The following is a 72,089-nucleotide window of genomic DNA, read 5'->3' as shown; positions in this document are numbered from 1 at the left end:
ATTATCGTAGGCTCTTATTCCTTGTGTGGACGGAGTTAAGTCTTCATCCCTTATGCCGAGCATCCTCGCAGTTCTAAGTGGACAGACATTAATAGCCGATCCATTGTCTACAAGAGTCATAGGAACATTTATCCTTTTGCAGACTACCGTGAGGTTTAATGCCTTGTAATGTTTGTCACCTTCTGGGGGTAAATCTTTGTCAGAAAAGGTGATCAAATTAATCGGACTAGGAAGGTCACTTGTGAGGAAGTTGGCTAGTCCCTCAGGAGTAGTGTCAGAATCTATCCCGATTTTATCCAAGGCATTCATTACAGCCAACCTATGCTCTCGAGATGTTGCCAGAAGTTTCCACACATTCATCTCAACTTTTGTCTTCTTAAACTGTTTAACAATGTCGTTGTCTTCGATGATAGGTATGGGAACTTGATGTACGGTTGGCATAGGTTGTGTTGAAACGGGAGGTTGCATTCTCCCAGATCTTGTGAGGACATCTATTGATGAATCTTCTTCAGCCCAAATGTCATCTGTGGTGTATGACACAGAAGGTGAAGGTCCTACTATGTCCTTTAGATAGACATCTTCTTCATCACTGTCCCAAACTCCATTAATGGTAGTATCCTCTTCTTGTTGAACTTGGACTAGTTTCTTTTCATCAATCATTTTCTATATCAAATCCTTGAATTTGAAACAGTTTTCTATAGTGTGACCCCCTGATTGATGATACTAACAGTAATACTTATCTGTCCTTTTTAATGACTCGAATGGTCTCGGTTCGAGAGGTTTAACCTTGCCACTCTCGGAGAGCATTTCGAACATTTGCGCATATGGGATCCCAATTGGAGTGTAAATTCTATTGCTCTTCTTGGGTTTTTCAGTGACTTGTAAGGGAAAGCGCTTTGCCTCATAAGTCGTTCTCACTGGTGTGAATTCTCTTTTAGGTTCTTCTTTTGGAAGTGGAAGCTCATCATATTTCTTATGGAGTTCGTTCATAACTTTGAGAGCTTCACGTAGTAGTTGCGATGCCTCCTTCATAGACAGTGTGAGCAATTGTATATCATCTTTATTCGCCAGTTCTGGAAGGTTATCCTTGACATCGAAAAAGATCTCCTCTTCTTTTTCTATGGCACTGATTTCTTCAACAGGTCTAATGAGAGAGGAGGGGTCAACCTCGTTTTCCTCATCGGAGATAGCCAGGGTATGAGCTAGAGGTGCATTGTCGATGCTTGGCTTCTTACTGGCAGGGGGCAACGGCAGTTTGTTATTGTCGATTAGGTCTTGGATAGCTTCCTTAAGCTTCCAACAGCTTTCAGTGGAATGGCCCCTACCTTGGTGATACTTGCAGTGTGCATTGGGGTTCCAGTTAACCGACCTCTTCTCAACTGGTGGGTCCCCAAATGGTCCAATGGGAATTATAAGACCTTTTGCATTTAATCGATCAAATGCGGTGTCATAACTCATGCCAATAGGAGTGAAGTTCCTCCTAAATGGTTTCTTCTGTCCTTGGTTGTTCATGGCAAGAACTTCTCCTAAATTAAAGGTGCTAACATTATTTGAGTGGGCGGTTTTGGAAGAAGAAGGATTGTCGTTCTTCTTTCCTTTCCAGCCACTGTTGGAGTTATTGTTGGCAACTTTTGACTTAGCCAAGTCATCTTCAATATTGATCCCAATGTCATAAACGGCCTTGAAGGTATGGAGATTATTTTGATATTTAAGATGCTTGGAATATTTTTCTTGGAGATTCTTGATAAACAGTCTCACATACTCTTTTTCATTTGGCACCTCAATCATCTTAGCTGAGGTTTCTCTCCACTTGTTAAAGAAAGAGGTGAAGCCTTCATTCTCTTTCTGTTTGAGGATTTCAAGTTCTCTATGGTCAGTCTCGACTTGAATGTTGCACTTGTACCTATCTACGAAAGCGTTTGCTATAGACTCCCAGGTAGAGGTCTTTTCTTTCTCGAGAGAAAAGAACCATTGTTGGCAAACGGTCTCGAGAGATAGTGAGAAAAGAGAAGGAAAGACCTTCTTATCGATACCCTTGATACTCATTATGGTTTCGAATGCTCTTAAATGAAAGTAAGGGTTGTCAATTGCTTTGAATTTTGGGATGTCGTTGGCGTTGAACTTCTGCGGATGAAGATCTTTGTCCACCGAGACCCCTTGTGATGTAAGCTCTTGAAACTTGAAGTCGCTGGACAACTTGCTTAAACTCTCTTGCATGAGGTCCATCTGTTGTTGCTTCACGGGATCATCGATCCTAAGTGCGAGAAGCTTCAGTGTCTCAGTCACAGTAGCCAGTTGGTTCTTAAGATCATTGACTTCTTCTTGAGTTGCCATTATAGTCTTAGCTTTTCTCTTGCGAGCTATGGATTTGTCAAAAAGTTGGACTTGTACGAAGAGGTTGTCTTTGATTAATCGTCCTTCCTTTCTTGACCACGCGCTGTAAATTAAACCATTTTGCGTTTTAATTACTTGACTCGAATCATCTTGACTTTATGGTTTTTTTAAGGGAAAAAAGAAAAAGAAAAGGGTGCATATTTTTGGCAAAAATAATGTACATATTTTTAGGGGATTAAGTATTATTATTTTGGATTGGAGGATTAATATCCGACTTACCCCCCTAAAAAAATGACGGAAAAACGCGCACACAAGACTCACTTAATCATGGTCAAAGTATGTGTATTGGTGTGTGCGTTGAGTGTAAGTGACATGCTTGGACTCTTGTGTAAGACCATGGGACTTAGTGCCTAAACTCAATCATTGATTCAATTAAATATTATTGACAGCAAAATTAACCGAATTAAACAGAAAACTGATTAATTAGACCCTAGGTGATGACTCGACCAATAATCCGAACTGTCGGCCAAGCGACAGGACTGGCGTCACACTGTGGAGCTTGGCGCCAGACAACATAGCTGTCGTCAGGCGCTACACTCCATAGTGTGGCGCTACAGCTCAGACCTTGGCGCCAATATTGGAGCTTCGGTCTGGGACTGTTTTCGGTGTTATTAGTCAATTGGGGTATGCCTAAAGTCGTACTAGGTCAATTCTGATTAAAATATTAGACTTTATTGACTCAAATTAATTAATCAATTAATTAATTAGGCAAAGTTTTTTAAGTCATTAATTTATTTAGTCTCAACACAAGTCAACAAACGGTTAAGAGAAACATAGAATAGATATGCACAACAAATAATGCACAATTAGTCAAGTAGCTAGGCACAATATGATGCAATGAGTTCGCAACCTAACCATGGCTCTAGTTCTCTAAAGTTCGAGATATGGTTTAGTCAAAAAGGGTCCATGGTTAATTGTCCGGATGCACCGCGCGGAAGCCTAACCGTGAAGGGTTGGCGCGAGTGGATGAGACACCGCGAGTTTTAAAAAAAAAAAAAAAAAACTCGCTTCCATGGTTTGGTGAATTCAACATCTCGGATGTACCCTTTGTTGCACGGAGCGTTCAATCAGGTAGATGGAGCATGAATTCCCAGAGGGTTATGTCCATATGTAGAACACATATGGGTTTCAGAAAAGTGAGAAAAAATTCAATCAGGAAGTAGGATCGAGCAAACAATACGAAAAACCGGTCGAAATTAGAACGCATATTTTTGGCTCGGTATTTGGGGGAAATTGGCGCCAGCAATCAGAGACTGGCGCCAGCTTTTAACTGTAGCGCCTGGCGCCAATGCTAGCGTCTGGCGCTACGGCTAAAAGTCTGGCGCCAAGCTCTGGCCCCTGACGCTACTTCCCACATGCCTCAGCAGCTTTCTGAGCTCGACAAAATTTTCCAGTTTCGCGCGGTGTTATTTCAGTCCTAGTTGTGAAAGATATTTCTCAAATTTCCTACGTGTAAAATCCTATGTTTTTAACTCATTATGGATGGTCTTTCCAATGAGATCATTTTTATGCATATGACAATAATGTTAATCAAAATTACGCACATGAAATACTTAGAACTTTTCGAGTCTCATCCACTCATTCTAAATCATTGCCGAAACAAATTCAGGAATTAAAATAGAAATCCTCCCTAGTGGAGTCGCCAAAAACTGTAGGGAATAATTTAAAGCTTTAATCCCACTAGCTTGAACCCCACTGTGATCATACACTAAAGTACGGTGGCGTCCAAAAGGGAAGAAGATAGAGCAAAAGAGTCGCCAACAAGTTTTAGGAACTTGTAAACCGTTCACGAGGTAAAGGTTACACCCCTTAACGATCCAAGAGATCGTCAACTCCATAAGGTCTAGAACCAAATAAGGGTTCGGGGATGAAGGTACAAATCCAACCTAAAAGAGATTGAACCTGCCCTAATAATAGGCCTCTACTTTATTCTGATCGTATTCATGTGCGCTTTCTGATTAACATGCAATCAATAGGATTAACCCTAAACCTGTTTAATCTATGTTGGTTGAATTTAATGCACAAATAAATCTATTATTGGCGATCACTTGAATTATAATCACATTAACCCTAACAAGATTATTAATTATCTTATTAAGCGTGATTACAAGTACTAATTCCCTTTAACATACATAAAAGGCGATCAAGCAATAAAAATAATATAATCAAGCAACATAATAATAATCAAAATATCATGAATAATAATTACAATAATCATAACCATCATAAATTATAACAATTATAATCATAATCATAATCATAATCATGTTAATATTAAAGCATAATAGAAATAGCAAGATCCTAGGCATGATACTAACAAGATTAATAACAAACCCTAGCATGTCACTAAGCAATAAAAATCAAATCTTTAACCCTAACATGATACTAACAATCATAAATATTAGGAAGAGCATAAGAAGCATCACAACAATCATATTTAATATTAAAATTACCCTAGACATGATACTAGGAATATCATAATAACAATTTAAACATGATTTCTACATCATAACATCAATTAAAACCATTAAAGTACTTACTTTGATGCCTCGTATCTCTTTCTAATTACAAAATACACACGTTAGTAACTTCAAGGAAAATAATAATCAAACAATTAAATTAAATAATTGAAAGAGAGATTTGGGACCAAACCCTCAGAAATTAAACCTTTCACGTCTAGAGGGAAGGCAACTTCGAATATGGCTAGGTGTTTCTAGATCTAATGAATGCGGAATTTTGTATATGAAAACAAGGTTAGAAGAAAAAGAAAAAGAAAGAGAGAGAATAATCAAGAAAATCTTGATGAGAGTTGGTGTGGATTGGTGAATGATTAAGAGAGAATAGGTGATGAATGAAAATCAATTGGTCCATGAAAACGGAGTTTTTAATACGATATTTATAGAGAAAATCAGCCAAAAGGATAAATTAAACAAAATAGAGTCTGACGCTCAAAAACAGAGCTGGCGCCAACCCTGGCTAGCTGGCGCCAGGCACCAACACTAGCGCCAGGCGCCAATGGCTAGCGCCAGGCGTCAGGCCTGGTTCCAGGCACCAAGGCCTGGGGTTAGGCGCCAAGCCTGATTTTAACGCGTTTTCGAAAATCCGATAAGTTTACCGTACTGGAGGATAAAATCATATAATTTCTTTGAAAATGCTATTTGATTTTGATTAAAACTCTGAAAAGTCAACAAAAGTCAATTTATCAATGCTAATCGAATTAGGAATGAAAAGAACCGTCTAGAAGAATCTAGAAGACTAAAACCATTCCTAATTGCATTAGGAATGATAAATCATATTAGGCCCTCCCCTAGATCATTGGGTCGTACATAAAGCTCAAACCGGGCCCAGTTTGGTAAATTGGCCATAACTTCCTCAATATTCATCAGAATTGGGCTTATAATATATCGTTGGAAAGGTCTTTGCAAGCCCCTTCCAACTACACTACTATTGGGCCCATATCATGGACCAACCAAACTGGATTGGCTGTTTTCTTAAAATAAGTTTTCAAAAACAGAGAGAAGAGAAAAGAAATAAAAACTATCCGCAACACTAAACCTTTCCACACTTTCGTTTCATTCGATTATGAGTCGACGTGAAAGGTACTCATCACTGGGTTTGGTTTTGGGGAGACACAAATGGGTGTCTACACAACTTTAATAGTTTGTTGCTATTTTTAGGAACCAACATTAATAATTTGTTGCTATTTTAGGAACTAACATTAATAATTTGTTGCTAATTTTAGCAACGACCAATGGTAATCTGTTGCCAAAGTTGGCAATGAATGCACCAAAAACAGCAACCATCATGGAAACTATATTTAAATGGATGCAATATTGCAACAAAATTGATTTGCAACTGGTAGCCAAAATCCCATGGCAACAAGCCTTTTAGCAACAACAAATTTTCGTTTCCAACTCATGGCTAAATAGAGTAGGCAACGAATTTTTGGTGAGTAGCAACGAATTTTAGTTGATGCTATACTAACTTAATTTTGTAGTGATGGCTTATTCGGAGAATTTTACAACTTGGCTCGACCTTTCGGGTTTGTAGTATTCATAAGGTGCCTCGTCAGCGCGTCCACAGAGCTCATCAAATTGCAGGAGAAGTGGCGGTTCACTCTATTTGCTTTAGTATTAATATGTAATTGTTTGTATCCTTTGTAAAAAAAAATAATAAAAAAAAATATCAAAGATATGATTTTTTTATTATTATATTTCTTTACAAACAACAAAGATGTTATTATATATTTAATTACATTTCATTTCTAGTTAAAAAGTTGTGATAACGATTAAATCTGAACATCTAAAAATAGTATTATTCTTCGTATGATACTTTATTTCAAGAATGATCGAATAACTTTTTCCTTTAACAATCAATCAATCCAACACCCTCTCTCGTATGAACAACGTATCATCTTCATAAGTCATACAGTACTTGATCAATAAATAATTAAGTTCTTTTCTTAACAAACTTTTAGTTTTGTCCGAGATTCTCTTGTTTTATTAAGAGAAATTCAATAATTCCTTGTTAAGTTGTTGCATAACCACTATGCCAATACACTTTACTTTCAATCCAAAGAAACAAACAAAAGAAATTATGCATTGGATTATTGGACCATGGACACTTTGCTTTCCTATGCATGGAAGCAAAGATGAAATTATTATGCGTTAGACGTTTTACTTTATTTATTATACATAGAAACGAAGAAAATATAATCATGTTATATGAATGTCAACTAATTTCATCAATAAAACATTATTAAAGGTGATGAAATGTATACCATACCTATTCTGAAGTAACCAACTCAAATTTTCATCCTTTCATATATTTTATTGAATTTTAAGATAATTTTTTAATCTATATATCAAAATTTTAAATGTATCACTGATACAAAATTAGTTAGAAATTGATGAGCTTTTGTGACGATTAGCTATCTAGTAGTCATGTAAGAACTAATAATAATGTTGGTGGAAATGTTCGATTTAATACGTTAAAAAAATTAAAAAAAAAATTAAAAAAAATAAATAAAATAAAATAAATGTTCAAAGTCCGTTGGGTTGACCTGAACCCAATATTTTGGGTAAGGGTTGAACATTTATTGACTTGTAACCTGAAGTAACCCTATCCGAGATGACTCGTAACCAACCCTAATTGACAGGTCTACATAGTAATAAAATTCTATTATATTGTGAAGTATATTATTTTAACCGATTAGTATATATTACATATGTATGTTTTACGCGTTTGAACTACTTCCTTCGCTCCAAAAAATGTTATGGTTAAACAATAAATTTATATGATAATTTCTGAAAATAATTACTCCCTCCGTTTTAAAATATTTGCTCCATTTCTCCATGCGCGGAGTTTTAGGAGAAATTGGAGAAAGTAACAAAATATATATGGAGGTAGTGGGGCAGTTGAGAAAATAAACAAAAAATGTAAAAAGCAAAAGTAGTGGAAGAATATGAGGAGAGAGAATATTATGTTGGGTCCACTAAGTGTGAGAAATGAATTAAATATTGTAAAAACTTTCCAAAAAAGGAAATGGAGCAAGTATTTAAAAACGGCCGAAAAAGGAAAGTGAAGCAAGTATTTAAAAACGGAGGGAGTATTGATATTTTATCGAAAATAAAATTATAATTCAATTTGTACATTTGAAATATTGATATTTTATCGAAAATAAAACTCTAAACTAATAATTTTATCCTTAAATTTTATCCAAATAGAATTCTAAACTAACTTTTTTATCTAATGAAACTTATTTATATCTATCCAACGTGACGCGCACTTGATTTAGCAAAAAATTGGAACGTCATTGCTTCTTCATTCTTAGTGACATCATAAACATGAATCCCGATTGAGATCAACAATTCAATACAGAGTACTCGTGTTTACATAACGAGGAATGATATAACAGCATCGATCACTTCTTATTATTCCACCCTAGCAAGTTAAAGGTTCGATTCTTAAAAAAATTCCACTTAATTCTTATACAATAGTTTATGAGATTCACTTAGCTAGGTGTGCATAAAATTGGTCGGCCTAAATCCATATACTCGTTCCATATGAAAAAAAATAATAATAATAAAAAATAAAACCCCTTAAATAAGAAAAAAAAAAATTATTTTAAAAAGTATAAATGCTTCGTTTATTTGCCACCACCTCTTAAAGCTCAAAAGCTAAAGTTATTACCTTCTTTACAAGCTTATATGATGAATCATTGGCGCTACCTTTACATTTGTGATCTAAAAATTGTGCTCACAGTCTCACACACCTTGATTATTGGCCCTTTAGAACACCAAAGGGAAGAAATGGGTGAAAGATATTTTTTTTAATCAAATCTGTCCACATGTGCCCTATTTTCCCTAAAAAAATTCCACTTAATTGTTTAACTTTTTCTAGATTTTATTAATCCTATAACAATAATTTTTAAAAAATTGAAGTCTGTTCAATTAAAAAAATCCACTATGTATGGAAAGTTTCACATATTTTTAGTGTTTTATTTTCAAAATATTAGTCTAAACATAATACAAGTAGTAGGTTACAAAAATGTGTAAAATAATACAATCCGAGTTATATAATATTGCATCTTGCATGTAGATGGATGATAAATGGAAACGGGAGTGGGGTTTAGTTATTTATAAATTAAAAATTCATATTAGTTTGATATTTTCTTTGTTTTTTATTCATTGTATAATTAATTAGGATTTTTACAAACAAACAAAAAATATCACAAGAAATTATGTAAAATTTGTCAAATTAAATAGCATACAGATTAGTATAAAAATCATGGGATATTGTTAAAATCTTACATAAAACAATTTCTTAATAAAGTATATTATACGTACTCAATTTGAGAATTTATCAGGTCGCCACATACGTAATTACATATCACTTAGTGAAAAAGATGAAATACACAACGATAAAATATTTATATATCGGGTTTTAAGAATCTTATGGATACGCAATATCCCTCTATCTATTCAAATACACTTTACTTTACTTGTAGTAGTCATTTCATTGTTTCTAGAAAATACTGAAAGAGTAAAAGGGAAAAGGAGTAGATGTTTGAATGGTAATTTTGGTGCAATTATTTGCTCTAATGAATGAAATGTCGATTACTCCTTAAATGATAAAGAGGTTCAAATACTTGCATAGGTTCAATGGTTCAAACTTCAAATAAGCTAAATACGTTACTACTTACTTCTTTTACATTTGTTTCACATTATTTTGTTTTACCTTCAATTATTTTGAAGCTTCTCAAATTTTTTCGTTTACCTTCAATTATTTGCTACTTCTCAATTTTTATTTATTTATTTATTTTGTTTGGTTTTTAGAGAGCCACAAGGGCAGGGTAATCATGAGAATCGATCTAACCACTTGAGTTATCACCTCATTTTCTAGAGTGAGGGATAGCTCAAGTGGTTAGAGCTCCCCTCCCGATCTCAGGTGATCCTGGAATCGATTCTCATCACCCGCCCTTGTGGCTCTCTTAACACACACACACAAAAAAAAAAAAAAAAAAAAAAAAAAAAAAAAAAAAAAACCCTCATTTTCTACTTCTCAAATTTTCCATTAGTTTCACATTAAATTTATTTATGAACAAATATCATTAGTGCTTATCCAATTTTTTGCTAACACTTCACCTTTCTCTCTCAATAAGGCCAGTTCTTTTGAGCGGCTTCTACTCTGCTCTACTGTGCTAAAATCTGCTTTGCTCTGCCATAAGCTCAAAAAAATCAGGCCTAACTCAGTCGCAGTGATAACCAAGTAAAGTGCCAAAGTATCCCATACTAAATTGCTTTCCTTAAGCAATATAAACAATTTCATTTACACAAAGTAATTATTTTGTGAGTGACTAAAGTACAGTTAGACTACCCAATTATTTTAGATACAAATTTAAAACTTTAAATGAACACAATCAAGCACTAATTCAAGCCAAGTCTTGAACAGAATAACATGATCCACTCAATGTTCCGTATGTGTTCGAGCAGCCAAGGAGCAGGTAATAGCAACACTTCAAAAGGGATCTTCATTTCTTAGGCCCAACAAAGTAATATGATCCTTAAGAGGTTTGAATTTCACACCATAAACAAATGAAATTCAAAACATATGCAATCAAGTACTTAAGGGCATCAAAAAGTGCAGGTAAGTAAGTCACCAGAAGCAGGAAACAGAGATATAATTTGTTTCAGAGGGATCCTTAACAACATTACACAAAAAATGAAAGATCAAATAATAAGCTGTACTTTATAAGATGTAAGAATCAAGATGCAAAAATGCAAAAGCTGTGATGTGAGGCTCAGATTTATGACACACATGACGCACCATACAAACTCAAGGGACTGTGAGTTTAAGCACAATCCGACAATTCCGTACAGAGCATTGCATCTATACAGCTAGAATCTGAAGATCACATCCTAGGCCTCACACAGATGGTGAAATTGCACCAAAACAGAAAACAAATATTAAAATACAACAAAATCACCTCTCTAAAGATGCCTCCCTGTCTTTAGCCAAAAAAAAAAATGCATCTCAGTCAATTGATTTCATTGACAGTGGCTAACCAATCAAAGAGCATTTTTCCTTTTCAGAGAGGCAGTCGGGAAATTTTCCACCTGATCACTTGCCTCAATCAGTCACCAAATAAGTCATCGTCATCATCAAGAATATTATTGCTTCCTGAAGCAGTGTTGGACAAAACATCCTTCATCCCGCCATTGTTTGAGGGAGATGGTTCTCTACCAACAGGGTTACCAGAGGAGATTGCCCATGACGAACCCACCTTTCCAGAAAAAGAATCTCCATATAGGTCATCATAGATGCCACTTTTTGATGAGTTAGATTTTTTAACCTTGTTCAAGACTTCCTGTAATTTGTCAGTAACGCCTTTTGGAGAGACATTATCTTCCTTGACAGACGTCTGGCCTTTCCCTTTTGGAATCACCGTGATTTGGACTAGTGACTCATATTGACCAACAAGACTTCCCTCTTTTAGACCAAGAGGACCAGGTTCTGTTTCTACATCGGCACCATCAGAAATCCCAACAACTTCAACCAGCTCACCCCCAACTTGGTCTCTGAAGGCAACTCTAGATTTCTTCATTCTCTTAGCTGCTCTAGTTGGTGGTTGGCTATCATCATTTCCACTGGATACAACAAACAAGTTTGTGGATTTAACGAGGTCTGATTTGCTTATACCATAACGATTTAATAGTGTGTTATAAGTAACAAGAGCTTCCTCGTCAGAAGGGTCAGGGGGTGGCGGCAGATCAATTTCTGTGGGTATAGGAGGTGGAGGGAAAAGAGCTGCTTCATTCTTTCTCAAGATATAAGTTCTAGTTGATGCAGCAAATCGCAGAGACTGCCCCACTTCAAGTTCAACAGGTGTATCTTTTGTTAATCTCTCACTCGCAACAAATGTACCATGTGCAGATCCCAAATCCATAACATATACGCTGCAACAATGCCAGGTCGATCACAACGTTTAGCAAATGATTTCAACAGGTGTATCTTTTGTCAACTTAATTCTCTTAATAATTTTTCCTCCACTTTGCAAGGAGGAGGTCTTGCACATTTAATCACATCTTAGAGCAAAATCCAAACTCCAACATGACTTTAAGTCTTTAACATGTTACTGACCATGGGTGTTTAATAAAGTGCTCAATGGAAAACTTATAGCTCTCCGAGATACTGAAATTGTTTCAGGTATTAAGTAAGAACTTATCGTCAGATAAGCTATTTTGCTATATACTGAATGCACATTATATACTCTAAACTGTAGCAATTTAAATGACAAACTACTTAAGTCAATCAGACCCTATTTAATGAATATCCTTACAACTATAGTTATGAACTCTCCTGATTTTACAGTACTTTTAACACTTTGTTTGGATAGAGAAAATTAGAGGGAAAGGAGGACTAGAGAAAAGAAGGTATCCATCCTCCCTAGTTTGGAAACCATTTGGTAAGATGGAAGGGAAAGGAAATGGAAGGATTCATTTTCCCTCTCTCTTTATTCTTTAATAAACCAAATCCTTCCAATGTTAGAAAGATTTGGAAGGAAAATGTAACCTTACCTTCTACCTCCCCTTCCTTCTTCTTCCCTCCCTTCCATTTCCCTTCCACTTTGCTATCCAAACAAACCGTTAAAGTGGGGGTTTAACAGTGAGATTTCATTATTGCTGGTTTCATCTAAGGTGTGTTGGGCCTTCAATTAGGATCTTTAAATATTCTAAGCCTCTTTCCTTAATTAATTCTTTAGGTATTGTCCTTTTTATTTTACAAGGTTGTTTAGTTTCTTTTTCATGTTTGATTAGGAAACCAGACAGCACTAGGCATAAATATAAGCTTTAGTGTTGTTTTGAGAACAAAGTAACTTTATTATTATTATTATTATTGAAGTTGAGTATATGCATTAATTTTCGAGTGTGTAAGGGAATATACTTAACCTTAAGTTGGCAAATTATAGGCTTCAATACATCTATCCTTTTAATTTACAAGTCCTATTGAATCACAGCCCCAAATAGAATTGAGAAAGAAATATGTTCTTGATTTCCATTCACCCCACTACCCATCAAGTATTTAACTTCTTAAGATTTCTTCAAACAATTGCCTAAAAAATACTACATCCAGTTCAGGGTTCCCCAAGTATTACTCACTTTCAGGTTTTTTTGTTTTTATAAGTTTTAATCACTTCAACGTTATTGAGTTTATTCTTTTTATGCCAACCTTATATCAACAACTTATCATCTCTCTCTCTCTAAAAGCAAAGACACCCACATGGCCACATGAGTGGTGATAAACCAATTTATCATCACTTCCTCTGCTTTACCAAACTAACAACCAATCAAATAAGTGCTTACAATAAATTTTAACTAATAGTTGTATACCATATAGGGCCTATGTCTTAGTTTTAAAAGGCGCAAGGCGCACCAAGGCGCAAATGGTCCTTGCAGCCTAGGCGTGAGGCGCAAGGCGAAGGCGCGCGCCTTTTGTATGCAAGGCGCGTGTATTTATATATTTATTTCAAATTATTTTTTACTTTGATTGTACTTAATACCAATTAAAAAGATTCATAATAAATTAAATAATGATATATGTAAAGCTAAAGTTGTTTGAATTTGAAAAAATGTTCATCATTCTTCAATTTATAACTTAAATCTTAGTTATTTTCCTTGAGGCGCAAAGGCGCTTTGAGGCGCGCGCCTTCCGTAGGTGACTGAGCCTCACCTAGCTAAAGCCCATTTCCCAGGGAGCAAGGCGCGCCTCCGGCGCGCTTTTTAAAACCAAGGCCTATGTTTGATTTCATGAAGAAAAATGTCCCATAGTAAGTGTTGCTATGGAATGACATTCTTTTTGTTCATAATGTGCTAAACAATTTGACTATAAAACTTGAACATTTCGACTGTCTGACATTTCATTCATGTTTTCACTCATTACTAGACCTGAAATCACAATAGATGTATATACTAGGAGCACTTTTGGTTAAGAGATATAAGTGTAGCCACTAAATAAGCATCAAGTACATGCTATGAACAATAAAATTTAAGAGGGGAATGGGTACCCATTATTTCGTGTATTGTGAAATGGAAAGGTGGCTGCTGCTGCTACTACTACTACTATTAACGTTGTAGGTAATTCAGAATTATTGTACCTTGTAGGAAAGTTACTAGTTGGCCCCAGAGAATTCTGTCCCTTTTAGTCATAGACACTTTGTATCACTTAAGTAATTGATAAATGCTACTCAGATATAGTATGAAATCTTGTAGACATGGTAATTATCAATGTAGACAAAAATATGTAATTATTTGAAGAGACAGCCCAGGCCAAAGAAGTACACAAGAAACAAGGTGAAAGAAATTAAGGAAAAAAAAAAAAGAAAAGAAAAGGTGAAAGAAATCAAACCTTCCATTTTTATGTGGAACAACAGCCGCATGTTGACGTGAAACAGATTGATGATCAAGCACAAAATCACATGTATGTAACTGCCTGCCAAAGATGTGCCTCCTTTTGTCAAGATTAATCCGGTCAAGGACTTCTCCGTCTTTCACAACCTCAAGATAATATACACCAGGACGAGGTTCAATAGCCCAATCTGGAGGCTGCCAAGTAGAATGTCCCCCACCAATCTGGGTAACATTGGGAGTTGTCGTGGAGGGTACAGACACAGCTGCATCCAGAGCCGGTTTCTGTGACTGCACCTGTCCTTGTTGAGTAGGATGCTGAGGATAAGATTGTGTTACAGATTTAGGAGGTGGCAAGGAAGATGTTTTGGGAGTGACAGCAAAGGGCTCCAAGGCCTGCGCCTTCTTAAATCTGTCAAGACCTGCTCTTCCATACATTTATTTTTTTATACCCACCAATCCTGGCAGCAGTGGCAGATTCTCTGAATTTCTGGAATAAATTTAGCAGCACCAATCTCAGCAGCAGAGAACCGAAGAGCAACCAAATAAGACTGAAGACTATAATTACATTTCTAACCAAATAAAGTTTAATTGATCGGCAAGGACATAGCTTAAACACTCAATGAAACACTGCATCTAGAATCGACTAAAAAGGCTAACTTTACAAATACATGCCACTTCACTACCAAAAATTCAATAATAGTAATAGGCGATAGCAATAAAGAAATTCTTCCATCCAATTGACAGTAATAGATTAACAGTGTGCTTAATTAGCAAACAACTGCAGAAATATAATTGCAGTGATGGCATTAACGGAATAAATGAAAAAGGAGGGGAGAGAAAAAGGAGGAAGGGTTAATTTTGAATAGGAAACCAACCAAATTCATCCACCCCACAACCTTCCCATCCCTATTTCCTGGTAAATCTTTGATGCAACTTAATATATCTTCATTCCCCTCTATTCTCAATCCAATATGGAAACTTTTGATTCATAAACTATATTTTGAGTTCCGTATACGTCTATTTCTATGTTACTTCCTCTATTTTTATTTAGTTAGAACATTTCTACTTTTCATTCTTGCCAATACAAAATTCTAAGCATAAGATCTTTAACTATCCACAAGTAAATGTAAAAACATTTAATCTTTTGAATGTACATTAAGAAGAATTTTAACAGCCAATTGGTGGTTGTGATTTGTAATAATAGGTTCTAATAGTCAAAATTATAAAATTACTTGAATCCCTTGAAGTAAGTTATAATACAATGTGTATGTCGAAATAATCCGGGGCATTGGCCCAATTTACAGGTTTATCTTAAACTCGGTACTCGATTTAGGTAAGCTTGGCTCGAGCTCAAAGCACGACGAGCCCTAAATCCTAAGCTCGGCTCGGGCTCCAATAGCCTCAAAAAGCTTTAGCTCAGGTGTGGGCTAGATTAAGTTCGAAAAAGCAACACATAAGCAACCAATTCTGACTCAATTAGCAAATCAGGATCGAAAAAATTCACATAAATTTCTTCCGGTTTACAAAAATATCAACGAAAATTGCACAAAAACATAATTCAAGGAACAAAACCGCTCATTATAATCTTTCATAACTTCAAAAAATTACAAATAGCTCAATATTATACCCAATATGAAGAACCCTAAATCGACTAAACTGGCAATTAAATCAAAGATAGTGAGAAATTAAACCCTAGATTGAGAAATTGATGTTCGATAATTTGTTTTTTTTTTAAAAAAAACGTCATACCTAAGAAGCTGGTTGAATGGAGGAGAGAAAGCTTCGGAAGGCGCTTCAATGGAGAATTGAGAGTATGCTTCAATGGAGGAGAGAGAGAAAAGGGTGCAGCGTAAAAGTGAAAAACTCCTAAGGTGTAAAAAAAATAATACTCAACACACTCTACTCCGTATATTCTGCCTATTGAGACTATTGACGAACAACGACTGCAAAATTTAGTAATTTACCATCGTTACAATTTCTCATGAAATCAATTTCTACGAAATTGTAATTCCAATCAAAATAAGGCCTTAGGATGATGATTTGAATCCATGATTGAATCCATGACCTTAGGTAAATAAAATAAGGTAATGTTCTAACCACTAGGCTACTAATATGTTTAACCAATAAAATACACTTTGTATTCCAATTAAACAAATTACTAGTTTTTGGACCCGGGTGATGTCCCGAGTTATTATATGAAACTAACTAATTATTAATATACATTGTATTAATAAGAAAAAATCATAGTGGGGAACTTTCTCTCTCTAGGGTTCTAGTGCATGCTTAGGGCGATTACTATCATGCACTGATCTTCATAGATGGGCAGAAAGAAGAAATCTACTGCTAATAATTCTTCGGAGAAGGGTGATTCATCATCAATAGGTGCTCCTAGTAGTTCTGTAGCTGGATCTGGTGGAAATGGTGGGTTAAGCTCAGTACTTGCTGATGATGGTTTTGGAGGTCGGGTGGAACTTGTTCGTTCACCTCTAGTTCATGCAAGTGCTGGACTCATTACAAGGGAGGAGCATGAATTTATAAAGGAACAAAATCGGACCCTAGGTATTCCAATGGAGAATAATAAAACCAATGGAACAGTGAATTTGGGGTTTACTGGATCTGGAGCTGGGTTTGTCCCTAAGGTTGAAGATGAAACTCATCGATTGAATACTATGGGGGAGATTCCTGTCATGGATCAAGAAGTGACTGAGAAGGAAGATGGGGATGGTAGACAGGTGCAACGACGCCTGGATATGGATGGTGCAAGGAAGTCTACTTGGACAAGTTTTTTTCAGCGATCTCCTTTGACAAGTAAAGGTGTATCTCTGCAATTTGTTGCTCCGATTGTGAAAGAGGGTAAAAAAGTGGCGCAAATGCAGAAGAATGAGATTGAAACAATGAATGCTAAGTGGATTGCCTCGATTATCATGTATGTTGTGGGTAATACTCCAACTCTTTCTGCAGTTAAGAGGTATATTACTACTGTCTGGAATCATGCTCAAATGCCTAATGTTTACTTACATGATGATGGTTATTTTGTTGCTCAATTTAATTCTATTGAAGATAGGGATATGATTTTGGCTGGAGGGCCATATACTTTCTTAAATAAACCTCTGATTATTAAACCCTGGTCCTCGGAATTTAAATTCTATGAGGAGATTTTGAAGATCATACCTCTTTGGATTAAACTCCCTAACCTTCCTTTAAACTGCTGGAGTGCTGATTCTTTGAGCAGGATTGCTAGCACCTTAGGTGTTCCTCTGTTTGCTGATGATTGTACTACCAGACAGCAGAGAGTTTCTTTTGCTCGTGTCTTGGTTGAAATGGATGTCACTACTACTTTACCAGATCATGTGTGGATTGAGGATGATCTAGGGGTTGAGTTTAAGCAAAAAGTGGTTTATGATTGGAAACCATCTTATTGTAAGAAGTGCCAAATGCCAGGGCATGACTGTTGTGCTTATGGTAAAGCTTCAATAGCTGTTGAGAAACCACCCAAAAAGCAGGTTTGGGTGCCTAAGAAAGTGCAACCTCAGCAGGCTATAGCTCCAACATTTTTGCAGACTCAGCCAGGACCTGTTGCTATTACTCCTGAGCACCAGACTATTGCCAGTACCCAGTCTGGTGCTGATGCTGGCCGGAGAGTGTCTACTAAGAAGACAAAGAATAGGGGCATTCCTATTCAAGTTGCTAATGGTTTAAATGCTCTTAATTCTGTTGTATCTGAGGTTGAGAATGTGGTTACTGGGGATACTTTTGCTCAGGATGTGCCTGGGGAACCTCTAGATTTTGAATGATTAATCTTTGCACCTGGAATGTTAGGGGTCTTAATGACCCTGCTAAGGTAACTGAGGTTAAGAATTTGATAAATACTCATAATATCAAAGTAATTGCTTTATTTGAAACTAGAATAAAACCGCAAAACTGTAGTAAATATGTTAAGAAGTTTGGGAGGCATTGGCAATGGGAAATGAATTATTCTTGTTGTGACAGGGGTAGAATTTGGTTGGGCTGGCAGCCTAGCTTTGTTACTGTCTCTGTTTGCTCTGTTTCTACTCAAGTGATTCACTGTGAGATCACTGATCATGTTACTGGGCATCCTTTTTTCTTTTCTGCTGTTTATGGACTGCATTCTGTTGATACTAGGAAACTTTTGTGGTCTGATTTGGGCAACATTGCTGACTCTGTGAACAATCATACTTGGTTGATTTCGAGTGATTTCAATACTATGTTGAATCTTACTGATAGAATAAATGGCTCTGCTGTCACTCTGCATGAAATTCTAGATTTCTCTAATTTTGTTACTGCTTATGGTCTTACTGTTCTTAACAGTATTGGCCATTATTTTTCTTGGCATAAGGGTGGTGGTAGTAATAGTACTGCTAGCAGAATTGATTGGTGTTTAGGGAATTCTAGTTGGATGATGACAAAAACTGATGTTGTTGCTGAGTATTTGAACCCTTCTACTTCTGATCACAGTCCAATATTATTGTCATGTATTGAGAATGCTGCTGGTGGTGGGAGACCCTTCAAATTCTTTGATTTTTTAGCTGATCATCGTAGCTTTATGTCTATCATTGAGAATTGTTGGAGTGCTGAAGTTAAGGGTACTCTTATGTTTTCTGTCTGGTCTAGATTGAAGATGATTAAGGATAAGCTCAAAAGCTTGCATAATGAGGAATTCAAGGGTATTCATGAGAAAATTGATCTTGCTAGAAATGATCTGCATGACATTCAAACCCAATTACAGTTTGACTATTCTGATGCTTCTCTTCTTCTACAAGAAAGTGATAAAGTTGCCGTTCTTAATAAATGGTTGAATATTAATGAGTCGGCTTTGAGACAAAAGTCTAGAATTCAGTGGCTGCAGATTGGAGATTCTAATCATCAATTCTTTTATTCTTCTGTCAAAGAAAGGAATAGGATTAACAGAATTTCTATTCTCTACAATGATCAGAATATGAAGCTTACAAGCCATGATGATATTCTGCATGAAGCTATCAGGTTCTATGGTGGTCTTCTTGGGTCTTCTGCTCCTTCTCTTCCTATGATCAATCTTCTTACTATGAGATCTGGTCCTAGGCTTTCTTCTGATCAAAGAGCTTTTCTCTGCAGTTCTATTACTGATGATGAAATTGAGAATGCCTTGATGGGCATTGATGGAAAAAAAGCTCCTGGTCTTGATGGTCTAAATGCTTTCTTTTTCAAGAAAACTTGGGGTGTTATGAAACATGACATTTGCTTGGCTATCAAAGATTTTTTTCTCAAAAAGCAAATTCTCAAGCAAGTTAATTGCACTTCTGTCACTTTGGTCCCTAAAGTTCCTAATCCTACTAAGATCAAAGACTTTAGACCTATTGCTTGCTGCTCAGTCTTATATAAAATCATTGCTAAAATCTTAACTTATAGGCTTCAATTGGTGATTGGTAGTATTGTGAGTGACTGTCAAACTGGCTTCATTCCTTGCAGGCATATTTCTGATAATATTCTGCTGGCTACAGATCTTATCAAAGGCTATACAAGGAAGCATGTTTCTCCTAGATGCATGATTAAAGTAGATTTAAAAAAAGCCTATGATTCCATTGAATGGACTTTTTTGAGGAATGTAATGCAAGAGCTTGGTTTCCCTGATCTTTTCTTAGACTGGATCTTTACTTGCCTATCTTCTGTTTCTTACAGTATTCTTATTAATGGGAAGCCTAGCCCTCCCTTCCCTGCTAAGAAAGGTTTGAGATAGGGAGATCCCCTTTCTCCCTTTCTCTTTGCCATTGGAATGGAGTATTTGTCAAGGAATATGGCTCAGTTGAAGCATGATTCTAATTTCAACTTTCACCCTAAGTGTGAAAAATTGAATCTTACTCATTTAATGTTTGCAGATGATCTTTTGATGTTTTGCAGAGCTGATATAATTTATGCTAAAATGCTTTTTCAAGCTTTTAAGCAATTTTCTGCTGCTTCTGGTTTAGAAGCTAACTTGGAGAAAAGTAACATCTATATTGGAGGTACTGGTTCTAATATTCAGCAGCAAATTCTTAATGAGTTGCAGATTCCTGCAGGTACCTTTCCTTTTAGATACTTAGGTGTCCCCTTGGCCACTAAAAAGCTTTCTTATGCTGAGTGTAAACCTTTGATAGATAAGGTGGTTGCTAGAGCTAAGGTTTGGACTGCTAAGACTTTAGCTTACTCAGGGAGATTGCAACTAGTTAAAGTTATTCTCTTAAGCTTACAGTCTTATTGGTGCCAGATTTTTATTATGCCTAAGAAGGTGATCAAAGAAATTCAGAAGATTTGTAGACTGTTTCTTTGGACTGGCAGCACTGCTTCTTAAAAAAAAGCTCCTGTTTCTTGGAGCACTCTTTGCCTCCCTAGAGTTGCAGGGGGCTGGAATATTAAAGATATGGTGCTGTGGAACAAAGCTGCTATCTGCAAGCTTCTTTGGGATATTTCTTGTAAGAAAGATAGGCTCTGGGTTAAATGGATTGATGCATACTATACTAAGAACATAGATATCCTTAGTATTAGTTGCCCTGCTAACTGCTCTTGGGCTCTCAGGAAAATCCTTGACTGTTCTCATATTATTGTCTCTGCTGGTGGTTGGGACAGATTTGTTAAGAAGGGGTCATTCTCTATCAAGGAAATGTACAAGTATCTGCAAGGTGATTTTATTAAAGTTCCTTGGAGTAGAGTTCTGTGTCAAAACAAAGCTTCTCCTAGAAGCTTATTTATTGCTTGACTTGCTATCAACAATAGACTTCCTACCAGAGACAGATTAGTTACTTGGGGAGTTGTGGATAATGGTGAGTGCCGTCTTTGTAATAGTGCCACTGAAACTGTGGAGCATTTATTTTTTCAGTGCAATTTCTCTGCTTAGATTTGGGGTTTGATCCTTAATCATCTGCAGTTTTATAGAGTTCCTGGGTCTTTTACTAATGAGCTTGCTTGGATTATAAAGATTGCTAAGAAGACAAATGCTAAGCATCGGGTCTTCTTGATGTTTTTTGCTGAATGCTTATATACTATCTGGCTGTATAGGAATGATCAGGTTTTCAATCAGACCCACAATGCTATTTCTGCTGCTCAGATGTTCAGAGAAATCAGATTCAAGGTTGCTTGCAGATGCAGTGATGCTATGAGGCTTTTTTGTTAATTCTGTTTAGTGTTTGTTGTTTTTGCTGTTTGTTGTTGTTTTTGGTTTTTCTGGTGCTTATACCAGTTTTTTTTGGTGTTTGGGTGTATTCTCTAACTGTTTCTCTTGGTAATTAATAAAATCTCTTTAATTGCCAAAAAAAAATATACATTGTATTTTTTATTTTCTTGTAATTAAATTTGTTATTCATATTGTCAATTTTTTTTTTTTTTTTTGACACAAATATTGTCAATTTGCTGCATATTAATATCTATCTATCTATCTATCTATCTATACCTCTATACCTAATATTTAAAAACACAAACCATCATGCCACATGTACACTTTATTTTTCACCAATGCAATGCCATATGTCACCTCATTTAACATTTTATTTAATTAATCCCCTTTCTCATTTTTTTTAAAAAAAAACTAGCTTTAATTCAATACGACATGTATGAATGTTGTTTGGTTAACTTTCCCTCAACTTAATATCTTCTACAATTACATTTAATTTTCACCCCTTTAAATCATATAGGTTGGGGATTAATGATGTGACAACCCAAACTACATGTACATGTTACCATGAATGCTCTCATGATTTTTTTTTTTTTTGGTGAGAAAATTATGATCATTAAAGATGGTAAAAAAAAATTCAAAAAAAAAATCATAAAAAAAAAAAAAAAAAAAAAAAAAAACAGTGGAGGCAAAAGTTTGTTTGACAATGACCCCTAGATATAAAGAGGTGTTAATTTGAGTACTTGAGTCGGGTTCAAATTAGGTCGGATTGTATCTAGTGGTTGGGTCAATTTTTGACACGTCTAGCATATGTATTATTTATGTGGGCCCTTTTTTGTTGCACTTGCGTTTGAGAAACTAGCATCACAAATTCACATACCAACAATAGCATGATTAGCATCTTCTCAAAAAGGAAAACCAAGAAAACCCCCATATTTTCCTGCTAAATTGCACACCAAAATTCAACAACCTTCAACAGTAACAATATTACCTTCATTTCTCTTTTGATCAAAATCTTTTTATTTTTGTAATCACTTTCTGAATTGAGAGTGTGTAATTAGCAAGTTATTTATTTATTTTATTTTTTTTTTCCCGATTTCTAGCAAGCGTTGGAAAATTAACAATGGCGTCGGGAAATGCTCAAAGTTCCGAGTGTGATCAAGTATTGATTTTGATTTCAGTAGCTGTTACTTATCGTTTAATTTTATATTTACAAATTTGTGATTATATGATATTTCATTGTTGCTGCTTGTTTAATTGATTAATGAATTTGTGTAAATTAATTGACATGATTGTTTGAGGCGATTCGGGTGATATACGAAGTATTTTTTTGAAGGGAAATTCTTTATAACTAGAGAAATCTAGAATTTGTATATGCTAGAAATGCTTAATTTCTACTAATGTTATTGGGTATTGGTGATTTGGTGATCATACTTGTATTTGAATTTGGTGCAAATGATTTGTTTTATGATAAGAAAGGAAAAATTCAATTAATTAGATTTAATATATTTTTAAATGCATGATTTTATACATCTTCAAATGCATAATTGACATGATTTGTTGTATTACATTAGAATCAATTGGATGCATAATATGGTTGAGTTGTGCTTTGAGTATGTCTTGGGTTTTGTCTAAGAGTTCGACTTTATTTGAGTTATTGACTCTTAGTTTAAATAGCTCCATTTTGAGTTTTTCTTGGGTTTTGTCTATGAGTCATTTTTATTTGAGTTGTCGACTCTTAATTTAATAGCCCCTTGAAATTGTTCAAACCTTTAATATTAGTATAAAAAATCAAATTTGCTTCTCACTTGGAAATATTTGCCTTCATACTCATCATATAAGGACCCCTTCTGTTTTGCAAAAGAGTGATTACAAAATTGACTTGAAAGTATCAATTGACAATGAGATACTCCATAGTATTTTCTGTAAGAGTTTAGTAACGGTTGATGGCTCGTTGTATGATATTGTCGTCAATCGTTGTATGATGAGATACTCCATAGTATTTTCTGTGCATAGTGAAAAGAGAAAAGCAGGTCAGCTGTTTTTTTAAGGTTTTGAGCTTTTATTCAAAATATAACCAATGCAGCAAGGAGAAAATATAACCAATGCAGCAAGGAGCCAGGGATTGCTTGTGATGTTGTGACTGACCATTCCATGTATATGGCTGTTTTTTGCATGGGTTTCTTCTTTGTTTTTTTCGGATGTTAGTCATGTTTTTTTTTTATTTTTTTCGTGAAGTTGCATGTTTATTTTAGTGGGTGTGTACAGTCTATACTCTGTACACATATTTTGTTGCAAGTTTCTTGATAGAATTCTAGCTTATACAGTGAAATTATTTAGTTGCTACTATTCTTCATTTTGCCAAAAATCTTTCCTGCAAATTTATCTTCGATTTTTTCTTTTCAGATTTTGGTTCAGGACAAGCAATCTGTGAAAGCGATTATAATGAACCGGCCCAAGCAATTGAATGCACTCTCTGACTATATGGTAAGCAATTGTTGTGGCATGTGGTGAACTCTAGCACTGCTCCCCCCCCCCCCCCCCCTCCCACCTGCCCCTCCTCTAAGGTTAATGTAGTTTATCTATATAGCTGTATGAGCTTGCACATTTTTGGTTACCGTTGAATTGACTGAATGTCCTTTTTGTGATGCACTTATTTGAAATTGATGTATAGAATAATTAAAATGTATGCTTTAGAATCTACAAAGTTTATTAGAGATAATTGCGTAAATGCCATTATATTCCAATGTAGAGTATTAGAGAGAATGCGTAAAAGACATTATATTCCAATGTAGAGTATTGGGATACAGGTTTATGGGATACATGTTTTCATCTAACTACTTTTGGTGCTTCTATCTTGGGCTATTTGGGAAGTGTAACTGGTGTTTTAATTTCTAGATATGATTCTTGCAATTGGTTGACATGTACTATATTTTTGTGTTCGTATTTTGTTAAGAGGTTTTTTCTTTGTTAAGAAAGAACTTGTTTCTTCCATTGTACTTCAAGCCCCTCTCAAATTTACTATTTCCTCATCAGCTATAAAGTGATATCCATCTTATCACTTAACCAGATTTCTAAAAGGGGTTTGGTGTTTGGATTATTCTTATGAGCTGAGTTTGTTTCAAACCATTATTGTAGGCTCATTGCTGTTAGCCTAGAATGAGTTGGTGGGATCTATTGTTACTCCTTTTGTTTGTGTTAAGTGCAAAACTTTCCATCTTCTTCTTCCTTTTTTTTTTAGTGAAACAATAATAAAACTGGAAATATTCTACACTTTTTAATCATTTACTTTCTCCGTTTTCTTCTATATGCAACACATTTTTTTTGGCATGCTTTGTTTAGGACTTAATTAGTTAATTAGCGTAGGTAAACGAGCTAATTTATCAAAATAATTTTAACACCAAGATTAGAGAAGGGTTAGGTACTATATGTATAATTTTTTTGATTAGTTTGTCTGTTTACAGTATGTAATCGCTTCTTCAAAGTGTGTGCCAAAAAAGTGTTGCATTTCAAAGAAAATGGAGGAAGTATATCTCTACACTTATAGTCTGTGCTTTTACCTTACCTATTATGTAAACTAATTCAACGCTAGCTCCTAAAGCTTTGGTTGCACTTTAAAAAAAAAAAAAAAAAAAGAGGGAGCTCATAACAAATTTATTATCTTTGTTGGTTTCGGAAAATGAAGAAAGTAATAACAACGTGAAGTCTGTAGTAATTGTGTAATCCAATCCTTTGCACTTAAAGGAAATTGTTAGAATAGGGCTGATCTCCATTTTTACATTTTACATTTACATTTGTTCTATGCAGATTTCTCGGATGTTGGAACGTTTTTTGGCATATGAGGAGGATCCTTATGTCAAGTTGGTTCTTTTAAAGGTATTTTCTCATCCACTCCCTCCATGCCCAAGTAAAAGTCTCTTTGCTTTTTGCACAAGTTTATAGGAACATGGAAAAAAAGAAAGATACTGTGGTTTTGTTTAAAGGTGAATATAAAAACTAAGATATTGCAGTTTGGTTGGTATTGGTGAATAGAAGAGTAAGATTGTGGAATTTGACTGATTAAAAGTAAAATAAATAGACAAAGGTGAAATGAGACTTTTTATTTAGGAACAAGGTTTTTGGGAGAAATAAAACTATTATTTGGGTACAAGGGGAGCACTCCATTTGTTCATGAGTTAATTATCTACCTGACAAAATTCCTTGGAGTTGTGATTCAGCCAAATTTTTTATATCTACTACATTTTGTAGAGAAAGCTTTTTTTATTTATTAATTTTTTTTTTTAATTTTTTTTAATGCATGTCAATCAAAGATTCAAAGGAATAGTGGACTAGTGGTACATAAAATTGTAACTCAAGTTGTATTTGAGTATTTGTTTAGGTTCTACATTGTAACATAATGTTCAGGAGAGTTTAGCAGCATTGTAAAGTGTTATTTAGGTATGCCTTTAGGGGCAAACCGGTAATTACAAAGATTTTGAGTTTAGATGGATGGAAGAACGTGTTCTTCTCACTTAGAGGCAGTAAAAATTAAATTCTCTCTTCTTTGATTCTTTATGATCTGTAAATAAGTTATAGATTCCCGAAACAAGGTGGTGTGCTGATTGAAGACTGAAGAGAGCTTAGCTTAATTCAATACCATCTTCTTCAAGCTAATAATTATTGAATCATAATGAAATTACTTGTATTGCCCCTCTCCTTTGGTTGATTCTTGGAAATTGCTTTATAGACCTGATGTTCACTCGTTTGAATTATTTTTATGAAATAACTAGAAAATAAGGTGAGGAGAACAGAACCTTACTAAGATGCTGTAAGAAATTTTCCTTCATATTAGTAGATGTAAAATGAGACATTTTTATACTGTGAAGAATTCATGTTCAGGTTTAATGAGTGAAATTGTTTAAAGTCTAAGAAGTAGGAGATGGTAACTTGTACCTCTTTTTTTTTTTTTTTTTTTTTTTTTTTTTTAAAAAAAAAAAAAATTTAATGGAGATGATAATTTGTACCTCAAAAGCCCTTTTCATATGACTTTTAAACAAAGGTGCTATTTTCTAAATCCCCATTTTTCTTCTAACACACTTTCTGTGAATTTCTAATCTAAACATGAATATTGTTAGTGAAGGCGAATGAAGGGACAATAATCTTCTCTGAGTCCTTGAGCTTTCAAAATACCTACCCAAATTAAGTTCCAAAGTCAATTATTTACATTTTAGTGCATCTTTAGTTGGCTGGCAAAAAATTCGACGATGTTATTGAACATGTAGCTGACCCATGTAATATTTTGTACCTTAAGCTAGCAGATTCAATTTTTGTCTCCAGTTATAGATTATACTTTGTAATAAATTCCATGCATAGTTTTGATTTTTGATTGAGTCATAGAAGGAGGATCAGTATTTAAGTGTTTATCCTCAAGCTTTTGTTCGGACTTGTTCCATCTTCTTATCATTGTTTTATCAATACAAAATAGCCGCTATCAATTGTGTTTCTAAGGTTCATTTTATGTATATCCTTTGGTGCCTTTTTATCCAACAAATTGGTCAAATTTCCAATGTTGGGCTTTATATGCCATGCACTTTATGGGACATGTGTGATAGTTAATCACAAGGTCCTCTTCCTTTAAAAGTCTATGTTTTGTACTTTATATCAATTTATCAAATATATGTGCCTTGTTTAACTTTCTTATCAGGGAAAGGGAAGGGCATTTTGTGCTGGAGGTGATGTTTCCGCTGTGGTCCGTGACATTTCTAAAGGTTGTTTAATCTACTTTGCAGACTTGATATCAACTGTCTTGGATTGCACTGTTTGTCTAACACCTTTGTCCAATAAGAGTGGTTGCCTGAGAAATTTCTAGATATCCACATATTATTGATCTTTGGTAGCTATATCTACCTATCAGAAGTCAACAATTTGCTACTTAAAAACTCTCCTATCTAAGCTCTGTGTGTGTACTTTTGATGGCAGAAATATTGAAATTGATCTTATTGACTTTCCTCTCATTCTGTCATTTAATATCTATTTCTTCAACCGTGATTCAATTACACATCTCCTTGCTAGACTCTGAATCCCTAATTTGTGTAATTATATTTTTTTAAAATCTGTATATATTAAATTACCGAGAGTTGAGTAGCTTTTGCCAATGCTGATAGCAGGTGATTGGAGATTAGGTGCAAGCTTCTTTCAGAAAGAATTCATCTTAAATTATGTCATGGCAACTTACAAAAAACCCCAGGTCATAATTTTATCCACCCCTTCATTTCTCCTTTACCTTAAATATTTTTGAAAAAAAATCTTACCTCCGTTGAGTTGCCCTTCAATTCAGTTGGTTAAACTATGTCATATACTGACGTGACTTTGTGTGCAAACACTATTCAAGGTTTCAATTCTTCATGGGATTGTCATGGGAGGTGGAGCTGGTGCATCACTTCATGGTAGATTTCGCATTGTAACTGAGAATACGGTACCATCTTACTCGGTTTTTAATTTGTTTATGTATATTTTTTTTTACCCTTTGCATCTCCAATTTAGTAGCCGTGGAAACTGTTAAACTATCATGTATTCATTTGCATTGATGCTTCATGTTTGATTTTGTGCTCAGCTGGGGAGAATTTGGCCAATATTGTAGAAACTTCTATAATCACTTATGCCTAAGTGCAGACATTGAAGGGACTACATGTATTTTAAACAAATTTTAACGGAAAGTTTTTATTGTCTTCTTGTGATCATGCATTTTGACCCCATGTTAGGCATCTTGTTTTTATTGTCCTTTTTTTTAAAAGAATTGTGAACTAATGTATTAGACTATTAGAATCTGTAGTTTTCTTTTCCATTTCCTCCTTTCCCTTTCCCCTCCCCACTGCCCTTTCCTTTATAGATTAAAGATGCAACTTATAAAACAAATAAAGCCTTAGTTTCAAAATGATTTGGGGTCGGCTAACATGAATCGTCATTAGGGACCTTCCACTACGAATATAGAGATGCAACTTATAGGTTCTAAAGATTTTTTTTTTGCTAATTGCCTTATAATTATAGTTTTCAAAAGTTGAATGGTTGTCTAAGTAGGCTTTCTGCAGGTTTTTGCAATGCCTGAAACGGCTTTAGGACTCTTTCCAGATGTTGGTGCCTCCTATTTCTTGTCAAGGTTACCAGGATTCTTTGGTAAGCTGTCTCCATTTCATATTGTAAGTTAATTAAGTTTTTGAGATCCAGCTAAGGATATACAGAAGTATCATTGTTGTCTGACTAAAATACTCTTATTTCCCAAAATTATACAATGCTTTAATAAGTCGTAAAAAAGAACTAGCAAAAAATGGAAAAGATGTAGATTGTACAGATAAAAGGTAGAATTTGGAACAATATTTTACATCATCTATCATCTATATTTTTGGAGAAAAATTATTTACACGATGAGATCCCCATTACATTACCACATTCTAAAATTTGATATAAATAATCCCACCTCCTAAAATTCCTAAAGTGATGTTGAGGAGTTCTTTTTTTTTTTTTTTTTGGTTGAAATAATTTGGGGTCTCATTTTCTTTCTATCTAACATGGATAATAAATAGGAAAGGATGTTTCTTTCATTGCATGGTAGAACTCTAACCAGAAGTAGGGGTGACTTCATGCTATTTTCTGACACGTCAATCTTAGTTTGGGGGAAATTTTCCGCGTCCTGCAAGTGTATGACAACTTGACAAGTTGACAACAGTTGAAGTCTAAGATGGATATTCAAATATGCAAACAAACATTATTTCTTCCTTGGTATTATACCATCAGCCAGTGTTGATATTGCCGCTTTTCTAGATATTTATTGATTTATATTACATTTGAGTATATATAAGATACATCAATGCAGTGCAGTGTTTCCTTTTATTTTTATCTATACATAAATTTCAAAGCAACATATCTCCACAACTCATGATTCTTCGGATAGGGAAGAGAAAGATTTAATTATATTATGCTTTGCTAGTATCCACTGAACTTTTAAGGGAGACTAGTAGAAATGCTGAAAACCTTTTGTGTGAAGCTGATAAGAGAATTTCACCTTCCTTTTATCCAGTCCCACCTCCAATATTTTTAGTAAATGGACATTGTGCAAAATTATATGGAGGGTGCCCCCAACCCCCTGGCTCACATTGTGATACTGACTAACCACCAATTAGTGTTTATGTTAATGTCCAGCACCCCTGCATCCTTTATGTAATCGTCTCTCTCCCTCTTCCACCCTTCACTCACCCCATCCTCTCATACAAGCCCTGCTTACAAAAACACCAGAAACAGAATTCATCAGTGGTTCCTGTATTTACTCCAGCTCCCTCTTCTTGCCCATTCCTAGGATACCACATGGCCCTCTTTAATCCTCTTGGCCATGCCCTTCCCTCTCCCCCAGTGCCCCTTTTCTTCTCTTCTTCCATATTAAACTCTCTCTACTTTCCTCCCTTAGGGAAAGGATGACACACCACCTTCACCAGCTGTCTCTTTTAACTGACCTTGTCAACTTTACTACATTGTCAACTCCACCACCATAATAAGACATGGAAATACACTAGGTTGGAATTTATCGTGAATCAAAGTAGAGAGAAAGAATGACTTTCAAACTCACCAAGGGAAAATGGTTGTAATTTGTACATATGATGTAGTCTGAACTCCTACACATATATAAGAAAGAGAAGGAAAGGGGAAGGGGGTCAGAAGACAACAAAACAAAGAAATTCTCTGGATATCCTTAGTGACACGTGATTAATGCTATAGAACTCCTATGTTCTTTACACTTATTTAATTACGATGAAAGGGGGTGGACTGATTTTATTTTTGTCCCATCATTCCTCTATAAAGAACATAGAAGTGTGTTTTCCCTCATTAGCAAATTTGAGCATTTGTAATCTGCTTCATGATATTACTTGTAGGAGAATATGTTGGTCTCACTGGAACTAGGTTGGATGGTGGAGAGATGCTCGCTTGTGGTCTTGCAACTCATTTTGTTCACTCCACGGTAACACTCTTACCTTATCTACTTTTAAAGAACTTGTGTTTACGCATTTGGAGAGCAAGATATCTTTGCTTAGTAAATAATTGTTTGCTCCATATCATAATCAGGAATATAATTCTCAAAGTAATCACATTTACAGTCTTAAGAATAAGGCTGATAAGTATCTTTATTGATAAATCTTAAGACTCCAAAAAAGAATCTTATGTTTGTATTTAGAGCTCAACATCTACTTCATGCATTTCTGAAAGTAGACTCACTCACTGTTCATGAGGTCAAAATAAAAACTTTGACCACATTTTATGATTTATACAAAAGAAATAAATTATCATGTGGGATCTTATTAGATTCACTTGAGTATAAATTCCAAAATTACCTCTTTTAAATTTTAACTTTTGCATAGTTGAAGATGTTGATGATGAAAAATACTCATTAGAGACCGTGTAAATGCAAAGTGCAAATTGAGTTTTACATAATAGAAAACATCTATAAAAAGCATTTTATAAGCTTGGTCCCACGGAGGTGGGAGTTAAATTGCAAACAAGGTTGGGGACTTAGGGATGGGAAATTTAACTTTAATAACTTAGGATATGAATACTCTTAAGACACAACGAAAAACAAATAAATGAATTAGAAATCAAGAAATGAAATACCCAAGTAGGAAGGAAATTTACAATGAAAAAATGAAGAAATTAGTATAATTAGAAGGAAGTTAAATTGCAAACAAGGTTGGGGACTTAGAGATGGGAAATTTAACTTAAATAACTTAGGATATGAATACTCTTAAGATACAACAAAAAAACAAATAAATGAATTAGAAATCAAGAAATGAAATAGGAAGGAAATTTACAGTGAAAAATGGAAGAAATTAGTATAATTAGAAGGAAGACCTTAATATCAATGTTGCATGAAAAGCATTAGAAGAATAGAGGATTCCAAGTTTAGCTCTTGGAAGAATGTCTGTCTCTCTGATCATCAACCTTTTCTCCCCAATTCACTGCAGAAAAAAGGATTTCCTGAATATCAATGTATGAGTATAATTAATCCCTTGAGCAGTTGAGCTAGACTCTAAAGTATCATATCTTATTTCTATATCTGTTTTCCTAAATTAAAATTTATCTATGGAAACATACAAAAGTACAATTAATAAATTTATTAAAAAGGTGCATCAGAATTACAATTTTTGTCCATGTCATCTGCCTTTAAACAGAGAAACTTGACAGTAAACTGGTGAAGTAAAGGATTATATCTTTGGCATTGTATGCAGATTTTTATATGTATCGACATTTATGTTGGCTTCTCTGTAAAAGAGCTGTATTTGAAGTTTCCTTACGAATGATGCATAATTTCTTTCTGTGATCTGGGGTTGGAAGCATACCATGCTACAGCTCCAGATAACGACAACTGCTGACAAGACTTGTGCTCACATTTTCAAGAATCTCTTTAATAAATTAATTTGTGTGTAGCATTTCTTATTTTTCATTTACAGAAATTGTCTCTGCTGGAGGAAGAACTTTGTGAGGCGAACTTAGATGATCCATCGAACATTTGTAAAATTTTTGATAAATATGCTGAGCAACCTGTCTTGAAAGAGAATAGCGCTTTTCGAAAGTAAGAATTGTGCTTATGAATGATTATTTCGTAAGTTGTTTTAGTTGTATGTAGTTCTATGTGTAGCAAGTTGCTAAAGATGCAGACATCTTCAACTATTAGGTGTTCGATGTGCTTTTATGCTTTTCTTTGAACATGTTCACATTCAAGTGCAAATCTAATTTTTGTCTTTCTTTTCATATCATTAAAATTTTTTAAAAGTTAAGAGTATAAAATTTATCATCATATTATTGCTAATTTCTCATGTCATGGGATGTGACAAAGTTTAACACTGGCTATCATTGGCCTACCGTAACCCTCCTCCTTTATCACTTTTGGAGGAGGAAGATTTTTGTGGATGACTATATGGAATAATCACTTTTGGTTCATGTAGCCGACCTCACTTATGGGATTAAGGCTTTAATTGATTGATTGATTATTGTTAATTTCTGCACTTCTTTGTTTCACTTTGAGAATTTCGGTGGAATATGGTAAACCCACATTTTGTATAGCTCTATATTGTCAAGCAGGTTGGTATTGAACAGAGACTGCCAATTTGAAGTTGTTAGAGCTTCTGAAGCATTTATATTCAAAGCTAGTGTTGATATATGGTATCTAAGTCATCTCGTAGTTGTGTAGTTAGTTGTAGACTAAGTAGAGCCACAAAATTATGCTCCCTAGAAGTGAGTTGTTATTGAGATCCAATGCATTAACCTTGGAATTTCTACTGGCATGTTCAATTGATGTTACAACCACCCTTAAAAGTTGCCCAAAACATCAAAGTACTTACAAAAGCAAACCTCTGTTACAACTATTGCTATAAGCTAGGGTGGAATCCACCTTAAAGGGCTTCCTTGCTTAAGAGGTTAGGGAACAAAAAGGGGAGAAAATATCACAAAAATATTAGGAGAAAGTCTAAAAAGGTAAATAAGATGGCATTGCTTTACATTACTGTTATGTAGTGCGTATGTTTCTACGTTTTCTTAGCTCACACTGTTCTTATTTTTTATTTTTCTTTTATACTTTACCCTTTGCTTCCTCTACAAAACCCAAATCTTCTGGTTACTAAAATCATGGAGCCGTTAACATTTATCAAATCTTAAAGGGATAAACTGAAATGAGCCAACCCAATACTTGGGATGCAATCTTGCAAAGACGAGTAGTTAAAATGCTATACCAGAACTTTCCTTAAATACCAAGAGTTATGATCCAAAAATGTAGCGATATAACCAACGTAACCCTCCCCCCCCCCCCCCCCCCCCCCCCCCCTTTTGCACACCTGGAAATGAGTAAAGATGGTGTAATAGAAAAATGTGAAGTTTTAAGACTAGGCTTGCTTAATGTTTTTATTCAGGTTTATTCGTTGATCTATATACTTCAATTTATAATTTTTATGGACAATTCAGGATTAGAGTTGGGGAAAAACATATTATATGCTGATTTTACCATGAATACTAGTGGAAATCATGATTCACAATCTTTAATATCACCTGTACACTTGATATATTTGTTGAAGGCATAAAGTATATGTGGCATATTTTATTAGACTTTGGCAGTTTTTAGAATTTTCCACCTTATTTTCATCTGTTTGTGTTGTAGGTTGCATATCGTTGACAAGTGCTTTTCCCACAGAACTGTTGAAGAAATTTTTTCTGCTCTTGTAAGTTGTTTTAAAGATGGTTCATCATATGTAAATGTACTATGGAGATTTTTATATTGAAACTTTTCAGGCTATTGTGATTTTCCCATACATGGTATGTAGTTTTCCACATTGTTTTAAAAAGAGAATTGTCTTTGGCAGGAAAAGGAGAATGAAAATGCTGAGATAAATGGTGATTGGATTTCGGCAGCAATAGATTCACTAAAGAGAGCATCTCCAACTAGTTTAAAAATCTCTCTTAAGTCGGTATGATTATGTTCTTCAGGTTATACCAGCTAGATTTAAGAATGTTGTGAGCTTATCTGACAATATGGGGAGCCCTCTATGTGAAGTTCTTCGAGAATGATTTTTGTCCATGCATATCTAAGCCATTATATTATGAGATCTTGACAAAATGAATCCAGGATTTGAGTTGAAGTTTCAATAGACATAGATATGCTGATTTGCTCCCCAAAGTTTCACGACTAACAATGTATCTATGCATTTTGTTTGTCTTTGGGACTTTTGTAGATTAGTTTTTGCCAGTATTGCTCAACTGGTTTGGTTGTGCTCTTAACTTGAAGACCATAAGACATTAAGACAAGAGGCCATTAAACAGGGTGGGGAAAGTAGAACAAATCTAAGAAAATGGGGGGCTATGTTGAACTTGCTGAAGTTGTACTAATCTTAACGATGCTTCTATACTAATACATTGTGTATTTTATATCAGATCAGAGAAGGCAGACTTCAAGGTGTTGGTCAATGCCTTATCCGTGAGTTTAGGATGGTTTGCCATGTCCTGCGAGGAGAAGTCAGCAGAGATTTCTTTGAGGTTTTGAATGACTAAGTTATGTGTCTTTCTTGTCATTTGTGTGCCTTGTGTGGTTCTAAAGTCCTTACTTCTATTCCAGGGTTGTAGGGCAATCTTAATTGACAGAGACAGAAATCCTAAGGTAATTTTATATTTAAGTTTGCCAACAGGATTGTGTGATTGTGTCCTGATACTGTCTTCGCTAGGCCTTAATTTCTCTAAATTGGACTTTATTTCTTTGGATGTTGATTTTTGGTATAGTGGAGTCCTTCTCGATTGGATCTTGTCAGTGACGAAATGGTGAACCATTATTTTTCGAAAGTGAATGATGAGGGATGGATGGATCTCAAGCTTCCTACAAAGTCAAATTTGCCTCCCTTGGCCATGGCTAAACTCTAGAGATTGTGAAGGGAATGTCAACAACCAATGTCAAGTCAATATCTTCCCGTCAAAAAAAAAAAAAGTCAAATCAATATCTATAGAACATGTTTCATATGTACTAATATCAAGATAGTGAAATGATGTAAAGAAAATTTTAGGGTTTTTACAATGTAACACAATTTTTTTTAAAAAATCCAATCGACGGTATTCGTTACATCAAATGCTTGGAAACTTATAAAAAGTTTAACTACACAAGGTTGAAATAATAATTAGAGACCAGAAAATGTAAGGGCCATAGCCCATAATTGCTCTCAGAATAGAGAAACTCTCCCTTCTTTTAACATTCACATTGATATTCTCTCTATCTTTAATTTACATCTAGCATAAACGTAAAAAGAAGTAAGAAGTAAGAATTAAAAATGCTCTCTGTGACAAGGAAAAAAGCTCTCCAAATGCAAGAAAACCCTCTCAACCTTGAATCATCCTCTTCTGAGGAACAAGACCAGCTAATTCGTTCATAAAAAAAACCTAAGCGGAAAATTAATCATTTAATTTTCTCTAATGATGATACTGGAGACCCAATGGTAGGTGATATCAATGGCATCAATGCTGGAAAACCTCCAACTGTGGTGAATGCCATATCCTTTAGAGATTTGGTGGCTAATGAGGCAAATCTGAGCAATAATAAAATTTTGCACATTGATTTAGAGGATGAAGATGAGATATCTGATGATGATGAGCCTCCAGATGGTCTTATAGATGATCCTAAATGCCCGATTATCCTGCTCTCCAAAGATGAAAAGCGTAGGTTGCGGGGAACCATGGAAACATACTCTCATAATCAAGATGTTCAATAGTAAAATGGGGTATATGGCTCTGATGAAAAGATTTTTAAAAAAATGGGAATTGATAGGTGGCCTTATACTAACTGACATTGGTCATGAGTATTTCATAGCAAGGTTTTCTACCCTCAGTGATTACAATCATGTCCTAACACAAGGACCTTGGATGCTTGATGACAACTACCTCACCATCAGGAAATGGAAGCCAAATTTCATCCCAGATGATTCTCCGATGAGATTCCTTACTGCGTGGGTTCGTATACCACACTTGGCTGTAGAATACTTGACAAGGAGTTCCTACAAAAAAAATTGGTGGCAAGATAGGTAAAGTGGTGCGCATTGACACCAACACAGAACATGCTCAAAGGGGCCAATTCACTAGACTTAGTGTGGAACTTGATCTATCTAAACCTCTCTTATCTAAGTTTTGGTTGAAAGGTAGAATTTGGGAGTTTCAATACGAGGGGATGCGGATGATGTGCTTCAATTGTGGGAAGATCGGACACCAAGGTGAACAATGTCACTTGAATGAACCTCTAGAAATGGAGGCAGAGGCTCATCTTGGTGAACAACTCAATAAAACTACAGAGGGGAAAGCACCATCAGTGGAACAACAAGACTATGGGTCTTGGATGTTGGTCAAGAAGCCTCCACCTCGAAGAAGAGTAACCAAGCAGGACAAGGGTCAAGACACAGGGCAACCAATTTAGCAGGGCAACCAAGTCCAGGGCCAGAACAGAACAGTCAACGACTCACAAGTTAAGTCAACGGGGTCTAGGTTTTCAATTTTGGGAGATCAAAATAAGGAAACTGAATTAATTAGCAAGGTGAATAATGTGGAATTTTTGAATGACCAATTCCTTCACTCAAGGGATTCCTTTGAAAAAACTGTTAATTTGGGTGATACTAGTCAACAGAATATCCGTGAAAAGGAAATTACTAGACCTTTTAATTTGGGAAATTCACAACAAAATCCCATAATTAATGGTCAATTCCTAGGAGGATCAAAGCAGTGGCAACAAATAAGGAAAAAGGATAAAAATAAACCAAAAAAATATCCTAACAGACTCCACCAATATTCCTCCTTCAAGCCCACAAAATATTCCATTATCAATCATCCCAGCTGGCAAAGAAAATTCTCAAGTTATCTTTCAAGCAAGTTTAGAAGCCAACATAGAAGCCTCGATCTTTCCCACACAATCAACAGAACCCAAGCAAGACACTAATCTAGAAAACCCCTTAGCCTATACTCATGTCTCTGCCACTCCCGAAACCAATCCCTCTTCGAATTCCCCCGGAGAAAATTATGTCTGTAACCTCTCCGATGATGGAACCTTATTTGGGAACGGCCGACCCCCTGATTCACAAGATGGAGGTGGAGATACACTCATGGTTGGCGCCGGAACAGACGATGCCAGAGCTAGTGGTGACACTGAAGTTACCCTGGAAGATTAACCAAGCCTTCCGAGCTATTTCTGAGGCTTATAAATCCAATTTTCCTAATTCCTTGGGTCTTATGAATAGTGATCATAATCTTGTTGCTGATTCCTTTCCCATAACGTGTATGGTTTGGAATGTTCAAGGAGCCGAAAATCGTGATTTCCTTGCAGTTCTTAGAGAAATTGTGAGAGTCAATAAACCTATTGTACTAGCTCTTGTTGAAACTCATATGGGTGGAGAACATGCTGTACGAGTTGGTAATATGTAACACCCCAATAATTCTCCCTTTTTCAAACCACTTACTTTAAATAAAATAGTGGAGAACCATTGACATGTTACCGCCACGTGTTAAAACGTTAAGGCTTTATCAAAGTATCGCAGCGGAAAAATCAAACTTAAGTATTTAAAATAACACAATTTAGAAAACGAATAAGTCAAAGCTTACAAATTGGAACCATATAAGGCCCTTATTTAAAACCAAACCAATATTAAAAATCCAAAACATAAATGAAATTGCAAATCATAAATAATTTCAAAGAACGAATACACTCAATCACACCATCCCTTGACAATGCGATTGTCAAATCCCGAACTGCACATCATCAAGCTAACCTGTGCAATACTGCTCCCCAATAATACAAGTGTAATAATTGGATCATCACAGGGTCATTGAAAGGCGAAGGCCATGACCAAAAGAAAACACACACAAAAGCACGCAATCAGCAAAGCTGAGTACATACAAGCTACAACATACCAAACCTAGCATGCTCAATTAATTAAAGTAAATAAACATACAACACGAATTCATTAATCAAGACTCCACACTTAGACAATTTAATTGACTCAACATACTTACTAAATTCCAAACACTTGACTCATCATATTCAATTTAATTAATTTAATTTAGTTTGGAGTAAGCAATAGACCAGGTTGTCCAATCCAGGTCCCAAATGACCATTTGAAATAAAAGTTTAGCGCGATGCAAGAATGGGCGCGACTCCATTCTCACAAAGTTAGTCTAGGATAATCAACATTACTAGCTCAATTAAATAATGTAGTTCAAAACTACATAACACATTGTACTCTGAAAATAACCTTTATCAACTCAACCTCGAATAATAATACAAACCTTTACTCAACTCTCTATCCCGTAAGTGTGCCATGCTCATTGTTCTATACCTAGCCTTGGACATGGGTAATTCGAATAAAACCAACAAGTATAAAAACTTGAATACTCCCAATAACTAGAAAACACCTTGAACCAGACCACATACGGGTCAATTCCCACTGTAGGGGACCATAGAAAAATAAATAATAAAGATTGTACCTCATTCTTAACTCATGATCATTATCTCATTACCAACATGCCAAGGACTAAGGTCTATAACGCCGAGCCTCAAACCCATAACAAAATAAATAATTCTCAACCTTTTGATCTCACACATTGATCAAATAACCATTCACAAATTAATTTATAATATCTCAATATTGGCACATGTTCCCAAATAACATAACAATTCGATTCATAATGTCTCAACTCTTAAAACACATACTAATAACCCAAATATAATCATATCTCAACCCAAAAATAATACTCTGCATTAATAATCCTAAAACCTCAAGAACAATACTCCCTATAGCAATAACATTAAAAAAAAACCCAGAAATATAACACAATCATTCAATATAACAATAGTAGCAAGACAATTAAATCAGATCATATCATAAAATTATATACGTCAATCATATATACATACACTCAAGCATATGAATATCCAATTATACAATAATAATATAAGGTAATAATTAATAAATTCATTCCATTTAAACCATTAAATTCCAATCCTTTAATAATCCAAATGTGGTTAACAAACCAATCCAATAAAATATGTTTGTATCAACATTCCATACAAATAATTAATCCAATATAATTCAACATGTTTGCATCCATAATTCCATACAAACATAATCAATTCACCAAAACATGTTTCATAAACATAAGCACATGAATTAAATCAATGTGTAACCAAACAATTTCCATCCAAGTGTTCCCTAATCATGAAACTAAGTTCTTTCCTTTTGGTACCTAAACATGATACTACTTATAACGAAGTAGACATGTACGTACCTCATACAAACAATCCTTTTGAGCCACTTTTAATCACTTAAAATTCTCCTAGGGAATAATCACTTCCTAGAAAACAACCAACAATTAATATTACTATCCCAAGTAATTTCCAACAATATAATATGATGAAAAACTTATTAAAATAAATAAAACATATATTTATATGCTTAATTAACTTTAAAAATAATTAATTTTATTAATCAAACTCAAGGATAAAATTTTAAAAATAAAAAACTTCGTTAAAAATGAAAAACTGCCCGAAAATCATATTTAGAGGCAGAATTTGGCCACGAGAGGGTGGTGCTCACTACCAAAGGTAGTGAGTCTTTCTTAAAACATCGTTTCCACATGGAAAACACTACTTTTTTGTCAAAATCGGATGAGTTCAGAACCTGATCGGGATTAAAACGGGATTAATATTAACGAACCGAAATCTGAACATTAAAATACGAATTTACGTGTTCAAAATAATCTGGAAACTAATTAGTAATATAATCACCAAAATTTCAAAACATCATTACTATAAAAGCCCTAAATCAATTGTTCATAAAAACCCTAAAATCATGATTTTCAATAATTAAAAACCCTAGGTTATTAAATTTACAAAATCTGAAAATTATAACATTTATAAAATCTGAAATTATAAAGTTGAATCATCAAAATACAATTTGATACCAATTAAATTGATTCAAACAATAAAATCAAAACCCATAAATAATTATAATTACACAAATTAATAAAACAAAAGAGAAAGGAAATAAAACTAACCTTTTGTGTGGGGAAATTTTGGGGATGTATGGGGTATTTATAAGAGAGAGAGTGGTGTAGGGTTAGTTTTAAGGTTGGGCCTCATAAAATTAATGGGCCAATTAAGAAAGGAAAATGGGTTTGGTTTGTTGGACATAAATTATTGAAGAAAGGTTCATAAAAAGTTATTTGTAATAAAATCGTTCATCAAACCCAAAAATAATTTGAAACTTTTGAAATTAAATCCGAAAAAAAATACAAATAAAAATTATGAATAAAACATAATTTCATTACTAATATATTTAAAAATACGGGGGATTACAATCTACCCCTCTTAAAAGAAGTTTCGTCCCGAAACTTAGCACAAAATCCCTTAAATTGCAAAACTTTTGCATAAAGCCATTTCAAAAATTTCAAAATTATGTTGCTGGAATTCCAATTGTGTCATAATATCGACACTAATACTTTATCACCATCCCAATTTACGCACTTCTCTAGATGCATAAACAAATAAAATTGCTATGAAAAGCATGAAAACACCATAAAATAGCATAAAATAGGGCAAAAAAAAAACGCGAAATTATACGCATTCTACCCCCCTTAAAGAACAAGAGTTACGCCCTCGTAACTCACCTCATTAAACAACTTAGGCTATCTCTTTCTCATATCATCCTCGGCCTCCCAATGGCTCATGTTTTCCTCACTTTTCGAGTATACCAAAATATCATCAATAAAAACAACTACAAACTTGTTCATGGAATACTCGATTCATCAAGTCTATAAAAATTGCAAGTGCATTGGTCAACTCAAAAGACAAAACTGTAAACTCGTAGTGCCCATATCTAATCCTAAAAGCAGTCTTAGGTATATCCTTATCAGCCACTCTTAATTGATGATACCCCGAACGTAAATCAATCTTGAAAAACACACTAGCTCCCTTCAATTGATCAAACAAATCATCGATCTTGGGTAGTGGGTACTTATTCTTTATTGTGACATTATTTCAACTCTCTATAATCGATCCACAATCTCATGCTCCCATATTTCTTCTTCACAAAATACATCCAAAACTCATTCACAATTGGCACATCTTCCACATTCACTTACTACTCATTTCCAAGTCTTGCACACAACAAAAGAACAAAGGATGCCCCTTACGTACAAGTTTTGACAACTTTAACGCAGAAATAATCCCAATACCATTTGGTTTCCCAAAACGTCTGTAATACACAATCTCCCCCAAAGAACTCCTTAAGTAAACATTCTTTATCTCACAATCAATCTTATATTAGCTTATAAGTGGCTAACCAATCTATTTCCAAAATGACATCAAGGTCATCCAACTCAAATTCTATAAGATCAGATGGAAAATCAGTCTCTCCAATCCTCAAAGGTAAACCCTTATGTATCTTGGTGCACCTCACAACCTCACTAGTAGGCAAACTAATAAGCAAGTCAATCGAATTTGGTTCAACTAGTCCTAATAGCAGCAGCTAAAGCATCATTGTTAGTCATCCTCCTTCTCTACCTAGAAATGTAACACACTCTTAGGCTGACATCAGCGCGAAAAAAAACTCTTCTTGCTTAATAAATCACATTCATAATCATCAAATATATATATTAAGGTAGAAAGGTGGACACGGCCACACAATCGCCCCTAATAAGTCACTTTCAAAGGAAATGATTATTTATTTTTAATCATTCCTACGCACACGAAAATTAAATAAAATAATTCCCTTGATTCAATTCCACCAAAATTCATGCATCAAGTGCATAACATCATTAAATTAACACACATTAGTAGACACATAATTACATGCTTCACACAAATAAATTAAATCATTTAAACATTTCACATTACACAAAGAATCTCATTCCATTCCATTCCATATGACATGCTTTAATCCTTAAACATGATACTAAGTGATCACTCAAGTTTGCACCATTACATGAACATACACAATTAAATAACTTGCATGATCACTTCATACAATATAAAAGCATTAAGTAATTAATTACAATGCATAAAGAAATAAATAATCTATTCTATACGCCCTTTCTAATGCTACCCAAATCTCACCGATAAGCAAAATAAGCACACAAGTTAGGAATAAAAATAAATAATTAAATTCATTTTATTTCAAAATAACAAAAATACTTTGAAAATATATAAAACAAATAAATAAACTTTTTTTATTAAATGCCGAAATAAATATATTAGAATAGAATAATTTTTGAAAATCTAAGTTAACTTTAAATAAGGTAGTCGAATAAAATCATTAGATTTAAAACGTTAGGCGCCTAAAAACTTTAAATTAAATTTGGTGGTAATTAAATCGAACCTAAGCTCTGATACCACTTTGTAACACCCCAATAATTCTCCCTTTTTCAAACCACTTACTTTAAATAAAATAGTGGAGAACCATTGACATGTTACCGCCACGTGTTAAAACGTTAAGGCTTTATCAAAGTATCGCAGCGGAAAAATCAAACTTAAGTATTTAAAATAACACAATTTAGAAAACGAATAAGTCAAAGCTTACAAATTGGAACCATATAAGGCCCTTATTTAAAACCAAACCAATATTAAAAATCCAAAACATAAATGAAATTGCAAAGCATAAATAATTTCAAAGAACGAATACACTCAATCACACCATCCCTTGACAATGCGATTGTCAAATCCCGAACTGCACATCATCAAGCTAACCTGTGCAATACTGCTCCCCAATAATACAAGTGTAATAATTGGATCATCACAGGGTCATTGAAAGGCGAAGGCCATGACCAAAAGAAAACACACACAAAAGCACGCAATCAGCAAAGCTGAGTACATACAAGCTACAACATACCAAACCTAGCATGCTCAATTAATTAAAGTAAATAAACATACAACACGAATTCATTAATCAAGACTCCACACTTAGACAATTTAATTGACTCAACATACTTACTAAATTCCAAACACTTGACTCATCATATTCAATTTAATTAATTTAATTTAGTTTGGAGTAAGCAATAGACCAGGTTGTCCAATCCAGGTCCCAAATGACCATTTGAAATAAAAGTTTAGCGCGATGTAAGAATGGGCGCGACTCCATTCTCACAAAGTTAGTCTAGGATAATCAACATTACTAGCTCAATTAAATAATGTAGTTCAAAACTACATAACACATTGTACTCTGAAAATAACCTTTATCAACTCAACCTCGAATAATAATACAAACCTTTACTCAACTCTCTATCCCGTAAGTGTGCCATGCTCATTGTTCTATACCTAGCCTTGGACATGGGTAATTCGAATAAAACCAACAAGTATAAAAACTTGAATACTCCCAATAACTAGAAAACACCTTGAACCAGACCACATACGGGTCAATTCCCACTGTAGGGGACCATAGAAAAATAAATAATAAAGATTGTACCTCATTCTTAACTCATGATCATTATCTCATTACCAACATGCCAAGGACTAAGGTCTATAACGCCGAGCCTCAAACCCATAACAAAATAAATAATTCTCAACCTTTTGATCTCACACATTGATCAAATAACCATTCACAAATTAATTTATAATATCTCAATATTGGCACATGTTCCCAAATAACATAACAATTCGATTCATAATGTCTCAACTCTTAAAACACATACTAATAACCCAAATATAATCATATCTCAACCCAAAAATAATACTCTGCATTAATAATCCTAAAACCTCAAGAACAATACTCCCTATAGCAATAACATTAAAAAAAAACCCAGAAATATAACACAATCATTCAATATAACAATAGTAGCAAGACAATTAAATCAGATCATATCATAAAATTATATACGTCAATCATATATACATACACTCAAGCATATGAATATCCAATTATACAATAATAATATAAGGTAATAATTAATAAATTCATTCCATTTAAACCATTAAATTCCAATCCTTTAATAATCCAAATGTGGTTAACAAACCAATCCAATAAAATATGTTTGTATCAACATTCCATACAAATAATTAATCCAATATAATTCAACATGTTTGCATCCATAATTCCATACAAACATAATCAATTCACCAAAACATGTTTCATAAACATAAGCACATGAATTAAATCAATGTGTAACCAAACAATTTCCATCCAAGTGTTCCCTAATCATGAAACTAAGTTCTTTCCTTTTGGTACCTAAACATGATACTACTTATAACGAAGTAGACATGTACGTACCTCATACAAACAATCCTTTTGAGCCACTTTTAATCACTTAAAATTCTCCTAGGGAATAATCACTTCCTAGAAAACAACCAACAATTAATATTACTATCCCAAGTAATTTCCAACAATATAATATGATGAAAAACTTATTAAAATAAATAAAACATATATTTATATGCTTAATTAACTTTAAAAATAATTAATTTTATTAATCAAACTCAAGGATAAAATTTTAAAAATAAAAAACTTCGTTAAAAATGAAAAACTGCCCGAAAATCATATTTAGAGGCAGAATTTGGCCACGAGAGGGTGGTGCTCACTACCAAAGGTAGTGAGTCTTTCTTAAAACATCGTTTCCACATGGAAAACACTACTTTTTTGTCAAAATCGGATGAGTTCAGAACCTGATCGGGATTAAAACGGGATTAATATTAACGAACCGAAATCTGAACATTAAAATACGAATTTACGTGTTCAAAATAATCTGGAAACTAATTAGTAATATAATCACCAAAATTTCAAAACATCATTACTATAAAAGCCCTAAATCAATTGTTCATAAAAACCCTAAAATCATGATTTTCAATAATTAAAAACCCTAGGTTATTAAATTTACAAAATCTGAAAATTATAACATTTATAAAATCTGAAATTATAAAGTTGAATCATCAAAATACAATTTGATACCAATTAAATTGATTCAAACAATAAAATCAAAACCCATAAATAATTATAATTACACAAATTAATAAAACAAAAGAGAAAGGAAATAAAACTAACCTTTTGTGTGGGGAAATTTTGGGGATGTATGGGGTATTTATAAGAGAGAGAGTGGTGTAGGGTTAGTTTTAAGGTTGGGCCTCATAAAATTAATGGGCCAATTAAGAAAGGAAAATGGGTTTGGTTTGTTGGACATAAATTATTGAAGAAAGGTTCATAAAAAGTTATTTGTAATAAAATCGTTCATCAAACCCAAAAATAATTTGAAACTTTTGAAATTAAATCCGAAAAAAAATACAAATAAAAATTATGAATAAAACATAATTTCATTACTAATATATTTAAAAATACGGGGGATTACATAATATCTTGGGCTATTCTGGGCATACTAGAGTAGACGCTCAAGGGTTTAGTGGGGGAATTTGGGTTTACTGGAAATCTGAATTGGTAACCATTGACCCTATTGAACAATCAAATCAGTATATAACTATGCTGATAAATAGAAGGGGAGATGAACCGTGGTATTTTTCATCAGTTTATGCTAGCCCGGACCCCTCAAATAGAAGAGATCTTTGGCGTGACTTATCTGAATTTGCCAAAAATAACAGTAAACCATGGCTCCTAGCAGGTGATTTCAATGAATCTCATTTTGGATGGGAACGTAGCTCAAGTTGTGCTGAAACTTCGAGACGGGGCCAACATTTTAATCACTGGGTTGAAGATAATCAACTTATCGAGGTAGAATTTTCTAGACCATCTCACACATGGGCTCAGGGAAACTCTATTGAGACTAGGAAAAGTGCGCGCCTGGATAGGACCCTTTGCAATGCTGAATGGGGTCTAAAATTTGATAAAGCCCGAGTGACTCCCTGCGCTGCAATCGGACCACTGCCCTCTGTTGATCTCTCATAACGGCTTTGCTCCAATGGACTCATTGGATCGGCCTTTTCGATTTCAAGCAGCCTGGCTCTCTCATGAAAAATTTGCAGCCTTTTTGGATGACAATTGGGATAAAACCGCTCCTCTCTTACCTCTCCTTAACTCCTTTTCCAGTAAGCTTCAAAATTGGAATAAGGAAATATTTCACAATATTTTTAGGGAGAAGCGTTCTCTGATGGCTAGAATACAGGGAATTCAAGCAAAACTTTCCTATTCCCGTGCCTCTAGTTTAATTAAACTTGAAGCTCGATTGAGAAGGGACCTTGATAATGTGCTTAGTCAGGAAGAATTATTGTGGTATCAAAAAGCACGGGTTGATTGGATTCAAGATGGTGACCGCAACACTACCTTTTTTCATCTTTCCACTGTGATTCGTAGATGGCGTAATAAAATAGTAGCTATAAAGGACAATGATGATCAATGGGTGCATGACAAAGACATGGTCAAGAAGTTAGTTGTCGGGTACTTTGATAATCTGTTCACTGCAGAAACTGATGATGGAGTCTATGATATTCCTACGGGATTATGTTCTGATTTTTCCCAAGAAGACTGGAACAAACTTTGTCGACCTTATTCTAAGAGTGACATTGATTTTGTTATCAATAATACAGGATCTCTCAAGGCTCCAGGCCCCGACGGTTTCCAAGCGTTGTTTTATCAGAAGAATTGGGATATAGTAGCACCTAATGTTTATGCGATGGTACTTGCTACCCTTGAAGGGAAGGGTCTCCCTAACACCCTTAATGAAACATTTTTGGTACTTATACCCAAGCTTGATAACCCCGAATTGACATCTCAGTTTCGGCCTATAGGCCTTTGTAATGTCACTTATAAAATAATCACAAAGGCCATAGTGAATCGAATCAAAATTGTGCTCCCAAAACTTGTTGCTCAATCTCAATCTAGCTTTGTGCCGGGGCGTCAAATTACAGACAACATTGTGATTGTGCAGGAGGTCCTTCATACTATGAAGATAAAACATGGTGGAAAGGGCTACATGACAATTAAAATTGACTTTGAAAAAGCCTATGATAGGCTCAAGTGGTCATTTATCCGAGATACCCTTATGGAGATGAAATTCCGATGTTGATGATTGAAGTAATTATGGAGTGCGTGACTTCCCCCTCGATGCGCATTCTTTGGAACGGGGAAAAAATCTGATGTCTTTTACCCTTCACGAGGCATAAGACAAGGTGACCCGTTATCTCCATACCACTTTGTCTTATGTATGGAGAGACTCAACCAAATCATCGAAGAGGCAATTATCAAGAAGTGGTGGAAGCCAATTCATGCTAGCCGTGGTGGTCCTCTTCTTTCCAACCTATTTTTTGCATACGACCTCATACTATTTGCAGAAGCTACGGCTGAGCAAGCTTTGGTTGTGAAGGATTGTCTGGAGCGCTTTTGTAAAGCGTCAGGTTAGCGTGTTAGCTTACCCAAACCCCATGTCTTCTTTTCCAGAAATATGCAAGCGGCAGACCAAGAGGCTATTAGTCATGCTCTAGGTATGCAAACCACAGAAGACCTTGGTTTTTACCTAGGGATGCCTACGTTTTCAAGCTGAGTCACTAGAGAAACTTATGCTCATTTATGTGAAAAAATCGATAGGCGACTCACAGGATGGAAGACGAAATATCTGTCACTAGCAGGGCGAATTACACTCACAAAGTCCACCATAACCACCTTGGCAAATTACTCTATGCAAACTGCCAAGCTTCCTAGAACAATCTGCGTTGAGATTGATAAAAAGCTAGAAGATTCGTTTGGGGAAGCACAGATTGATGTGTCCATTTTATATAGTATTTTACCCCTGTCCCTTGGTCATAATTAGTAGTGTTTTTGGCTCTTTAGGGCCATTTTATTACTAATATGTGTTTTCTAGTGTTTTCGTAGTTTTGGTTGAGTTTTGCAGGGAATTGCACCTTTGGAGCATTTTTCCTGAGATTTTTATGAAGCAACTACGAGCATTGGAGGAGCACGACCGTCGTTGAAGCCCAAGGCCGGCTAGAGCCATCGAGCCGGTGATTAAGGGCTCGGTATTTGGAATACCGAGGTTTGGACCGAGTATGCAAGACTCGAAGAAGAAGACCGGGCCCGATCGGGCAAGCATACGCCCGATCGGGCGGATGCGCGCAAGGGCAAGATGCGCAGCAAGCCAAGGCGCGCCCGATCGTGCGAGGCTTAGCACGATCGGGCGGTGCAGTGAGAAGAGTAGTGCGAGAAAAAAGGCGCGCCCGATCGGGCGGCCTCTAGCCCGATCGGGCGCGTGTTTCTGGAAAGACTCTTTTGACGAGCAATTAGTTTCTAATTAGGAGTTGTTTTAGTTTTGTTTTTAAGTACGTTTTTAGGACGATTAATTGGACTGATCATCTTCTCTCTTAGACTTTCTCTCTCTACTTAGTTTTCTCTTAGACTTTCTCTCTCTACTTAGTTCTCTCTCTCTTAATCTCTCTCTAAACCTTTGTTCTTATTTCTTTGATTAATTCCATATTTATTTTTGGTAACGATTTCTCTTCCCTTAATCTTAGTTATTTATTTTTATTCCTTTCATCATGATTTATTTTATCACCTTGATTAGTTTAGTTTTTAATATGTGTGAGTAGTTTAATTTCTAGGGTTTATGGGGATCTAATAAATAATATGAAGGGGTAAATTATTGTTGTTGATTATTAATGCTAGATTAATTTCCTATTGATTGGATTAATGCTCTGTGACTAGATTAGGCCTATCTTTTATGCATGAGTTTGACAATATTGATTCAAGAATCGAGAGATGAGAATTAATGTTTAGGTCTAGTTTCAATAGGCAAGTTAATTTATAAATGGTTAAGTCAAGATTCGAGAGATGAGATTTAATACCGGTAAATTAATTGTGTGATTGTAATACGTAGCGAGAGCCCTTTACAATCTGGTTAATTGATGCATTGATGATTGACTATTATTGATTATTGGTATTGCATGATAATTTCTTATTGGATTGTTTTAATGTTTTACAATTGCGGCTTGTAAAAGTATAGCAATATTAAATTGATGAATCGAGCAGATGTTAATTTGATATTAAAGGCTATTTTCAATAAGGACTTAGATCTAGTAAATTGCGAGAGCCTGTTAGATCTATGTTGATTAATAAATTGCGAGAGCCTGTTAATCATGTTATTTATGCAATGTCAATGATTGATTACTATGTTTTACCCTGGAGTATTATTTATTGGTGAACCTATGCCCTAGATCCCTTTATATATCGTTTTCTCCCTACTCTTATTCTTTGTAGTTTAGTTTCATACTTAATTATAAATATTGGTTACTTAGATAATTTAGATTATAACAATTAATTAGGAATAAAAAGACTTGTTTCCCTGTGGAGATCGACCCTACTTCCCTATCTACCTTAGTTAGTGATTTAGGTAATTATTTTTGATTAGGGGATACGACTTTACCCTGTCAACGGATGAGAAGCAGAGAATTCATTTGTTATTTTGGGATACTTTACAGCTTCCACGGGATAAAGGTGGAGTGGGTATGCGATCGGCTAGGCAAACCAACTCGGCCTTTCTTACTAAGCTTGGTTGGCGAGTCCTAAAAGAACCACAAGCCCTTTGGTCTAGGGAATTAAGAGCCAAATACTGTAAGGGGAGATGTGATATTGACATGTTTATTCCCACCAATAATATGTCAAATGTTTGGCGAGGAATCACTGAAAATGCAAACTGGATTAAAAAAGGGTCTCAAGTGGCTATTGGGAATGGAAAAAGGACTCTCTTTTGGGAGCATTGCTGGGCTTCTGACAAGCCATTGCGTAATCATGCTACTGCTGCAATCCCGAGTTCAGTGGAAGGGGCAATAGTTGAAGAAATGTGGGAAGCTGAAGGGGATGGAGATGGGATCTCTTTGCACACTTGCTGTCAGACCAGCATTTAAAATTAATTGCAGTTCATTCTGTCACTAAAAAATGCTGAAAACTGAAGATCAATTGTATTAGAAGGGTTCCACCAGTGGTGTTTTTTCAATGAAACACACTTTAAAACTCATGCGTGAAGATGATGTGATTCCTAGAAATCCAAAGTGGGAGCTAGCGTGGAGAACCCCGGTGCAACAAAGAATTAAAGTTTTTTTGTGGCTAATTCTTCATGATCGTATTCTCTGCAAAGCCAACAGACAAAGAAGGCATTTGACAGTTGATCCTCGCTGTCAGAGATGTAATCAGGGTGAGGATGAAACACTAATTCACATGCTGCGTGACTGCCCTGCTTCTCAAGATATTTGGAACAAAGTGGGAAGTGCTGCTAGATATCCTTCATTCAAATCTGGAAATCTGGATGAGTGGATGGTAAAGAATTTAGAAGCTGAGGGTCTCATATATTCTGAGAAATGGCCCACTTGCTTTGCCCTCACTCTATGGTGGATTTGGAGATGGAGGAACATGAGAGTGTTTGATAGAAGTGAAGACATACCTGTGCATACAGGTCATGAGTTCATTCGAAATCAAGCAGATGAGGCCTGGAATACTTTCTCTAATCCTAAAGGTCTGACATCAGATATATGCAAAGGTCCTGGACAAAAAAAAAGAGATCTTTGTGAAGTGGAAGGCACCTACTAATGGATGGTATGTTCTAAACACAGATGGGGCTGCAAAAGGTTCACCTGGACCTGCTGGTGGGGGAGGTGTACTGCGAGATGAAGAAGGCAGATTTCTGTAGAGTTTTGCTACTAATTATGGCATATGCTATGCATATAGAGCAGAGTTACTAGCACTAGAACATGGGCTACAAATGGTAAATCAACAAGGCATCAAGAAGATAATTATCCAGATGGATAACAAGGCCTGTGTAGAAGCTATGAACAATGCAACTAGGGGTGGCAATATCATCCAAATGCGATGGATAACTATCCACCCGATCCAAATATATGGATGAAAACTCGAACTTAAGCGGATGACGGATGGATGATGGATGAATTGAGTGACGGATCGGGTTGGATACGGATGATGATACATCCAACCCATCACCCGATCCATCACCCGACCCATCCATCCACCCGTTAAATTTATATATAAAAAAATAAAAATAAATACCTTTTTTAATAATTTAATGTCTATTGTAGTGTTAGGAATTGACATTTGTTTTAATTTAGTAAAAAAGGAACAAGTATTAGAAAGATGTATCAAAGTTTTAATAAAATTGATCACTTTTTTTTTTCAAATCTTGATTTTAATTATGAAAATAAAAAGTTTTATTTATATATTTATTTCACCCGAATTATCACCCTATCCACCCGATTCATCCATGGATGACGGATGGATCGGATGTGGATGAAAAAAAATTAGGTGATGGATGGGTCGAGTGATGGATGGATCGTTGGTGGATGGAGGCGGATGAAGCATCACCCGACCCACCTCCGATCCATTGCCATCTCTAAATGCAACTCATCAGCATGGAGAGTGTATGCACATCATCAATAATTGTCGTAGCCTTTGTAATTTGTTTTCTTCATTTTCTATTGTTCATTGTTTTAGGGAGGGGAATAGAGTGGCCGATAGGCTTGCTAATTTGGGGGTTAGTCTCCAAAAACGTGTGGTGTATTTCGATGATCCTCCATTCGAAATACAACACATTCTTCGAGAGGACTTAGTTGGGGTGGCCTTGCCACAGATGCTGGTGTAGTTATCTTTATTTATTTTGTTTGGGTTTATCCCTCATTTGCATCAAAAAAAAAAATAATTGCTCTCAGAATGTCATGTAAATCTTCAATTATTAATCTTTTTTTTTCTTTTTTTTTCTTTTTTTTTACAAGAGCATTTCAATTATTAATCGTTAAATATTATTTGGCCCTATGGATCGTGTTTTACAATTTTTGTCACCATGTATTGCCGGTTTTATTTAGATTAGTTTAACTAGGTGATGACATTAGTTATTTAACAGTAAACTAGTTTGGCTCGGACGATGTCTTGGGTCAATGTTTGTATTTTATTATATTGTAGTTATTTTTCTTTAAAATTCAATATTAAATGTTTAATTAGTCACTTTGATTAGACATTAAAGGGAGTAAACTTAAAAATATATGGTGGAAATATTTGATCCCATCAACGGTTACAAAATTTCATAGTGAATTAAAGTTGAAATTAAAAAATGAATTTAGGTTTGCTTATTAATTGAATAATGGACGAGGGGAAAAACTAGGTCGTTATCTAATCTTCCCTCGGTCAAACTAAATTTATAAACACTTAACAAACCTAAATACTAGTATAGAGGCAAGTCAAGGGTCGAACCCAAAGGAACGGTAATGTTCAAGCTCTTTCAATTATGCGCCTAAGCTAGGTCGAAGACGAAGGTAAGAGAGAATACTAACAACTAACAAAACAAGTAACCAAGGAAATAAAACACTAGGAACGAGGATCAACAAGTAATCATGTCAATTGCAACAACTTGGGAAGAGCATGCCAATCAAAGGTTGTGAGGACTAATGATAAGAGCAATCAATAGGAATCAAAGAGCTATCTCCTAATTGTTAAGCTAGGGTTCACTATGAATAACAAACTAAGAGAATCACAATCAAAACCAATCGATAATTGCAATTCCTAAATCAATTGTTCATGTCATTAGCAATTACAATGCTATCTAGCATAATTCTCAAGGCCTAATTGAATTACACACATGCTAACCTTCACTAATCACTTTAATCTCAACAATTAATCAACACAATTCCCAAATTAATCACAATTAATCAATCATACAAGTTTCACCCAATTCCTAGCCAAACAACTATTCAAGAATCATCATCTATCAACTAACAACTATGGAAATCAAGAATCAACAAAATATCAAGAACAATTACACTAATCAAGCATCAAACATCAAAATTAAACCAAACAAACATGAAATTAAACAAAGCAATAAGGTGAGATAGAGTTAAGAATGCTCATTGATAATAGAGAAGATCTTGAACACAATTGTCACCCTTGTATCTTCAATCTCTCAATCACCATTTAAATCCTTCACTTTCTCTCTCTAAAACTACTCATAATCTAGCCTAATCTATAGATAGAAGCTCTCAACCTAAGAGAGAAAACTATTCTAAGACTAAGAATTATGTGAATGAATGATAATAAAAACCCCCAAAAACAATATATAAGCAAAAGGAGAAAAGAAACATAAAATCGTAAAAGACCCAGAAGTCCGCGCTCTCGGAGAAATCGGCCGCGCCCGCGGACACCTCGGAAGCCGCGCCCGCGGCCGAAGCCCGCGGAGAGTTACTGCCCAAAATCGGCAGAAATGGGTTGCGGCAGATTTGCAGGGCCAACTTTGGAAGGCTGTAACTTACGATCTAAGAATTGTATGAAGGCGTGCGACCTATCATTGGAAAGCTCTTTAAGTCTAGTTTCCAACCCAACTTGAATCACCTCAATCCAATCTGTAGAACTCGAGATATGGCCGAAACAATGCACAAAGGTCCTTTTTGATACTTTGTAAGCCTTCATTTTCCTTTGTTTCTTGGATTGGCTTGACTTGCGTGCTTGGCTTCCCTAACTTGGCTCCGTTAAATTCCTTGAATGCACTTGAGCTCCCTCCTTGATGATTAAATCCCGGGAAGCTCGACACACCTACAAAACAAGTCAAACAAACGGAGAAGCGAGGGAAAAAGCCGAGAAATGAATAAAATAATAAGAAAACCACTAAAAGCACGCATTTCTCTAAACTAATACACAAACAGGAAAATCAAGCATTATTCCCTAAAAACACGACATAAAAGACTAAAAACGAGCATAGAAATATAAAGAAAACATAGCCTAAAGGTGCCATAAATGGCACGGATCAAATTCCCCCAAGCTAAACTTTTGCTCGTCCTCGAGCAAAATAAAATCCAACCCAAGGGAAAAATGATGAATTTATTCAAGCAAATAAAGAAACAAGAAAGAAAGAGGATGAGAACATACACTAACTCACTTTCGTAGGAATCACGGTCAATTTTAGCAACTAAAGACAAGTCATTTAAACCCCTAGATCGCCCTAGAGGACGAGAAATGCTCTCGTAAAGGTTTCCTAAGAGATTAACCCATAACTCTCATAATAATACAAACAAGGCAAAGCATAAAGAAGGAAATCAAAAGAAAAGAAGAGCAAACACATGTTCATGAAAGGACTTTTTAAAATGTACAAGCACAAATGAATGCAAATCTTTCTAAATAAGTAAGGGAGTGCACGCTCCAAATACCTAAGGTTAATTGAAACATAAATATGCTAAGCATAGGAACTAGTTATCACACTCCACTTTCATCCCAAACGGTATTACCGCGTTCCCCCTACTAATCTCATATCTCCCCTTAGTGAGCGTCTCATAGATTCCACGACGGAACCGGAAAAAGATCAAATTTTTGGCTTACTCGACATCTTGACCTCGCATCCCCTTTCCTTAGGCTATAACCCATGATTCCCTCCACCGATGAATGACTTAACCCCTAGGTCAAAAGGTCTTCCCAAAGGTTGTAACGAAAGGCAAAAAGGGTTAAGGTAGGCTAAATTTAAAATTTGGTGGTTAACCTAAATTGTGAAGCAAAGATTGCGCATTTCTTTACACCATAACCAATTAATCACCAAACAAAAATACCAACACCCCCAAGCTTATTCAAAGCTAAGATCACAAACATATACACAAAAAGCGTGAGAACGCTTCCCCCAAGCTTAAATGGAGCATTGTCCTCAATGCTAAAAAAGGAAGAATACTCACATAAAAATATTTTTGCATTTTTCACTTTTTTTTTATAATTCTTTATTAGTGCTTTGTCCTCGCCTCTTTTAACTTTGAACGAACGACTTTTTAAACTTTGCACTTGCTTTGTCCTTGCCTTTTTTTTTTTTTTTTTTTTTTTTTTTTTTTTTTTACTTTGGACGGCTTTTTACTAGACATATGCCAATATTCACAATGTATATACAACACAAACTTGCTCATAAACTTGAACCAAGTTCCAAACTTATAGACCACAATCTTCAACAACAATGACCATTGCTTCACAAAAACTAGTAATGAAAATGAAAATGAAACAAAAGGCTCAAGAGCTTAAGACGTGGCTTGAAAAGAAGGGAAAAAGGCTCAAGGGGTTAACAAGTAGGCAAATGTAAACCCAAAAACCAAAGAAAATGAAAACTATCCTAGAAAAGAAAAAGTACCACCCCGAAAAGATGCCTTTGTCCTCCCTAGGTGGTTCGGTCTCGGTCTTAGGAATCATACGTTAAGATTCTAGATTAGGTTTGCGAAAGTCAAGGATCCACGCCACTCATGCAAGAAAATGTTGAAAGCTTGAAAAAGTATGAATCTCACATGGTTGTAGCAAAAACTCACTAAGGTTGTCAAATCAAAGATAGGGAGCAACTACCAACATGCCACAAACAAGTAGAATCCGGTTTCATGATTCCCCTAGTTCTAGACAACTACCTTAGCATGCTTTATCCTAGAATCAACCAAACGTAATCTCAAACCGTACACACCACTACCATTTAGGAATAAAAGCATTCAAGTTTACAAGTCCAAATGTTACTATGTCCAAAGCAAGAACAAAACAAAACACATTGCAAATTTGCCTTGATAAAAACAAAAAACTTTTTGGAGTTTTTCAAAATAAAAGAACATGGAAAAGTATATACAAAGGTGCATAGCATATACGAATCAACATCCCATAAAACATGATAGAATACCCTCCCCCAAGCTTGAATGAGACAACATGCTCAATCATAAGGCATAGAAACCATGGGAGGGGGAAACAAGGAGATCAATCCAACAAACCAACATATGTCCAACAAGTCATCATCCACTAGAGAAAGAGCAAGGAAGGATATTACCGGATATTAGGTGGGTGTAAATACCCGCAAATGACCCAATTTTAACCTTTCAAAGCTAACAACCTCTATTATTGAATCTTGCCTTCTATATGCTAGCAAATGTGATGCTAATCTTCCTTGATTCTTTATCCAAATAGAAGCACCAAAGTATATCAAGTCATGTACCTAGAAAAAGGAACACAAACATTTCCATGAGAGAAAATCTATTCTTAAAAGAAAAGAAAATGAAAGCAATAATACACGGGTTACTTCCCGAGAAAGGCTTGCTTAAGGTCCAAGCTTGGCCGCTCTAGAAAATAATAATTCAACGCGCGCAAGAGCTTGTCAAATGTACTACTACACAATTCATAGGAGAGAAGGTAGGCAAATGACGCGAAGAGTACGTGCAACAAGGATAGTGCACACAAATGAGGAGAGAGATGCCAAGAAAAGGAAGAGGAAGAATCAAAAGAAAATTCAACAAAATATGAAGAAAAAGAAAAAGAAGGCAAACTCTCCTCAAAATATTTTTGGGTGGCAACGTCACCCTTTTCCTCAATTGGGGACAAATGAGCTTCATACAAATCATCATAGACAAAAGGGTCCCCAGTAGGCTCATTGACAAAAGAAGGGAGGGAAATAGGAGTGTAAGGGATATGGTTGAATCTTCTTGAAAAAGGGGTACGAGAAAAGAGAAAAGGGGCTATAGTCTCACAAATGAAATTTTTCTCACCACCATGCCTCAAATAACCAATAAGAGCATGGAAATCAATCATAGAGTCCTCAAAAGAAGAACACTCATGATATCCATCTCCCTCAAACATCCACCCTCCAAGAGGAACAACATAATCCCCTCCATCACAACTATGAACAATAACTCCCTCAACAACTTTAAAGCCTAAGGTCTCAAAACCATGCATGAATGGATGCAAATTCATTTCAAACTCATCTCTCTCCCATGAAGCATCCTCAATGAACTCATTTAAAAGGCTATGGGTTTTCTTTTGACTCTCAAAGAATGCATTGGTCATAACCTCAATCGAGTCGAAATACTCATGGATAGAAGAGTCACAAACATGCACATGAGACTCATCAAGATGGGAAAGAGGGTTAGAAATTTCAATATCAACACTCTCTTCATTCTCAACTCCTTCACCATCACTCAAATGCTCACCAATAGGATCCTCACACTCTCTTGGTTGCTCAAAATCATCATCATCATCCTCAACACACACATTAAATTGGGATTTATCACAAACAAGCATCAAGGATGACAATTGGCTTTCTAACTCTTCTCCTCTTCTCTTTTCCTCCTCAATACGCTCCTCATTCTTTTTCATTATCTCTAATTGACCTCTCATAGAATTAAGAATCATCTCCTTACTAGGTCCAAACTCATTATCAAGCTCAATGCGCCTAATTTGAGACTCAAATGTATCAACAAGAGATTCAAAAGATGTAGAAGGTTGAGCCTCAACAAGAGAAGAAGAAGTACAACCAATATTGGAAGAATCAACATTAAGATCATGAGCATATACATCACATTGGGGAGTGGGGGCACAATTTATAACATGAGATTCATCATTAAGGGAATGAAGCACATCACAAGAAGGCATGGTAAATAATGAAGAATATTGAAACACACCATTAGCATCAACTTGAGCTTGCACTTCATTATCATGAACAAAAGGAGAAATAAAGTTGAAATCATGTGTTCTAGGTTCACTTAAGGGATCATGTGACAAATCATGGGAATTCATGCTAATATTAGAAGAATCAAGACATTGCATATCAATATTAGACTCATGATTACCCCTATCATAAACATCCCTAGAAAACCAAACATAAAAATCCCAAGCATCATCAATTGACAATGCTCTAAATTCACCATTATGCATACATTCAACTTCATCCCTAGTTTGCTCGTTCAAACCAAAATAACAAATCTCACCAGCCTCCCAAATATTACAACAATTATAGTCCAAAAATCCCTCAAATCTAATGAAATATTCACAAAAAGGCTCATTGCTATATTGAGGAAATGATAGACATGCCATTTTTTTTTCCACAAAACAAACAAAAATCAAATAAAAGTAAAAATATACACAAAGACCTAGACTCAATCAATCAAAAACACTCAAACATAGACACCGTTCCCCGGCAACGGCGTCATTTTGACGAGGGGAAAAACTAGGTCGTTATCTAATCTTCCCTCAGTCAAACTAAATTTATAAACACTTAACAAACCCAAATACGAGTATAGAGGAAAGTCAAGGGTCGAACCCAAAGGAACGGTAATGTTCAAGCTCTTTCAATTATGCGCCTAAGCTAGGTCGAAGACGAAGGTAAGAGAGAATACTAACAACTAACAAAACAAGTAACCAAGGAAATAAAACACTAGGAACGAGGATCAACAAGTAATCATGTCAATTGCAACAACTTGGGAAGAGCATGCCAATCAAAGGTTGTGAGGACTAATGATAAGAGCAATCAATAGGAATCAAAGAGCTATCTCCTAATTGTTAAGCTAGGGTTCACTATGAATAACAAACTAAGAGAATCACAATCAAAACCAATCGATAATTGCAATTCCTAAATCAATTGTTCATGTCATTAGCAATTACAATGCTATCTAGCATAATTCTCAAGGCCTAATTGAATTACACACATGCTAACCTTCACTAATCACTTTAATCTCAACAATTAATCAACACAATTCCCAAATTAATCACAATTAATCAATCATACAAGTTTCACCCAATTCCTAGCCAAACAACTATTCAAGAATCATCATCTATCAACTAACAACTATGGAAATCAAGAATCAACAAAATATCAAGAACAATTACACTAATCAAGCATCAAACATCAAAATTAAACCAAACAAACATGAAATTAAACAAAGCAATAAGGTGAGATAGAGTTAAGAATGCTCATTGATAATAGAGAAGATCTTGAACACAATTGTCACCCTTGTATCTTCAATCTCTCAATCACCATTGAAATCCTTCACTTTCTCTCTCTAAAAATACTCCTAATCTAGCCTAATCTAGAGAGAGAAGCTCTCAACCTAAGAGAGAAAACTATTCTAAGACTAAGAATTATGTGAATGAATGATAATAAAAACCCCCAAAAACAATATATAAACAAAAGGAGAAAAGAAACTTAAAATCGTAAAAGACCTAGAAGTCCGCGCCCTCGGAGAAATCGGCCGCGCCCGCGGCCGAAGCCCGCGGAGAGTTACTGCCCAAAATCGGCAGAAATGGGTTGCGGCAGATTTGCAGGGTCAACTTTGGAAGGCTGTAACTTACGATCTAAGAATTGTATGAAGGCGTGCAACCTATCATTGGAAAGCTCTTCAAGTCTAGTTTCCAACCCAACTTGAATCACCTCAATCCAATCTGTAAAACTCGAGATATGGCCGAAACAATGCACAAAGGTCCTTTTTGATACTTTGTAAGCCTTCATTTTCCTTTGTTTCTTGGATTGGCTTGACTTGCGTGCTTGGCTTCCTAACTTGGCTCCGTTAAATTCCTTGAATGCAATTGAGCTCCCTCCTTGATGATTAAATCCCGGGAAGCTCGACACACCTACAAAACAAGTCAAACAAACGGAGAAGCGAGGGAAAAAGCCGAGAAATGAATAAAATAATAAGAAAACCACTAAAAGCACGCATTTCTCTAAACTAACACACAAACACGCAAATCAAGCATTATTCCCTAAAAACACGACATAAAAGACTAAAAACGAGCATAGAAATATAAAGAAAACATAGCCTAAAGGTGCCATAAATGGCACGGATCAATAATAAATAATGAAACAATAATATATTGAGTAGTTAATATAAAGTTGCGAAATAAGGTGCATGAATTAGAAAGTTACAACGTGTGGTTTAAATCATTCTGTTTTAAAAAAAAAAAAAGTATTAAGAGACGTTGGTAGTTTGATGGTAGATGTCGTTTTTAAGCTTAATGGTTCAAATTATATTTCAATCATAAATTTACATTGAATTTTGATATTTAGTGTGGAGGAAAAGGTCTTGACATGTCACTGCTCATGTGTCGCCAAATCTATAATCTATAATTAATACTAAAGTAGCAACCGTTGACATCAAAACACATGTTATGTTGTCATTAAATATTTTTCCTCCGAAAATATAATTGATGTCATCGTTTTGTATTTTTATTTTATTTTATTAAAAATTTTGGTCAATTGCATTATTATTAGTATCAAATTTTGATAATTGGTCAATTCTATTTAACAATAATAATTTAATTTGTCTTCCTCAAATACTATTTCATCATTCAATTTTTCTATGAGCTTTATTTTTATTTATTTTTTAATATTTTATGTTTCATGTTTTAATAATAATTTTGTTTTAATTTTGGTTTGAAAAAATTATTAAATTTAGAAAAATTTATTTGATCAAATCGTGCATTGCACGAGACTAATCTAGTTTATTAAATAAAGACAGACATATGATGATACCAGGTTATCCAATTGAGTTTTAATAATATTAATATAGATTTGAATAAAGAAAGGGAAACGAGTAAAGAAAGGGAAAGGAGTAAAAAAAGGGAGGGAGGGAGGGAGGGAGGGAGGGAAAGGATTGTTGGTTACAATTTAATTCCTCCATTTCCCTCCCCTCTAATTGAGTAAGTATAGGCCAATACCTGGTATAGTTAATATCGATGTTGAGGAGAGGAAAATATAGAGAAAAAGTGGTGAGCGGAAATTTTCTTTCTTCACCATTAAGAGTGCTTTGATAGCGTAATTAGTTTAGTAATTTGTCTTGTGTGTGACCACTTATAAAAGAACAAATTAACTCGTATAACACTGACCAAATAACCTCTGTTATACTTTAGGGTGCCTCCAATTCACTCGATTTTTATTTATTTGAACTTATCTGATCTTATATGAACTTATCTGATCTTATTTAAACTTATTTTAGTTATAAATTTAATTGGGTAGCCCTGATTAACCCTTATCACAACTTATCTGAACTTATTATTTTCTAAACTTATCTTAATAGAGCTTATTAACCCTTTTCTGAACTTATTAACCTTGAAATAAGTGGAAATAAGGTGAACAAAGTAACCTTATAACACTAACCAAGTAACCCTATATCAGTATATCACTGATTAAGTAACACATCTATTACTGATCAAGTAACCCTATTACACTACGAAATAACTCATGTCATACAATGTGACCAGACACATATAAGTTTTTTTTTTTTTTGGGAATAACAGACACATATAAGACTTTGCAATTAGTTTTTTTTTTTTTTTTGAAACCTGTGATTAGTTGAACATCTCTTACGAGTACATTGTAAATTTTGAGAGCACAAATTTAAGCCCTTTAAAAACGGGTAAATTCAAGTTGATCTCTGAGATAAATGATGTGAATAAATCTCCTCTCATAATTTATTCATTTTCTTTTATTTTTTAAATGATAAAAGTAAAATAATAAAGTGACACAGATTTCAACACATAAAGTTGTGAGAGGAGATAAATTAGAATATCTAAGATCAAATGGGGCTCCCTCTTTAAAACCACCCCCAAAAAGGAAATTCTTCAATTGTTTCCCCCCTTATTTCTCAGTTCTCACACCCACGGCCACCATTTGAGCTCCTCCACTCGTTGCCTTTAGTTTTCCATTTTCCATTACTCAAACTCCCTCTCTTTAGCTTCTTCTACCCATCAAATTACAATCAAAATTAAGCAAATCGAAAGTCTATAAATCAAATACTAAACTCTTAGAACACAAATTTCCGTTGATTGCTATCAATCACGACAGTCATGGCGGCGGCAGCAGCAACAGCAACAGCAACAGCGGTGTCGGGTGGACAAAGAACAGTACTCATTACAGGCGTTAGCCGAGGTTTAGGCAGAGCTTTAGCTCTTGAAATGGCTAAACGAGGTCATTGTGTTGTTGGGTGTGGTCGTTCTCAAGATAGAATTGATTCTCTTCAAGCTGAACTTCACAATTCTCCTTCTTCTTCTACTTCTGAAGATTCATCCCATCTTCTTCTCAATGTTGATGTGGTAATTTTCATAATTATAATTCATTTAATCTGTTCTTTTTTTTGGTGGGGTTCTTTGAATTTTGAATATGAATTGATTAATTGGGATTAATGGGTTCAATTTTGGGTGTAGAGGTTGAATAATAGTGTGCAGGATCTTGCTAAGTTGCTTGTTGAGAAGAAACGGATTCCTGATATTATTGGTATGTTGTTTTCTTCTTGTTGATTAGTTTTTGAATATTTGTTTGTTATTATTTTGTAGATGGGTTTATTCTTATGATTATTAGGAGGACAATTGATTTTTGCAATTTGAATTTAAATTAGGTTGATTAATTGTAAAGGGTATTGGATTTCTACGCCGAAACAGGCTATATAGTTGGCAAGATTTTGTTTCAAACTATTTTCGGATTCGTCCATGTGGGTTTCTGCTGCTTGTCTCAAATTAAATTTTATTGCCCTGTGATGTTCATTTAAATCTAAACTATTCAGGGTTTCGATAGCTTGTCTTGAACAATGGTATGAGTTTGCCTTGAATATCACTCGTAATTGGTGTTTGTATGCCATATGATGAAAGGTCTAATAGGAATAGCTATTGGATTGTTAAGAGGGTAAATTTGAGTAGACTTGGAGACCACTCGTAATGTCATAGACTGGAGCTTTATGAGAGGGTACTGAGTTAGTGGTATAGTATGATGATTAGTCACTGTGTTGTATATTATTTCACATCAATAGTTAAATTTACATTATCAATATGACAATTTATTTAGGACAGAAGGAGTGCGTTGTGGAAAGGTCTTTATTGCTTTAGTTAGTGTTCTTGACGTTACCGAGAAAACTTAACAGTGGTGGGTTTAGATGTTGCATATTTGTCATATAAAAAAATGTGTCCGATATCTATCTCTTAATAAGACTTTGATGTACAAGGCGATTGGTTAAGATGAAGTTAGTCTCTTTTTGTGATGCACTAAAAGGTTACTTGGAGACCATAGTTTGGCATATTTTGTTAGGCAACATAATTTCATCAATTTTATTATAAGAGACAGTAGGCAACACAGAGACAATATGCAACTAGCCTTTTTACCTGGAGATTTCGGTTAATGGTTGTCATGGCGTACTAAGTTTGGCTATGACGTGAAAAAGAAACTATTGCTAAAGAGCTCGTCTATAGAGGAAATTGGGAAATTTTTTTAAGTAATAATCACCTTATAAAAGCTAAAGACATAAAGCCTGAAGCTGATTTTCTTTAAGCAACTATGGTTCGTGTATCTTCTATAGAATAATATTTGCAATTGATGTAAGAACTCAAGAAAGCTTCTTTTTACCAATTTATTTCTCTTCTCCATACTAATTGTTTTAAAAAAAAATTCACTCATATGAAGACGAAAGGTTTGTGTCAATTTTTTATTTATATCATGCTTCATCTTTTTTCAGTTAGTCATATTATAATTTTCTTGCAGTAAATAATGCTGGCACCATTAATAAAAACAACACCCTGTGGGAGGTTCCAGCAGAAGAGTTTGATACTGTGATTGATACTAATGTGAAGGGGGTTGCTAACATGCTCCGTCACTTCATCCCTCTTATGATCGAGAGGAAGCATGGTATCATCGTTAATCTGTCATCTGGATGGGGGCGATCTGCTGCTGCTCAGGTAAAGTCGTAAAGAGTTTTGTTGTTATATTCTGCTCGTAGTCATACTTGCACTATCATTTTTCTTGAATACTGCTGTATGTTTCCAGTAATGGACTTGAGAGTACTAGAGTGATTTAAGGGAAATCCCGGAGAGCAAATTCTTAAAGCAAGGAGATAGAAAATTAAAATTTGAATTATCATCATTGTGAATACATCCATATCTTACAGTGAGTATGAAGAGAAAATTTTGACTTTTTCAGATTAAATGCAAATAAAGAAGTTGCCGAAGAGTCATACGGAGACTGACTTGAGAAGCTAAAACTGCAACTTGCGAGGACAGAGGGATAAAGATAGAGTTTTACTGATGTAATGTTGGTAAAACTATTTATTACTGCACTTGAAAGATAAAAATGAATGAGATCTTATGATATTGCCAAATAGCAGTTTAGGAAATTGTTGAGCTTTTAGAAGGTTTGTCTCTCCAACGAGCAGATTTTAAAATATAAGTGCCTAGATAATGCCAAAAAAAAGTAATCTTTTCTCAGCTTAGAAAGTTAGATTTTTTTGAAGAGTCAACACTTTATGGGGACATGCTTGGTACATGAGATACTGTCAAATTTTGGGAGGTTATATATGAATATAAATGAAGACAAATGTTTCCACGTATGTGTAAATGTTTAAATCCAGGAGGTTGCACGGAACTATGTTTTTGATGCTATCAACAAACCAATCTTAGCACTTTGCTTGAAGTTGATCATGGATTTGCGCTTTTGAAAAGGCTAATGGTTTTGTATCAATATAGGGAAATTAATTAGTCACTGGTAAGCTGTTGATATAGGCTTAGGTGGGCAAAGTAATAATTTTTCCACGTATGTGTAAATGTGTAATTGTACTGCAAACATATTTATTGGTGGCCTCAGAGAAAAGGGAGAGGATATCTGTTATGGGTAATGGAAAAACAGTTTTCTTTTCTCAGCTTAGAATCTTTTGAAGTGTCAAGGAAACGTTTTTTGGGGACATGTTTGATATATGAGACACTGTCAAAATTGGGGAGGTTATATATAAACAAAAATGAAGACATGTCTTAAACTCTAGGAGGTTATATATGAACAACTACTTTGTATGTTTTTTGTGTCATCAACAAAACAATCTTAACACCTTGCGTGAAGTTGATCATGCTTTTGCTGTTTTGGAAAGGCTAATGGTTTTGTAATGATGTGGGGGATGAAATTGGTCACTAGTGAGCCATTGACATAGGCTTTAGTGGGAATTCTTTTGAATTTCCAGATGTATGTATTTGATAGGTGGCCTCAGAAAAAGGGGAGGGGATATCTGTGATGGGTAATTGTCTACGTGCAGGTTGCAGCAGTTCAAAACTTAAGGAATAAAATAAATAATAACAATGTGAATTATTCATTGATTAGGGTTGCTAGAAGTTATTCAATTACGTTTTCCAGCTTGATAAGTTGAATTGTATTGATTGCCTGATAAGAAATTGAGATTTTTTTTTTGAAAGAATAAGAAATTGAGAATTGACCCGTCTCTTTTTGTTCTGCTAGGTTGCTCCTTACTGTGCTTCAAAATGGGCGGTTGAGGGTCTGACTAGAGCAGTTGCAAAGGAGCTGAGTAGTGGTATGGCAATTGTTGCTCTTAGTCCTGGAGTGATACATACTGAGATGCTCGAATCCTGCTTTGGAAGTACAGCTCATGTCTATCCTAAGCCTGATCAGTGGTAATATATGAGTTTTCCTTTTCTCTATACAAGTTATGAGCTAGTAATGCTTTTTATTCAGATATATTTTATGTACCATGCTTATCAAAGAACCTTATTTTCTTCACATTTTCTATATATTTGATTGTATCTGTTTCTTATTGGTATATATTATGTTTCAAATGTTGAAACCAGTATATCAGGCCATCCCTATAGCCGGCTGAGAAACTTCTTGGTGGCTTTTGTGGTGCTTGTTTAGGCTTTTCTTATTCCAATAACAGTTTTGGGGAATATACTTGTTGGCTACCTCATGTATATTCATTAACTCAACTACAAATCAACTATCCAATTTCTTAAACTTTCTTAATACAGTTGCCTTTTAAGTACTACTTCTTTTGTCAAAAAAAAAAAAAGTACTACTTCTGTTTCCCCAAGTATTACTCTTTTTCGAATTTATTTGTTTCTCTATGATTTAATCACTTTTACCTTCTTGAGATCATTTCATTTATGTCAACCTTTTATTCACAATTTATCATCTCCTACCCAACTTTGTCAGACCCCCCTGGTAGTTTTTGTAAACTCTTCTCTTTCTCTCTCTCTAAATGCAAAAGTACCCACATGGCCACATGAGTATTCTCCCTCTTGAATTATCCTTGCTAGATATAGAGTTTGGAAAAAAGAGTATTCCCTCCATCTCTATTTTTTTTGCCCCATCTAATTTTTTTGGGGGTGAAACTTAAAAAACTTTTACCACGAATTCTCACTAATCTATAAGCAATAATATAGTCAAATGGGATCTTGTTAGATTCGTTATAGTGTCTACTTTAATAATATCATATTTTAAATATTTGTGCATATAAAATTGAAGATATTTATTTTTTAAGACGTATCTTGAAGTTCATATTTTGCGAAAAGTTTAATGAGACGGGGGAGTAATTGACCAAACCAGCAATCAATTAACAACTGATAAGCTAGACAAATAAACTCTTACAATCAGTTTTAGCTAAAATTTGTGTAGCATATAGAGCCTATGTTTATTTCACAAAGAAAAATGTCCCTAAATAAGTGTTGTTTGAGAATACTATTCTTTTTTTTCATAATGTGCTAAACAATTTGAGTATAGAACTTGATCATTTCGATTATCTGACATCTCAAATATGAATTCACTCCACTACTAGATCTAAACTCACAAAAGACGAGCCATACAAACATACTAAGAACACTTTTGGCTAAAAGGGAATGGGTAGCCTGTGCATGCTAGGAACGCTATTGGTTAAGAGGGGAATGGGTAACATTGGGAATTGTCGAGGAGAGACAGAGACAACTTGCATCCGAAGCTGGTTCCTGTGGCTGCACCTGTCCATGTTGGGTAGGCAGTCAGGTATAAGAATGGGTTGCAGATTTAGGAGGTGGAAAGGAAGATGTTTTGGGAGTGACAGCAAAGGGCTCCAAGGCCTGGGCCTTCTTTAATCTGTCAAGACCTGCTCTTCCATACATTTATCTTTTATTCCCACCAATCCTGGCAGCTGTGGCAAGGTCTCTGAATTTCTGGAATAAATTTAGCAGCACCAATCTCAGCAGTAGAGAATTGAAGAGCAACCAAACAAGCCTCTGGGATTACATTTCTAACCAAACAAATTTCATTTGATCAGCAAGGGATAGCTTAAACACTCAATTAACACTGTGTTATCTACTAAGAAGGTGAACTTTACCAATACATGCCACTTCACTAAACATAACTGTATAGTGTACATATATGTTAGTATGTTACAGAGGCAAGGGTAATAGAAAGTGAAGGGAAGATTTAGTTTGATGGGGATCAGTGAGGATGAGAGCATTGACGGGTGCCACGTGTCAGAGAAAATGGTGCTTTGGTTGTTTCAAACCATCCCATGATACCAGTCCACTTCATGATTTCATTGTTCTCTCTATGAGTATGTTATGCTTGAGAAAAGTTTCAGGTTGAATGTTAGATATGTCCTTGTTGCAAAATTCTGCTGCATACATGTATTGTTGTCTGAAAAATACATGTACGACTTAGTTTGCTGATTTTTTAACTGACAGTAAGCAATGCTTCATCCGTTACTTTCAGTCTATTTCATTGCATGACAAGCTAACAGAGTTGGTGGTTGTTGGACATGAAATTGTTGAAGCTATGATTATTGTTGGGCATCAAATAGTTGAAGCTATATGACATGTATTCTGCCATAAAAATAATCATACCGGTAGATGTGATTTGTTATGCACTTGTATGAGATTAACTTTATTCATATTTTCTTGCAGGGCTCCAAGGGCAGCAACCATGATACTTAATCTGACATCTGCTGACAATGGTGCATCATTAACTGTGTAAAGACTAAAGAGTAAAAGCTAATTTAACCAGTGTTTTTTCCTTTACAAATAATTGAAATTTTGATAGATTGTATAATGCGTAGATGGGACCTGTATTCCTGTTCTCTTATTGCTCAATCTCTATCTAGGAGGATCATAATTTGAAATGTAACCACAGATTTGCAGTACTGTGACTTAAATTTAGCTTGACTTGTAAATTTTGTATTCTCCCCTCTCATATTATTGCTCAGGTAGATAGCAGTCACAACACTACCCCTCTGAGGCTGTGACCTCCTTGCCTATAGGAACTCCCTCCTAACTTCCTAAGGATGTGGGAAGAACTGCGGACATTCTAGTACTCTACCTTCCTCTGTTGTGTCTAGACACAGTTGTTTGAATTATCAAACACTCGAATTTTAAAACTTGCTCTGGACTACCCCGAACAGAAAAACATGCCCTTTAGGTTAGGTTGCTTGACTACTTGCATTTCATCAAGGCGGTGTGGGTGCCTGGGTGATGGTGTGATGGTGAGTTGGGTGGTGGTCAGATTTTTCCAGCATTTTTCTGCTTAGTTTGATTGTTTTGTTATGAATTATTGTTTAGTTTAGCTACTGTGAAGGATGGTTTTGTTATGTTTCAAAAAAAAAAAAAAAAGGATGGTTTTGTTATGAATTATTGTTTAGTTTAGTTACTGTGAATTATTGTTTTGTTATGAATTATTGTTTAGTTTGCATGTTGGATATTCTGGTGATTTTGTCTGTTATAGATGATGAATTTGAAGACTTTGATATGGGTTTTGTTTAGTTTGATTATGACGTTTGATTCTAGACACATCATCATTATGTTTGTTGTACTGGTTTTAGGATAATTTGGTTAAATTGTGATCTGGGTTATTAGTTGTTAAATTTGAATGTTCAATGATCAGTATATTTCAATGCTGTATATGTGTAAATTTCACCAAATTGATTATTTATTATTTTATTTTTTTTTTAAAAAAAAAAAAAAAAAAAAAAAAAAAAAAGAGAGAGAGAGAGAGAGAGAGAGAGAAGATATTAGCTTGCAAATTACATGTTGTAGCAAGTTACTCGTTGGAAAAGTAAACTCAGGCAGGTAAGAGTACCCAATTTGCCACAAGCCAAACATGAGTACCCAATTTGCAACATTGATGAAAGTTCAGTACCCACTTTTTATACTAACTCAGGATCAAACCCATATCATTCCTAGAGTCCTAGGGGAGATGGAGGGACAAACCCATTTCACATGAAAGTTGTTTAGGCCAAAATCTGACTGCTAGATTCGACCAGGTTCTACAGGACAACAACTAGATTAATAAGTATGCAAATGATAGTGTAGGTTCAATGAATGAGGGTGAATAACCTACAAAAGATGAACAAAGGGAAAAGGGAAGAAGAGACACAAGATGATGACGCAGAAAACCCAGGAATAAGGGTAAAGGGGTGGCGTTGAGTTCACTAATCTTCTAGTTTGAGAATTAAGTACATGTGCAATGCAGGTTGTTTTTTGATCGAGAACGAACCTGTAACTTAGTGCTAATTACTAACTGCTATAGATTATAATGCCTAGGGCTTGTATCTTGTGTTTTTACAATGGTTTGTTATCCTATTTATAATAGGAGAGCCTTTTGAAGTCTTGTAACAGCTTCTTTGATGATCCCTTGAAAGTAGAGGTGTCAAAACCGAATCGACCCGAAAAAACTATCCGTTTTGAACTGTAACCGATTCTATTTGATCCGAGAAATTCAAGACCCAATTCCGATCTGTAACCGATCTGAACTCAACCCGAATCCGAACTTGACCCGATCTGAACTAAACCCGGCATCGATTTGATCCGACTTGAACTCAACCCGAATCCAATTTGATTCGACCCGAGTTCAACCCGATCCGAAATTGACCCGGCAAAAAACCGATCTAATCCGATCTGTTTTGACCTGAATTGATATTAACGTGACCCGTTTTTAACTCAATTTAATTTTTACCCGATCCGAATTTAACCTGACCATAATTAATTATTGACCTTTTTATCCAAGTTCTTATACTACTATATTTAATAATTATTAATAAGTTAACGTTTTTTACTACAAAGAAATAATCCAGAGTAACAAGTTTACCTCATGTATATACCAATTATATAAAATTACTTTCTAAGCTTTATATTCATCTCATCTAAAATTTGCTACAAATAATTTCTAATACTTGAACGTTAAAACCTCTTCTTTCAACTCGATAAAAAATATTATACATGAATGACTTGATATTGACCCAATAATAAGGTAAAACACAAAAATAACTCTAGTTTAAAAATAACCTTATTTGGTTATGAACTGGCTCAACTCGATTAAAATCTAGCCAAATAGAAAGGAATTGAATTGAAATTGACCAATTAATGAATCAACTAAGCAACCTTATCTTAATGAAACCAAACTTGACCGAACCGAAATCAACCCGACCCAAATTCATCCGACCCGAAAGTAACCCGGTTAAACCCGTTTAGAACCCGATCCGAATTTATCCGAACCGAACATGAACCGATCTATAGTTGACAAGACTCATATCCGACCGGAACTCAATAGACCATGACCCGAATTTGATCCGACCTGACCCGATCCGAGTTAAAAGAATAATAATGACCCGAACATATTCGACCCGAACAAATCCGACCCGAATAGACCCGACCCAAACTCCATCCGGTTATCCGAATTGACACCTCTACTTGAAAGTAGGAGTTAGCTGCCTTTATCCATGCTTTTATCCATTATCCTTTGACCTGATCTTTGTCGATGGTTAGTTGGAGAGTAGTAGGAGTGTCCTTCGGGAAAATAGGAGAAATAGTTTGGCTCTTTGATTTGGTCTTCAACGAATGTGGACTGATTTGTGGAGCAGATACATTTAACATTTCCAACTGACTTATTTCTGGTGGGAAATATCCGTTCCTTAATCATAGGAAAACTTATAACAACTTTGACTTATTCAAACTTGGATTCTCTTAAAATATTTCTTGGAAATATCTTAGTTTAATTTCATTTAATACCTGGAACCAGGTAGCTGATCATGTAGCATTCTGTAACCTGCAATCTAGCAACTTGCGAACATCTGAACCTGTAGTGAAAATTTAGGCACAACAAAAGTTATAGTTAATTTTTATGAGTTAAAAACTTGCTAACATAAAAGATGTTACCTCTTATGGCAACTCACCATGTGATGTAAAAAATTGCGTTCAATTCATAAGCATGCATAAATAACACGACGTCGTACAATTAGTCAATAATACTATCATATTATTTAAAAAAATCTAAGAGAAGCAAATGAAAAAGGGGAAATATTGAAAGAGAGCAATAGAAAGAAAGAAAATCAAGTCATGCTCATCGGCCAAAAAAAAAAAAAAAAAAAATGATACTCCGTACAAAACTTGTAGTCCAAAAATGTCCGAAATTAGGGTGGTAAAGTAGATTAGTTGAGTGTAAAACTGTTCTTTTTTTTTTTTTTTTTTTTCTAATTTTCTAATATATATATATATATATATATATATATATATATATATATATATATATATATATATATATATATATATATATATATATATATATATAAGAAAATGAGAAGGATGAGAAAGAATCTCATATGTTCAAATACAATGATCTAGTGGCTCTCATTGCATACTTCATTAATGGAAAAAAATGTAAATATGTATTTTCCTACCTTCCTTTTTATTTTCTCCATTTCTCTCCTTCTCCCTCTTCCTTGTTCAAATCTCTTCCCCATTTTTTTTTCCTCTTTGAGTTTAGAAGATGATCTAAAAGGATTATTAAAGGGTAATCAAGTACATGTGATTGTATATGCTTAATTTAGAAGATGATTGTATATCTCTCCTTCTCCCTCTTCCTTGTTCAAATCTCTTCCCCATTTTTTTTTCCTCTTTGAGTTTAGAAGATGATCTAAAAGGATTATTAAAGGGTAATCAAGTACATGTGATTGTATATGCTTAATTTTTTTTAACTAAATCTGCATTATTCTTGTAAAATTTGTGCACGTTTTAAAACTAATTTGTGCACATTTTTAAATTAATTTGTGCATATTTATTGAGTTCAATGTGCAAAAGGTGCAATTTTTTTTCAATTATATGTACATATTGCTAGTTAAACATTCTCCACATGGCGTTGTCGACTTGTCGGCCGATTAATCCTTATTATTAGATGTACAAGTTGTTCATGACCAGTATTACTTTTTCATCTAAACTTATAAGTTAGAACTATGAATAAGCTTTAATGGAGGATTGAGAGAGATTCATCACAAAGAAGAGGAAAAACAATGAAAAAATGAAAGTGAAACATGAATGTGCATAATTTTTTGAGTGAAACGTGCCTAATTTTTTTTAGTATGATGTGCATAATCTTTATGAGAGAGAAAAAAGAGATAAAAGAATGTACGTAGTATATCTTATAGAAGAGAGATGTCGGGGAGGAGAAGAAAAGTTTAAATATATCACATAAAAACTAAAAAAATGAATTTTGTATAATTTTCAAACTAATTGTGCAAGTTTTTTGTACAAAATGTGCATAATTTTACAAAGTTGAAATTTGATCGTTGGATTAATTTACGTGGTCAAGATTCCTTCTCATTCTTTTCATTTTGAGATCCTTCTCATTGGATCACAACCCTATGAAAAAAAATGTCAAATTTATTAAAATGG

General features: G+C 34.9%; 4 protein-coding genes across 6 annotated transcripts; 3 read left to right on the top strand and 1 right to left on the bottom strand.

Annotated features, from left to right (window-relative positions):
• Positions 1-10,618: 10,618 nt before the first annotated feature.
• LOC145639085 (protein phosphatase 1 regulatory inhibitor subunit PPP1R8 homolog) lies at positions 10,619-16,212 on the bottom strand. Of its 2 annotated transcripts, none has more exons than XM_081690229.1 (3): positions 16,053-16,212; positions 14,302-14,851; positions 10,619-11,852 (listed from the first exon to the last, which is right to left on the bottom strand). In XM_081690229.1, the coding sequence occupies exons 2-3, from the start codon at positions 14,736-14,738 to the stop codon at positions 11,030-11,032; spliced, it is 1,260 nt and encodes a 419-aa protein (XP_081546355.1). In that variant the 5' UTR covers positions 14,739-14,851; positions 16,053-16,212; the 3' UTR covers positions 10,619-11,029. The 2 variants fall into 2 exon arrangements, with proteins under 2 accessions (XP_081546355.1, XP_081546354.1); XM_081690228.1 differs by having other exon boundaries at positions 14,302-14,790.
• Positions 16,213-22,299: 6,087 nt separating this feature from the next.
• LOC145639084 (3-hydroxyisobutyryl-CoA hydrolase 1-like) lies at positions 22,300-35,084 on the top strand. Of its 2 annotated transcripts, none has more exons than XM_081690225.1 (15): positions 22,300-22,422; positions 22,548-22,606; positions 23,851-23,931; positions 25,252-25,320; positions 27,128-27,191; positions 27,588-27,670; positions 27,815-27,898; positions 28,512-28,596; positions 30,345-30,430; positions 31,914-32,035; positions 33,614-33,674; positions 33,816-33,920; positions 34,384-34,485; positions 34,565-34,606; positions 34,726-35,084. In XM_081690225.1, exons 2-15 carry the CDS (start codon positions 22,568-22,570, stop codon positions 34,861-34,863), a joined length of 1,161 nt encoding a protein of 386 aa, XP_081546351.1. In that variant the 5' UTR covers positions 22,300-22,422; positions 22,548-22,567; the 3' UTR covers positions 34,864-35,084. The 2 variants fall into 2 exon arrangements, with proteins under 2 accessions (XP_081546351.1, XP_081546352.1); XM_081690226.1 differs by having other exon boundaries at positions 27,591-27,670; positions 34,726-35,082.
• A 1,972-nt stretch (positions 35,085-37,056) lies between these two features.
• On the top strand, positions 37,057-45,848 carry LOC145640348 (uncharacterized). The gene is made up of 2 exons (XM_081691641.1): positions 37,057-37,391; positions 45,329-45,848. Exons 1-2 carry the CDS (start codon positions 37,057-37,059, stop codon positions 45,846-45,848), a joined length of 855 nt encoding a protein of 284 aa, XP_081547767.1.
• Positions 45,849-61,266: 15,418 nt separating this feature from the next.
• Positions 61,267-67,617, top strand: LOC145637960 (NADPH-dependent pterin aldehyde reductase-like). Its single transcript, XM_081688950.1, has 5 exons — positions 61,267-61,730; positions 61,842-61,911; positions 63,166-63,359; positions 64,900-65,072; positions 67,335-67,617. The coding sequence occupies exons 1-5, from the start codon at positions 61,485-61,487 to the stop codon at positions 67,402-67,404; spliced, it is 753 nt and encodes a 250-aa protein (XP_081545076.1). The 5' UTR covers positions 61,267-61,484; the 3' UTR covers positions 67,405-67,617.
• The last annotated feature ends 4,472 nt before the right edge of the window (positions 67,618-72,089 follow it).

Source organism: Chenopodium album, chromosome 7 (genome assembly GCF_948465745.1).
Source record: "Chenopodium album chromosome 7, dcCheAlbu1.1, whole genome shotgun sequence".
Classification (NCBI taxonomy): Eukaryota; Viridiplantae; Streptophyta; class Magnoliopsida; order Caryophyllales; family Amaranthaceae; genus Chenopodium; species Chenopodium album.
This window is presented reverse-complemented; position numbering and strand designations above follow the sequence as displayed.

Excerpts from the sequence above, each read along its gene's own strand:
- LOC145639085 (XM_081690229.1), bottom strand. The coding sequence starts at position 14,738 with ATGTATGGAAGAGCAGGTCTTGACAGATTTAAGAAGGCGCAGGCCTTG. Across the intron at positions 11,853-14,301 it reads GTTCCACATAAAAATGGAAG|CGTATATGTTATGGATTTGG; the intron begins GTTTGATTTCTT and ends GCATTGTTGCAG.
- LOC145639084 (XM_081690225.1), top strand. The coding sequence starts at position 22,568 with ATGGCGTCGGGAAATGCTCAAAGTTCCGAGTGTGATCAA. Across the intron at positions 27,671-27,814 it reads CAACTTACAAAAAACCCCAG|GTTTCAATTCTTCATGGGAT; the intron begins GTCATAATTTTA and ends ACACTATTCAAG. Across the intron at positions 32,036-33,613 it reads GAGAATAGCGCTTTTCGAAA|GTTGCATATCGTTGACAAGT; the intron begins GTAAGAATTGTG and ends TTTGTGTTGTAG.
- LOC145640348 (XM_081691641.1), top strand. The coding sequence starts at position 37,057 with ATGGAGGTGGAGATACACTCATGGTTGGCGCCGGAACAGACGATGCCA. Across the intron at positions 37,392-45,328 it reads GCTGTACGAGTTGGTAATAT|AGTAGACGCTCAAGGGTTTA; the intron begins GTAACACCCCAA and ends TGGGCATACTAG.
- LOC145637960 (XM_081688950.1), top strand. The coding sequence starts at position 61,485 with ATGGCGGCGGCAGCAGCAACAGCAACAGCAACAGCGGTGTCGGGTGGA. Across the intron at positions 61,912-63,165 it reads ACGGATTCCTGATATTATTG|TAAATAATGCTGGCACCATT; the intron begins GTATGTTGTTTT and ends ATTTTCTTGCAG. Across the intron at positions 63,360-64,899 it reads GGCGATCTGCTGCTGCTCAG|GTTGCTCCTTACTGTGCTTC; the intron begins GTAAAGTCGTAA and ends TTGTTCTGCTAG.